The sequence below is a fragment of the Hesperophylax consimilis genome, chromosome 20, assembly GCF_061612785.1.
Source record: "Hesperophylax consimilis isolate HC1 chromosome 20, BYU_Hcon_1.0, whole genome shotgun sequence".
Classification (NCBI taxonomy): domain Eukaryota; kingdom Metazoa; phylum Arthropoda; class Insecta; order Trichoptera; family Limnephilidae; genus Hesperophylax; species Hesperophylax consimilis.
The window spans coordinates 17,921,441-17,993,529 of NC_142855.1; the positions used below are offsets into that span (position 1 = coordinate 17,921,441).

General features: G+C 36.7%; 1 protein-coding gene across 1 annotated transcript; it reads right to left on the bottom strand.

The window, feature by feature from the left end:
• Nucleotides 1-19,398: 19,398 nt before the first annotated feature.
• On the bottom strand, nucleotides 19,399-47,623 carry LOC149414233 (uncharacterized). Its single transcript, XM_089643995.1, has 3 exons — nucleotides 47,392-47,623; nucleotides 21,147-32,573; nucleotides 19,399-19,508 (listed from the first exon to the last, which is right to left on the bottom strand). The coding sequence occupies exon 2, from the start codon at nucleotides 32,523-32,525 to the stop codon at nucleotides 23,493-23,495; it is 9,033 nt and encodes a 3,010-aa protein (XP_089500121.1). The 5' UTR covers nucleotides 32,526-32,573; nucleotides 47,392-47,623; the 3' UTR covers nucleotides 19,399-19,508; nucleotides 21,147-23,492.
• Nucleotides 47,624-72,089: the final 24,466 nt, after the last annotated feature.

Genomic DNA, 72,089 nt, shown 5'->3' on the forward strand with positions numbered 1-72,089 from the left:
GAAAGTAGAAAAATGTCGATGTTTTGAAATCGAGTCGACAAAAAATAATTTCGGGCGCTTACATTGCTAACGCTGGCTAAACCTTATGAGATACATCAAAATAATGTACTACGGAATTGTATATCTTAAAAAGGCATACAGAAAAATCTGCGACAGTATATGTCTATCTCCTAAGGATAACCCCTAGCAACGCCGGGTAGTCTCGTTAGCAAGTTTTATAAATATACTAGCTGGTCCGGCGTTGCTCGACTTTTCTCTACTTTCTATAAATATTATATGCATGTATTATATATTTAAACCTTTCTGAAGAAATTCTCTAAATGATAGTGAAAACCATACCAAAATCGGTTGCGTAGATTAGAAGAACTAAGCGCACAAAAGATAGACGCGGATAGAGACTTTGTATTATACTATTTAGAGATGCGGTTACTCTCAGCTTCACAAATCCTACAATTGTGATGCTACCCTGAAGGCGGCGCAGACGTTCCTCTTAAGAGAAGGGTATTTAAACATTTTGTGGCGATTAGAGATTAATCTAGATTGTCTCGCTAATTGTAAACAACGCGACCTACCTATCTACTTGCTAGTGACTACCTACTCGCGACGTCTAGAGCTACCTACGACAATACGTTGCGAGTTGGTCTGGCACATTACGCCAACTCACTAGAAGGTTCTAGCCTGTTGCCTAGGAATAATAGCAGCGCCAACGAAAGTTCCAGTAGGACCCATACTGAGCGAGTGTCTCCGTTTTACTTGCGATCTCGCCTACCTACTGTTGCCGTCGGCCGTTCTATATAAATGGGCCCGACGCAGTGAGCAGTCAGTCAGTCATCAATCAGCCGTCAGTTAACAAGGCTCAACGAGTGATAATCCGCGCACCTTCATCGCGCGAAGGACAATATTCCCGGCTCCGCACGGATCAACCATGGACTCCATCGGGATATCATCGTAGCGCCTTGGCCCCGGCCACCGTCCCTGGCCAGCGCTACATCGGATATCAGCGCCCTGGTTCCAGCGCATCTTACCTGCGCTATATCAGGACCAGCATGCACCTAGACCACGCAGCTTCCTCCATGGTCTATGCACCTCCCGTTCAACCGCCTACAAGGTCCACCGCACCTTCGGCTTTCCTGTCAGAACTGGAGTACCTGAAGACCCACGTTCTTCGCCAGTTCCTGACCGTCAACGAGTCCGGTCACCAGCAGCGGCGTCGACTCACTGACCCGCGCTTGACCAGCACATCACCGCCTGCATCCGGAGTGTACATCATCAGTCCTACGTCTCTACGTCATGTATGGTGGGCATATTTGTTATTGCTAATGTCTTTCTTAACATACTAATGGACATGTATGGTGGGCATATAAGCTATTGCTAATGTCTTTCTTAACATACTAATGGACATGTATGGTGGGCATATTAGCTATTGCTAATGTCTTTCTTAACATACTAATGGACATGTATGGTGGGCATATTAGCTATTGCTAATGTCTTTCTTAACATACTAATGGACATGTATGGTGGGCATATTAGCTATTGCTAATGTCTTTCTTAACATACTAGTGGACATGTATGGTGGGCATATTAGCTATTGCTAATGTCTTTCTTAACATACTAATGGACATGTATGGTGGGCATATTAGCTACTGCTAATGTCTTTCTTAACATACTAATGGACATGTATGGTGGGCATATTAGCTATTGCTAATGTCTTTCTTAACATACTAATGGACATGTATGGTGGGCATATTAGCTATTGCTAATGTCTTTCTTAACATACTAGTGGACATGTATGGTGGGCATATTAGCTATTGCTAATGTCTTTCTTAACATACTAATGGACATGTATGGTGGGCATATTAGCTATTGCTAATGTCTTTCTTAACATACTAATGGACATGTATGGTGGGCATATTAGCTATTGCTAATGTCTTTCTTAACATACTAGTGGACATGTATGGTGGGCATATTAGCTATTGCTAATGTCTTTCTTAACATACTAATGGACATGTATGGTGGGCATATTAGCTATTGCTAATGTCTTTCTTAACATACTAATGGACATGTATGGTGGGCATATTAGCTATTGCTAATGTCTTTCTTAACATACTAATGGACATGTATGGTGGGCATATTAGCTATTGCTAATGTCTTTCTTAACATACTAATGGACATGTATGGTGGGCACATTGGTAATAGCTAATGTCTTTCTTAACATACTACTGGACATGTATGGTGGGCATATTAGCTATTGCTAATGTCTTTCTTAACAAACTAATGGACATGTATGGTGGGCATATTAGCTATTGCTAATGTCTTTCTTAACATACTAATGGACATGTATGGTGGGCATATTAGCTATTGCTAATGTCTTTCTTAACATACTAATGGACATGTATGGTGGGCATATTAGCTATTGCTAATGTCTTTCTTAACATACTAATGGACATGTATGGTGGGCATATTAGCTATTGCTAATGTCTTTCTTAACATACTAATGGACATGTATGGTGGGCATATTAGCTATTGCTAATGTCTTTCTTAACATACTAATGGACATGTATGGTGGGCACATTGGTAATAGCTAATGTCTTTCTTAACATACTACTGGACATGTATGGTGGGCATATTAGCTATTGCTAATGTCTTTCTTAACATACTAATGGACATGTATGGTGGGCATATTAGCTATTGCTAATGTCTTTCTTAACATACTAATGGACATGTATGGTGGGCACATTGGTAATAGCTAATGTCTTTCTTAACATACTACTGGACATGTATGGTGGGCATATTAGCTATTGCTAATGTCTTTCTTCACATACTAATGGACATTGTATGGTGGGCACATTTGTAATAGCTAATGTCTTTCTTAACATACTACTGGACATGTATGGTGGGCATATTAGCTATTGCTAGAGTCTTTCTTAACATACTAATGGACATGTATGGTGGGCACATTGGTAATAGCTAATGTCTTTCTTAACATACTACTGGACATGTATGGTGGGCATATTAGCTATTGCTAATGTCTTTCTTAACATACTAATGGACATGTATGGTGGGCATATTAGCTATTGCTAATGTCTTTCTTAACATACTAATGGACATGTATGGTGGGCATATTAGCTATTGCTAATGTCTTTCTTAACATACTAATGGACATGTATGGTGGGCATATTAGCTATTGCTAATGTCTTTCTTAACATACTAATGGACATGTATGGTGGGCACATTGGTAATAGCTAATGTCTTTCTTAACATACTACTGGACATGTATGGTGGGCATATTAGCTATTGCTAATGTCTTTCTTAACATACTAATGGACATGTATGGTGGGCATATTAGCTATTGCTAATGTCTTTCTTAACATACTAATGGACATGTATGGTGGGCACATTGGTAATAGCTAATGTCTTTCTTAACATACTACTGGACATGTATGGTGGGCATATTAGCTATTGCTAATGTCTTTCTTAACATACTAATGGACATGTATGGTGGGCATATTAGCTATTGCTAATGTCTTTCTTAACATACTAATGGACATGTATGGTGGGCACATTGGTAATAGCTTATGTCTTTCTTAACATACTACTGGACATGTATGGTGGGCATATTAGCTATTGCTAATGTCTTTCTTCACATACTAATGGACATTGTATGGTGGGCACATTTGTAATAGCTAATGTCTTTCTTAACATACTACTGGACATGTATGGTGGGCATATTAGCTATTGCTAGAGTCTTTCTTAACATACTAATGGACATGTATGGTGGGCACATTGGTAATAGCTAATGTCTTTCTTAACATACTACTGGACATGTATGGTGGGCATATTAGCTATTGCTAATGTCTTTCTTAACATACTAATGGACATGTATGGTGGGCATATTAGCTATTGCTAATGTCTTTCTTAACATACTAATGGACATGTATGGTGGGCATATTAGCTATTGCTAATGTCTTTCTTAACATACTAATGGACATGTATGGTGGGCATATTAGCTATTGCTAATGTCTTTCTTAACATACTAATGGACATGTATGGTGGGCACATTGGTAATAGCTAATGTCTTTCTTAACATACTACTGGACATGTATGGTGGGCATATTAGCTATTGCTAATGTCTTTCTTAACATACTAATGGACATGTATGGTGGGCATATTAGCTATTGCTAATGTCTTTCTTAACATACTAATGGACATGTATGGTGGGCACATTGGTAATAGCTAATGTCTTTCTTAACATACTACTGGACATGTATGGTGGGCATATTAGCTATTGCTAATGTCTTTCTTAACATACTAATGGACATGTATGGTCGGCACATTGGTAATAGCTAATGTCTTTCTTAACATACTACTGGACATGTATGGTGGGCATATTAGCTATTGCTAATGTCTTTCTTAACATACTAATGGACATGGATGGTGGGCACATTGGTAAAAGCTAATGTCTTTCTTAACATACGAGTGGACATTGTATGGTGGGCACATTTGTAATAGCTAATGTCTTTCTTAACATACTACTGGACATGTATGGTGGGCATATTAGCTATTGCTAGAGTCTTTCTTAACATACTAATGGACATGTATGGTGGGCACATTGGTAATAGCTAATGTCTTTCTTAACATACTACTGGACATGTATGGTGGGCATATTAGCTATTGCTAATGTCTTTCTTAACATACTAATGGACATGTATGGTGGGCATATTAGCTATTGCTAATGTCTTTCTTAACATACTAATGGACATGTATGGTGGGCATATTAGCTATTGCTAATGTCTTTCTAAACATACTAATGGACATGTATGGTGGGCATATTAGCTATTGCTAATGTCTTTCTTAACATACTAATGGACATGTATGGTGGGCATATTAGCTATTGCTAATGTCTTTCTTAACAAACTAATGGACATGTATGGTGGGCATATTAGCTATTGCTAATGTCTTTCTTAACATACTAATGGACATGTATGGTGGGCATATTAGCTATTGCTAATGTCTTTCTTAACATACTAATGGACATGTATGGTGGGCATATTAGCTATTGCTAATGTCTTTCTTAACATACTAATGGACATGTATGGTGGGCATATTAGCTATTGCTAATGTCTTTCTTAACATACTAATGGACATGTATGGTGGGCATATTAGCTATTGCTAATGTCTTTCTTAACATACTAATGGACATGTATGGTGGGCACATTGGTAATAGCTAATGTCTTTCTTAACATACTACTGGACATGTATGGTGGGCATATTAGCTATTGCTAATGTCTTTCTTAACATACTAATGGACATGTATGGTGGGCATATTAGCTATTGCTAATGTCTTTCTTAACATACTAATGGACATGTATGGTGGGCATATTAGCTATTGCTAATGTCTTTCTTAACATACTAATGGACATGTATGGTGGGCATATTAGCTATTGCTAATGTCTTTCTTAACATACTAATGGACATGTATGGTGGGCACATTGGTAATAGCTAATGTCTTTCTTAACATACTACTGGACATGTATGGTGGGCATATTAGCTATTGCTAATGTCTTTCTTAACATACTAATGGACATGTATGGTGGGCACATTGGTAATAGCTAATGTCTTTCTTAACATACTACTGGACATGTATGGTGGGCATATAAGCTATTGCTAATGTCTTTCTTAATATACTAATGGACATGTATGGTGGGCATATTAGCTATTGCTAATGTCTTTCTTAACATACTAATGGACATGTATGGTGGGCACATTGGTAATAGCTAATGTCTTTCTTAACATACTACTGGACATGTATGGTGGGCATATTAGCTATTGCTTATGTCTTTCTTAACATACTAATGGACATGTATGGTGGGCATATTAGCTATTGCTAATGTCTTTCTTAACATACTAATGGACATGTATGGTGGGCACATTGGTAATAGCTAATGTCTTTCTTAAACTACTACTGGACATGTATGGTGGGCATATTAGCTATTGCTAATGTCTTTCTTAACATACTAATGGACATGTATGGTGGGCACATTGGTAATAGCTAATGTCTTTCTTAACATACTACTGGACATGTATGGTGGGCATATTAGCTATTGCTAATGTCTTTCTTAACATACTAATGGACATGTATGGTGGGCATATTAGCTATTGCTAATGTCTTTCTTAACATACTAATGGACATGTATGGTGGGCACATTGGTAATTGCTAATGTCTTTCTTAACATACTACTGGACATGTATGGTGGGCATATTAGCTATTGCTAATGTCTTTCTTCACATACTAATGGACATTGTATGGTGGGCACATTGGTAATAGCTAAGGTCTTTCTTAACATACTACTGGACATGTATGGTGGGCATATTAGCTATTGCTAGAGTCTTTCTTAACATACTAATGGACATGTATGGTGGGCACATTGGTAATAGCTAATGTCTTTCTTAACATACTACTGGACATGTATGGTGGGCATATTAGCTATTGCTAATGTCTTTCTTAACATACTAATGGACATGTATGGTGGGCATATTAGCTATTGCTAATGTCTTTCTTAACATACTAATGGACATGTATGGTGGGCATATTAGCTATTGCTAATGTCTTTCTTAACATACTAATGGACATGTATGGTGGGCATATTAGCTATTGCTAATGTCTTTCTTAACATACTAATGGACATGTATGGTGGGCACATTGGTAATAGCTAATGTCTTTCTTAACATACTACTGGACATGTATGGTGGGCATATTAGCTATTGCTAATGTCTTTCTTAACATACTAATGGACATGTATGGTGGGCATATTAGCTATTGCTAATGTCTTTCTTAACATACTAATGGACATGTATGGTGGGCACATTGGTAATAGCTAATGTCTTTCTTAACATACTACTGGACATGTATGGTGGGCATATTAGCTATTGCTAATGTCTTTCTTCACATACTAATGGACATTGTATGGTGGGCACATTTGTAATAGCTAATGTCTTTCTTAACATACTACTGGACATGTATGGTGGGCATATTAGCTATTGCTAGAGTCTTTCTTAACATACTAATGGACATGTATGGTGGGCACATTGGTAATAGCTAATGTCTTTCTTAACATACTACTGGACATGTATGGTGGGCATATTAGCTATTGCTAATGTCTTTCTTAACATACTAATGGACATGTATGGTGGGCATATTAGCTATTGCTAATGTCTTTCTTAACATACTAATGGACATGTATGGTGGGCATATTAGCTATTGCTAATGTCTTTCTTAACATACTAATGGACATGTATGGTGGGCATATTAGCTATTGCTAATGTCTTTCTTAACATACTAATGGACATGTATGGTGGGCACATTGGTAATAGCTAATGTCTTTCTTAACATACTACTGGACATGTATGGTGGGCATATTAGCTATTGCTAATGTCTTTCTTAACATACTAATGGACATGTATGGTGGGCATATTAGCTATTGCTAATGTCTTTCTTAACATACTAATGGACATGTATGGTGGGCACATTGGTAATAGCTAATGTCTTTCTTAACATACTACTGGACATGTATGGTGGGCATATTAGCTATTGCTAATGTCTTTCTTAACATACTAATGGACATGTATGGTGGGCATATTAGCTATTGCTAATGTCTTTCTTAACATACTAATGGACATGTATGGTGGGCACATTGGTAATAGCTTATGTCTTTCTTAACATACTACTGGACATGTATGGTGGGCATATTAGCTATTGCTAATGTCTTTCTTCACATACTAATGGACATTGTATGGTGGGCACATTTGTAATAGCTAATGTCTTTCTTAACATACTACTGGACATGTATGGTGGGCATATTAGCTATTGCTAGAGTCTTTCTTAACATACTAATGGACATGTATGGTGGGCACATTGGTAATAGCTAATGTCTTTCTTAACATACTACTGGACATGTATGGTGGGCATATTAGCTATTGCTAATGTCTTTCTTAACATACTAATGGACATGTATGGTGGGCATATTAGCTATTGCTAATGTCTTTCTTAACATACTAATGGACATGTATGGTGGGCATATTAGCTATTGCTAATGTCTTTCTTAACATACTAATGGACATGTATGGTGGGCATATTAGCTATTGCTAATGTCTTTCTTAACATACTAATGGACATGTATGGTGGGCACATTGGTAATAGCTAATGTCTTTCTTAACATACTACTGGACATGTATGGTGGGCATATTAGCTATTGCTAATGTCTTTCTTAACATACTAATGGACATGTATGGTGGGCATATTAGCTATTGCTAATGTCTTTCTTAACATACTAATGGACATGTATGGTGGGCACATTGGTAATAGCTAATGTCTTTCTTAACATACTACTGGACATGTATGGTGGGCATATTAGCTATTGCTAATGTCTTTCTTAACATACTAATGGACATGTATGGTCGGCACATTGGTAATAGCTAATGTCTTTCTTAACATACTACTGGACATGTATGGTGGGCATATTAGCTATTGCTAATGTCTTTCTTAACATACTAATGGACATGGATGGTGGGCACATTGGTAAAAGCTAATGTCTTTCTTAACATACGAGTGGACATTGTATGGTGGGCACATTTGTAATAGCTAATGTCTTTCTTAACATACTACTGGACATGTATGGTGGGCATATTAGCTATTGCTAGAGTCTTTCTTAACATACTAATGGACATGTATGGTGGGCACATTGGTAATAGCTAATGTCTTTCTTAACATACTACTGGACATGTATGGTGGGCATATTAGCTATTGCTAATGTCTTTCTTAACATACTAATGGACATGTATGGTGGGCATATTAGCTATTGCTAATGTCTTTCTTAACATACTAATGGACATGTATGGTGGGCATATTAGCTATTGCTAATGTCTTTCTTAACATACTAATGGACATGTATGGTGGGCATATTAGCTATTGCTAATGTCTTTCTTAACATACTAATGGACATGTATGGTGGGCACATTGGTAATAGCTAATGTCTTTCTTAACATACTACTGGACATGTATGGTGGGCATATTAGCTATTGCTAATGTCTTTCTTAACATACTAATGGACATGTATGGTGGGCATATTAGCTATTGCTAATGTCTTTCTTAACATACTAATGGACATGTATGGTGGGCATATTAGCTATTGCTAATGTCTTTCTTAACATACTAATGGACATGTATGGTGGGCATATTAGCTATTGCTAATGTCTTTCTTAACATACTAATGGACATGTATGGTGGGCACATTGGTAATAGCTAATGTCTTTCTTAACATACTACTGGACATGTATGGTGGGCATATTAGCTATTGCTAATGTCTTTCTTAACATACTAATGGACATGTATGGTGGGCATATTAGCTATTGCTAATGTCTTTCTTAACATACTAATGGACATGTATGGTGGGCATATTAGCTATTGCTAATGTCTTTCTTAACATACTAATGGACATGTATGGTGGGCATATTAGCTATTGCTAATGTCTTTCTTAACATACTAATGGACATGTATGGTGGGCACATTGGTAATAGCTAATGTCTTTCTTAACATACTACTGGACATGTATGGTGGGCATATTAGCTATTGCTAATTTCTTTCTTAACATACTAATGGACATGTATGGTGGGCATATTAGCTATTGCTAATGTCTTTCTTAACATACTAATGGACATGTATGGTAGGCATATTAGCTATTGCTAATGTCTTTCTTAACATACTTATGGACATGTATGGTGGGCATATTAGCTATTGCTAATGTCTTTCTTAACATACTAATGGACATGTATGGTGGGCACATTGGTAATAGATAATGTCTTTCTTAACATACTACTGGACATGTATGGTGGGCATATTAGCTATTGCTAATGTCTTTCTTAACATACTAATGGACATGTATGGTGGGCACATTGGTAATAGCTAATGTCTTTCTTAACATACTACTGGACATGTATGGTGGGCATATTAGCTATTGCTTATGTCTTTCTTAACATACTAATGGACATGTATGGTGGGCATATTAGCTATTGCTAATGTCTTTCTTAACATACTAATGGACATGTATGGTGGGCACATTGGTAATAGCTAATGTCTTTCTTAACATACTACTGGACATGTATGGTGGGCATATTAGCTATTGCTAATGTCTTTCTTAACATACTAATGGACATGTATGGTGGGCACATTGGTAATAGCTAATGTCTTTCTTAACATACTACTGGACATGAATGGTGGGCATATTAGCTATTGCTAATGTCTTTCTTAACATACTAATGGACATGTATGGTGGGCATATTAGCTATTGCTAATGTCTTTCTTAACATACTAATGGACATGTATGGTGGGCATATTAGCTATTGCTCATGTCTTTCTTAACATACTAATGGACATGTATGGTGGGCACATTGGTAATAGCTAATGTCTTTCTTAACATACTACTGGACATGTATGGTGGGCATATTAGCTATGGCTAATGTCTTTCTTAACATACTAATGGACATGTATGGTGGGCACATTGGTAATAGCTAATGTCTTTCTTAACATACTACTGGACATGTATGGTGGGCATATTAGCTATTGCTAATGTCTTTCTTAACATACTAATGGACATGTATGGTGGGCATATTAGCTATTGCTAATGTCTTTCTTAACATACTAATGGACATGTATGGTGGGCACATTGGTAATAGCTAATGTCTTTCTTAACATACTACTGGACATGTATGGTGGGCATATTAGCTATTGCTAATGTCTTTCTTAACATACTAATGGACATGTATGGTGGGCACATTGGTAATAGCTAATGTCTTTCTTAACATACTACTGGACATGTATGGTGGGCATATTAGCTATTGCTAATGTCTTTCTTAACATACTAATGGACATGTATGGTGGGCACATTGGTAATTGCTAATGTCTTTCTTAACATACTACTGGACATGTATGGTGGGCATATTAGCTATTGCTAATGTCTTTCTTAACATACTAATGGACACGTATGGTTGGCACATTGGTAAAAGCTAATGTCTTTCTTAACATACTAGTGGACATGTATGGTGGGCATATTAGCTTTTGCTAATGTCTTTCTTAACATACTAATGGACATGTATGGTGGGCACATTGGTAATAGCTAATGTCTTTCTTAACATACTACTGGACATGTATGGTGGGCATATTAGCTATTGCTAATATCTTTCTTAACATACTAATGAACATGTATGGTGGGCACATTGGTAATAGCTAATGTCTTTCTTAACATACTACTGGACATGTATGGTGGGCATATTAGCTATTGCTAATGTCTTTCTTAACATACTAATGGACATGTATGGTGGGCACATTGGTAATAGCTAATGTCTTTCTTAACATACTACTGGACATGTATGGTGGGCACATTAGCTATTGCTAATGTCTTTCTTAACATACTATCGGACATATATTATAGTGGGCACATTAGCTATTGCTAATGTCTTTCTTAACATACTATCGGACATATATTATAGTGGGCACATTAGCTATTGCTAATGTCTTTCTTAACATACTATCGGACATATATTATAGTGGGCACATTAGCTATTGCTAATGTCTTTCTTAACATACTATCGGACATATATTATAGTGGGCACATTAGCTATTGCTAATGTCTTTCTTAACATACTATCGGACATATATTATAGTGGGCACATTAGCTATTGCTAATGTCTTTCTTAACATACTATCGGACATATATTATAGTGGGCACATTAGCTATTGCTAATGTCTTTCTTAACATACTATCGGACATATATTATAGTGGGCACATTAGCTATTGCTAATGTCTTTCTTAACATACTATCGGACATATATTATAGTGGGCACATTAGCTATTGCTAATGTCTTTCTTAACATACTATCGGACATATATTATAGTGGGCACATTAGCTATTGCTAATGTCTTTCTTAACATACTAGCGGACATATATTATAGTGGGCACATTAGCTATTGCTAATATCTTTCTTAACATACTAGCGGACATATATTATAGTGGGCACATTAGCTATTGCTAATATCTTTCTTAACATACTAGCGGACATATATTATAGTGGGCACATTAGCTATTGCTAATGTCTTTCTTAACATACTAGCGGACATATATTATAGTGGGCACATTAGCTATTGCTAATGTCTTTCTTAACATACTAGCGGACATATATTATAGTGGGCACATTAGCTATTGCTAATGTCTTTCTTAACATACTAGCGGACATATATTATAGTGGGCACATTAGCTATTGCTAATGTCTTTCTTAACATACTAGCGGACATATATTATAGTGGGCACATTAGCTATTGCTAATATCTTTCTTAACATACTAGCGGACATATATTATAGTGGGCACATTAGCTATTGCTAATGTCTTTCTTAACATACTAGCGGACATATATTATAGTGGGCACATTAGCTATTGCTAATGTCTTTCTTAACATACTAGCGGACATATATTATAGTGGGCACATTAGCTATTGCTAATGTCTTTCTTAACATACTAGCGGACATATATTATAGTGGGCACATTAGCTATTGCTAATGTCTTTCTTAACATACTAGCGGACATATATTATAGTGGGCACATTAGCTATTGCTAATGTCTTTCTTAACATACTAGCGGACATATATTATAGTGGGCACATTAGCTATTGCTAATGTCTTTCTTGGCCATCTCCGACTTCTTCCACCATTTGAATGGTTTGAACTTTTTTTCTCTTTATATACTCCCACGCCGCTTTTACATTTGGGTACATTGAAATATAATTTTGTACAATAGTTGCAAAAATAATTTCTTACATTACAGTTTACAATTGGATAAAATAAAAATTATTATAAACTGAAACTATCAGAAATAATATCTTGACAAATATTCATTGAACAGTTTATATTATTGACATGATGCCAAGTTTGAATTTGGGTAGTGAATCCGAAAAAATGTTAATGTTAGAGAGTTTAGATAAATATTATTTAGAGTATGAAGAGCTCGGTTAATTGGCGTATTAGATATTGCATTTGTTTTATAATTATGCGTGTGAAATAGCACTGTATGTCGTGTACGTCTCAAAGGTATGTTAAAGTTAATAAGGGACAGAATTTCGGTACAGTGAATATTATTGTTAAAATTTCTATGTATAAATGTTAAGTCAGCTACAACTCGCCTTTGCTGCAAAGTTTCAAATGTACATTCAAAATTATTGTTGAATTTGGGGGTAAGATATTTGATAAATTTGTTTTGAGTACTTTCCATACCATCTACATATGTAAAGTTTATATTTTGGATTCCAAATTGGCGATGCATATTCCAGTGTACTTCATAAGATTACGATTGTACGTGGATTACTGAATACTTACACATAGCAAGAGTAAATGTGCTTATTAAATATAAGTTTGCTATCAAGGTAAACACAGATATCTTTAGATTCCGTTTTAGAGATGACAGACGTTGATATGTACACTCTTAACTTTGCAATACTTGCAAAGCCTTATTAGGTTACTTTGTAACGCTTCACAGTCAGAGAAATAACGAATAATTTTGAATATTTTCATGTCATCATTGTATGAAGATTTTCATAAAATTGCAGTTTTGCCGTCTTCGGCTACAACAACATCAATAATGCTATTTTTGTAATAATATCATTCTAGTACATGCAATTGTCACGAGCCGCCACTGGAAGTAGGTCGAGCTTTTTCAAAAGAATTGAGTTTATTACGCGATCAAACGTATTATCAAATCGAATCATTGGTATATTCATTTACTAAACTATGTAGGCGAGGAATTGGCAAGTTTGCTGCATAATTTGTTTTTGAATAGTGATATTAAAATAGGTACTTTTGCCAAGTGTGTTAAGTTGACCAGACTCGAAGTTCACAATACAAAAACAGCAGGTCTGGATGGACATGCTTGGATTACAATCCAGAACTTGACGGGATTGTCGGGATGAGGTCGATATGCAAGTGGCACTTTTAGGATCAGGATGCCAGTTTGCTTGGACAGCCTCCGGGGTCGAGGGGCAAGGCTCTTGACTAGCAATCCGTGGGTTGCGGATTCAAATCCTGGAAAATTGTGTTTATTCACAATTTCAAATTGGTAATAGTATATTTTTTACGGCACGTTCCAGAGTGGAAGTTACTTTCAGTAAGACCACCGTTCAAAATTGAAACGTTGCTTGAAATGGCTTAAACCGACCAACCTTTCTCTTCCCCTTCCCCTCCCCACTATTTTCAGCCTCACAACATACCCCGATTGGGGATACCATAGTGTAACGTCAAAGAATTGTGCAAGTTTGGATTGCCACGGTAGTGCCTGATTATTGTTTTGTTGAGAGTTTTTCGGGTGGCTGCCCTGCGATCGGTTTGAGGGGCGAGCAAAAATTACGCGGGTAGGCAGATTGGGAACAATACGCGGGAGGACGATTCCGCGGTGCGCGTGGCGTTAGGCGAGAAAAAATGGAGATTGAAATTTTGAGAAAAAGATCGCGCGGATACCTTGAACTTATCCTTTGGAGACTTTCCGTTTAAATTTACAAAACACATAACCAACGTTTCGACTCCTGTGTGAGATCGGCCTGTGCTTGTTCGAGTGTTGTGGCTTGAAGAGATGAAAATATACAATCGTTTATTTGGATTAAAAAATGGTTTTATTTGTGAAGCGTAATTCCTTGGAGACTACACTGGATTACCAAGCATGCTGTCGAGGTGACACCAAGATGAATCATCATTGTTCCGTTAAACGTTCAATGGATGCTGTTTAATTGAGGATGGCCTCGCGCACTCCATCAGACGAATCTCTACCCGGCGCAACCTGCTCACCGCTGGCGGACTCTCAAAACACCTTCAGACGTGACAACATGATCAAGGTTCTTTAATGCTTTTACACATTATGTCTTCTTGCCTTAGCCCCATAATAACCCTGGTGATTGACAAGGGTCCATGCTCATCAGACGCTCATCAGACGCTCATCAGACGCTCATCAGACGCTCATCAGGATGACATCGGACGTGACAATAGTACTACTGGCTCCAGACGGTTGGGAGCAGTTGTGACTTGTGTGCGATGTTCACAGGTAATAGGTAAATTTTTATTTATTGAATATTATGTCATCCACTTTCCAAAAATGTGTGTGCCAACTAAAGTTGTTAGAATGCATTGTCATCGACAACAAGTCAATTTGCTGAGTTTCAGCTTGATTGTATGTAGAGAAGTGGGCTTATTTCCACATCATTCATTCAATCAAGAAAACAATATCTAAATTCAAATAGTTATATTTAAAAATACGCTTAAAAGATGGTGGTCAACTTATCGAAGAAATTTTAAAGAGTGCTGAGTGTAGATTTCCTATGAGGGTAGTGAAATTCTAAAATGTGCTGAGTGTGGATTTCCAATGAGGGTAATGAAATTCTTAAGTGTGCTGAGTGTGGATTTCCAATGAGGGTAATGAAATTCTTAAGTGTGCTGAGTGTGGATTTCCAATGAGGGTAATGAAATTCTTAAGTGTGCTGAGTGTGGATATCGAATAAGGGTAATGAAATTCGTCTACTGGTAAAACATGTTTTTTATTTGGTTATTAAAACCAGTATATATATTTATATAGAGATAGAATACTGCTGTGTTGAGTGTGCTGTTCGCCAAGTAATGTCCAGGAACCAGGGCCATAGAAAGAATGTGGCTGCCTCGAGAGCGTTGTTCCATCAAGTGGCGTCCAGGGCCTAAGAATGCCACCGTATCGAATGTGTTCTTCCCGCAAGTAATGTCCAGGAACCAGGGCCACAGAAAGAATGTGGCTGCCTCGAGAGCGTTGTTCCATCAAGTGACGTCCAGGGCCTAAGAATGCCACCGTGTCGAATGTTTTCTTCCCCCAAGTAATGTCCAGGAAACAGGGCCATAGAAAGAATGTGGCTGCCTCGAGAGCGTTGTTCCATCAAGTGGCGTCCAGGGCCTAAGAATGCCACCGTATCGAATGTGTTCTTCCCGCAAGTAATGTCCAGGAACCAGGGCCATAGAAAGAATGTGGCTGCCTCGAGAGCGTTGTTCCATCAAGTGACGTCCAGGGCCTAAGAATGCCACCGTGTCGAATGTTTTCTTCCCCCAAGTAATGTCCAGGAAACAGGGCCATAGAAAGAATGTGGCTGCCTCGAGAGCGTTGTTCCATCAAGTGGCGTCCAGGGCCTAAGGATGCCAATGTGTCGAATGTGTTCTTCCCCCAAGTAATGTCCAGGAACCAGGGCCATAGAATGAATGTGGCTGCCTCGAGAGCGTTGTTCCATCAAGTGGCGTCCAGGGCCTAAGAATGCCACCGTATCGAATGTGTTCTTCCCGCAAGTAATGTCCAGGAACCAGGGCCATAGAAAGAATGTGGCTGCCTCGAGAGCGTTGTTCCATCAAGTGGCGTCCAGGGCCTAAGGATGCCAATGTGTCGAATGTGTTCTTCCCCCAAGTAATGTCCAGGAACCAGGGCCATAGAAAGAATGTGGCTGCCTCGAGAGCGTTGTTCCATCAAGTGGCGTCCAGGGCCTAAGAATGCCACCGTATCGAATGTGTTCTTCCCGCAAGTAATGTCCAGGAACCAGGGCCATAGAAAGAATGTGGCTGCCTCGAGAGCGTTGTTCCATCAAGTGGCGTCCAGGGCCTAAGAATGCCACCGTATCGAATGTGTTCTTCCCGCAAGTAATGTCCAGGAACCAGGGCCATAGAAAGAATGTGGCTGCCTCGAGAGCGTTGTTCCATCAAGTGGCGTCCAGGGCCTAAGAATGCCACCGTATCGAATGTGTTCTTCCCGCAAGTAATGTCCAGGAACCAGGGCCATAGAAAGAATGTGGCTGCTTCGAGAGCGTTGTTCCATCAAGTGACGTCCAGGGCCTAAGAATGCCACCGTGTCGAATGTTTTCTTCCCCCAAGTAATGTCCAGGAAACAGGGCCATAGAAAGAATGTGGCTGCCTCGAGAGCGTTGTTCCATCAAGTGGCGTCCAGGGCCTAAGAATGCCACCGTATCGAATGTGTTCTTCCCGCAAGTAATGTCCAGGAACCAGGGCCATAGAAAGAATGTGGCTGCCTCGAGAGCGTTGTTCCATCAAATGACGTCCAGGGCCTAAGAATGCCACCGTGTCGAATGTTTTCTTCCCCCAAGTAATGTCCAGGAAACAGGGCCATAGAAAGAATGTGGCTGCCTCGAGAGCGTTGTTCCATCAAGTGGCGTCCAGGGCCTAAGGATGCCAATGTGTCGAATGTGTTCTTCCCCCAAGTAATGTCCAGGAACCAGGGCCATAGAATGAATGTGGCTGCCTCGAGAGCGTTGTTCCATCAAGTGGCGTCCAGGGCCTAAGAATGCCACCGTATCGAATGTGTTCTTCCCGCAAGTAATGTCCAGGAACCAGGGCCATAGAAAGAATGTGGCTGCCTCGAGAGCGTTGTTCCATCAAGTGGCGTCCAGGGCCTAAGGATGCCAATGTGTCGAATGTGTTCTTCCCCCAAGTAATGTCCAGGAACCAGGGCCATAGAAAGAATGTGGCTGCCTCGAGAGCGTTGTTCCATCAAGTGGCGTCCAGGGCCTAAGAATGCCACCGTATCGAATGTGTTCTTCCCGCAAGTAATGTCCAGGAACCAGGGCCATAGAAAGAATGTGGCTGCCTCGAGAGCGTTGTTCCATCAAGTGGCGTCCAGGGCCTAAGAATGCCACCGTATCGAATGTGTTCTTCCCGCAAGTAATGTCCAGGAACCAGGGCCATAGAAAGAATGTGGCTGCCTCGAGAGCGTTGTTCCATCAAGTGGCGTCCAGGGCCTAAGAATGCCACCGTATCGAATGTGTTCTTCCCGCAAGTAATGTCCAGGAACCAGGGCCACAGAAAGAATGTGGCTGCCTCGAGAGCGTTGTTCCATCAAGTGACGTCCAGGGCCTAAGAATGCCACCGTGTCGAATGTTTTCTTCCCCCAAGTAATGTCCAGGAAACAGGGCCATAGAAAGAATGTGGCTGCCTCGAGAGCGTTGTTCCATCAAGTGGCGTCCAGGGCCTAAGGATGCCAATGTGTCGAATGTGTTCTTCCCCCAAGTAATGTCCAGGAACCAGGGCCATAGAAAGAATGTGGCTGCCTCGAGAGCGTTGTTCCATCAAGTGGCGTCCAGGGCCTAAGAATGCCACCGTATCGAATGTGTTCTTCCCGCAAGTAATGTCCAGGAACCAGGGCCACAGAAAGAATGTGGCTGCCTCGAGAGCGTTGTTCCATCAAGTGACGTCCAGGGCCTAAGAATGCCACCGTGTCGAATGTTTTCTTCCCCCAAGTAATGTCCAGGAAACAGGGCCATAGAAAGAATGTGGCTGCCTCGAGAGCGTTGTTCCATCAAGTGGCGTCCAGGGCCTAAGGATGCCAATGTGTCGAATGTGTTCTTCCCCCAAGTAATGTCCAGGAACCAGGGCCATAGAAAGAATGTGGCTGCCTCGAGAGCGTTGTTCCATCAAGTGACGTCCAGGGCCTAAGAATGCCACCGTGTCGAATGTTTTCTTCCCCCAAGTAATGTCCAGGAAACAGGGCCATAGAAAGAATGTGGCTGCCTCGAGAGCGTTGTTCCATCAAGTGGCGTCCAGGGCCTAAGGATGCCAATGTGTCGAATGTGTTCTTCCCCCAAGTAATGTCCAGGAACCAGGGCCATAGAAAGAATGTGGCTGCCTCGAGAGCGTTGTTCCATCAAGTGGCGTCCAGGGCCTAAGAATGCCACCGTATCGAATGTGTTCTTCCCGCAAGTAATGTCCAGGAACCAGGGCCACAGAAAGAATGTGGCTGCCTCGAGAGCGTTGTTCCATCAAGTGACGTCCAGGGCCTAAGAATGCCACCGTGTCGAATGTTTTCTTCCCCCAAGTAATGTCCAGGAAACAGGGCCATAGAAAGAATGTGGCTGCCTCGAGAGCGTTGTTCCATCAAGTGGCGTCCAGGGCCTAAGGATGCCAATGTGTCGAATGTGTTCTTCCCCCAAGTAATGTCCAGGAACCAGGGCCATAGAAAGAATGTGGCTGCCTCGAGAGCGTTGTTCCATCAAGTGGCGTCCAGGGCCTAAGAATGCCACCGTATCGAATGTGTTCTTCCCGCAAGTAATGTCCAGGAACCAGGGCCACAGAAAGAATGTGGCTGCCTCGAGAGCGTTGTTCCATCAAGTGACGTCCAGGGCCTAAGAATGCCACCGTGTCGAATGTTTTCTTCCCCCAAGTAATGTCCAGGAAACAGGGCCATAGAAAGAATGTGGCTGCCTCGAGAGCGTTGTTCCATCAAGTGGCGTCCAGGGCCTAAGGATGCCAATGTGTCGAATGTGTTCTTCCCCCAAGTAATGTCCAGGAACCAAGGCCATAGAAAGGATTTGTCTGCTTTATCCCTCAAGTGGTGTCCAGGGCCTAAGATAGAATGCGTAGTGCTAGTGTTAGTGTGTTCTTCCCTCAAGAGATGTCTCGCACAGCATCTGTAACGAATAACAATAGCGGTATCAAGATTAAGTCTATATCCTTCTATTCTTTATTATGGGAGTACGTTTGAGTCAACGGTGAATCTGAGAAAGTTTTTTGCACCGGTGATTAGTTATAAGAAAACTCTTTGCTAGTGTAAATTTTTCTATGGTACTTCACGTTAATTCCCTTCGAGCGGCAAATACATACCTAACAAAGCCTTCCCTCCGGTGACCACAATTGAAACCCAAAAAATAAATTAAGACCACTTATATAGAACCCTCTTAAATGACATTATGTACCTAGAGTAATCCAATACCAATATATGCCAAAATATAATAAAGTACTCTAGTATTTATATATATATATTATGACTTAGAAAGAATCGTGCAGATAAAGCTTTCTACTCTCTCTCTCTCTCTCTCTGGTTTCAATCCTGGGATTGGTTTGCAGCAATTTCATCTAATCTCCTCTTCCATTCTTCCCTGTCTTGTGCGGCTCAAAAGCTTTCTACTACGATAACGAAAATGAAAAAAATTGAAATGTATAGTTCTTCAATAGTAAAATAAACAATTTCCGGTTTTTTTAACTCGTGACGTCACCATATAAAAAATGTGTGATCTACGATTTTCTTTATTTATTTTTAAATATAGCAAAAGCAATGACGTTAGAGTATATATAGATGCGCTGTAGAAATCTCAAAGTGGCAAGCCATGAAAAAACAAGTCAATTGTGGTGCTTTGGATTTCGTAATTTTAGTACTAAACTGCCACGCGTCGCATAAGGTTGTGTGCTATGTATACGTCTAGTAAAATGCCCTCGTGTGTATGAGAAAATGTTTTCTATGCTCGTCAAAAACTAGCATAATCCAAGAATGAGATTTTATTGTAAATACACACAAGATTTTCAGCGCCATTAGAGAAAGTGAGATAGCGAACGTGGCAACATGTAAGTATAAGAAGTACAACCTAATAACAGTAGCTCATAAAGTATTCCGTGTTCTTCTAATAGTGTAAGCGAATAAGCATATGTTGTTATCTTAGTCACACCCGTGATGTATAATGTAGTATTCACATATTCTTTGAATGTCTATCTTTGTCATACACGAAGGAGCCTGTGAGGTCCCAAAAGATTACTTTTTGTATCAACTCAGTACGAAACTGAGACTGCCTCGTGACATAGTCATTACATATATGTATTTCTTTTAGTCTTAAAGTGAAATGTATGATCTGAGCAGTGTTAAAAAGAGAAAAAACCACGCTTTATATTCAAATCTAAAAGCTTTCCACACACACAAGTTGGTACATTTTTAATTCATTATTTTTATATGAATTAAAAAAGAAATGAAGTGGCAGTAACCTTTATAACGAGTCTGCGTAATATATGAATAATAAATTTGTTTTTTAGTTTCACATAAAGTGAATGAGTTAAAAACATGCTTTTTTGAAAAACAGTGCCATCTGTTGGACGTAAAAGCAAAATGCGCTATTCTTTCCTTATATGCACAGAAAAAAGCATTATAGAGCCACAGCAACACGTGGCGGGGTACAGTTAGTAAAATAAGAAGCTAATAAAATATATTTAACCCTTTTAGAAAATATTCTGCATTTAAGAAAATGAACTAGGTTCACAAGTTTAAAGAAAGATAAGTTTACCTGTTAAAGTGAGTTGAGCAGGAGGTTCCTGGAGCATGTTTTCAGTGTTCAGTCAGCAGGCGCTGCATCTGCCTTGTCTCTTGCTTGGATTGCGTATTGCATAGACTGGCCAGGGTAGCCATAGCTTCACTATTCTACTAAATACTAACTTGTCACTGCTACAGACTGATGTACACTTAAGTGCATGTTTCATGGGGACATTCTGTTACAAGTGTTTTAACCAAGACCGCACTTGATTAGATTGTCATTATTACAGTGAATTCCTGGAGCATGTGTTCAGTGTTCAGTCAGCAGGCGCTGCATCTGCCTTGTCTCTTGCTTGGATTGCGTATTGCATAGACTGGCCAGGGTAGCCATAGCTTCACTATTCTACTAAATACTAACTTGTCACTGCTACAGACTGATGTACACTTAAGTGCATGTTTCATGGGGACATTCTGTTACAAGTGTTTTAACCAAGACCGCACTTGATTAGATTGTCATTATTACAGTGAATTCCTGGAGCATGTGTTCAGTGTTCAGTCAGCAGGCGCTGCATCTGCCTTGTCTCTTGCTTGGATTGCGTATTGCATAGACTGGCCAGGGTAGCCATAGCTTCACTATTCTACTAAATACTAACTTGTCACTGCTACAGACTGATGTACACTTAAGTGCATGTTTCATGGGGACATTCTGTTACAAGTGTTTTAACCAAGACCGCACTTGATTAGATTGTCATTATTACAGTGAATTCCTGGAGCATGTGTTCAGTGTTCAGTCAGCAGGCGCTGCATCTGCCTTGTCTCTTGCTTGGATTGCGTATTGCATAGACTGGCCAGGGTAGCCATAGCTTCACTATTCTACTAAATACTAACTTGTCACTGCTACAGACTGATGTACACTTAAGTGCATGTTTCATGGGGACATTCTGTTACAAGTGTTTTAACCAAGACCGCACTTGATTAGATTGTCATTATTACAGTGAATTCCTGGAGCATGTGTTCAGTGTTCAGTCAGCAGGCGCTGCATCTGCCTTGTCTCTTGCTTGGATTGCGTATTGCATAGACTGGCCAGGGTAGCCATAGCTTCACTATTCTACTAAATACTAACTTGTCACTGCTACAGACTGATGTACACTTAAGTGCATGTTTCATGGGGACATTCTGTTACAAGTGTTTTAACCAAGACCGCACTTGATTAGATTGTCATTATTACAGTGAATTCCTGGAGCATGTGTTCAGTGTTCAGTCAGCAGGCGCTGCATCTGCCTTGTCTCTTGCTTGGATTGCGTATTGCATAGACTGGCCAGGGTAGCCATAGCTTCACTATTCTACTAAATACTAACTTGTCACTGCTACAGACTGATGTACACTTAAGTGCATGTTTCATGGGGACATTCTGTTACAAGTGTTTTAACCAAGACCGCACTTGATTAGATTGTCATTATTACAGTGAATTCCTGGAGCATGTGTTCAGTGTTCAGTCAGCAGGCGCTGCATCTGCCTTGTCTCTTGCTTGGATTGCGTATTGCATAGACTGGCCAGGGTAGCCATAGCTTCACTATTCTACTAAATACTAACTTGTCACTGCTACAGACTGATGTACACTTTAGTGCATGTTTCATGGGGACATTCTGTTACAAGTGTTTTAACCAAGACCGCACTTGATTAGATTGTCATTATTACAGTGAATTCCTGGAGCAAGTGTTCAGTGTTCAGTCAGCAGGCGCTGCATCTGCCTTGTCTCTTGCTTGGATTGCGTATTGCATAGACTGGCCAGGGTAGCCATAGCTTCACTATTCTACTAAATACTAACTTGTCACTGCTACAGACTGATGTACACTTAAGTGCATGTTTCATGGGGACATTCTGTTACAAGTGTTTTAACCAAGACCGCACTTGATTAGATTGTCATTATTACAGTGAATTCCTGGAGCATGTGTTCAGTGTTCAGTCAGCAGGCGCTGCATCTGCCTTGTCTCTTGCTTGGATTGCGTATTGCATAGACTGTCAGGTGTTTTAACCAAGAACCACTTTTTTAGTAATTTGAAGTAAGAAGACCGCACTTCATTAGCTTGTCATTATTTATTAACAAGGTAATAATATTTAGACAATTAGAGAAAAACTCACTTTTTTAAGTACCCATTCACAAGTTTTATCAATTCACCTGGATATATTTCAAATTTTAAAAAATGCTTTGATGTTGATTGACGTAGTTGGTTCTACAATTTATAACGGTTTTACAAAGCTCTGTTTCAAGTATTCACATATTTTTAAAAGTTATTAATGTGCATGTTATTTTTATATAGGGCTGGTGACACTGCCTTTAAAGACACCTATGGTGGTATAGTCTTATAGGAGAGGAGACTCATTCTGTCGGGGTGGCTTCCTGAGGGCTGCGAAGATGTTCAACTATTTCTCTGTGTCGTCTTTCTTCCGCCCAGGAGAGAGCCGTCTTTCCATCCTTGTCCTGACAGGAGACATCGGCATTGTGCTGTAGAAGGACCTTCACAACATTCACGTGTCCTTTGAGAGCTGCTAATGACAGGGCTGTTCTGCCATCATTACGCTTAGAGTTGACATCAATACCGCGCTGCAGCAGGAGTACCACTATCTCCGCATGACCATTATCAGCCGCCACTAGAAATGCAGTGTCACCATTTACACTCCTGGAGTTTAAATCAGCTTTATTCGACAATAAGAGTTTAATGATCTCTAGATATCCATGGTGTGCAGCGTGCATTAACGCAGTCCAGCCTTCATTACACCTTGTGTGGATATCTGCTCCATTCTCCAACAGTTTGCGAGCTATGTCATGGTGACTATTACAAGCCGCTATGAGAAGAGCAGAACAACCATTTTTATTCTGAGTGTCCAAATCAGCTCCATTTAACAGCAGGAGTTCAATGATCTCTAGATATCCATGGTGTGCAGCGTGCATTAACGCAGTCCAGCCGTCATTACACCTTGTGTGGATATCTGCTCCGTTCTCCAACAGTTTGCGAGCTATGTCATGGTAACCATTACAAGCCGCAAGGAGAAGAGCAGAACAACCATTTTTATTCTGAGTGTCCAAATCAGCTCCATTTAACAGCAGGAGTTCAATGATCTCTAGATATCCATGGTGTGCAGCGAGCATTAACGCAGTCCAGCCTTCATTACACCTTGTGTGGATATCTGCTCCGTTCTCCAACAGTTTGCGAGCTATGTCATGGTAACCATTACAAGCCGCAAAGAGAAGAGCAGAACAACCATTTTTATTCTGAGTGTCCAAATCAGCTCCATTTAACAGCAGGAGTTCAATGATCTCTAGATATCCATGGTGTGCAGCGTGCATTAACGCAGTCCAGCCGTCATTACACCTTGTGTGGATATCTGCTCCATTCTCCAACAGTTTGCGAGCTATGTCATGGTGACTATTACAAGCCGCTATGAGAAGAGCAGAGGAACCATATATATTCTGAGTGTCCAAATCAGCTCCATTTAACAGCAGGAGTTCAATGATCTCTAGATATCCATGGTGTGCAGCGAGCATTAACGCAGTCCAGCCGTCATTACACCTTGTGTGGATATCTGCTCCATTCTCCAACAGTTTGCGAGCTATGTCATGGTGACTATTACAAGCCGCTATGAGAAGAGCAGAGGAACCATATTTATTCTGAGTCTCCAAATCAGCTCCATTTAACAGTAGGAGTTCAATGATCTCTAGATATCCACCACGTACAGCTTGCATTAACGTAGTCCAGCCGTTATTATTACTTAAGCGGATGTCTGCTCCTTTCTCCAATAATTTGCGAGCTATGTCATAGTGACCATGTTGAGCCGCAAGGAGAAGAGCAGAGGAACCATCTTGATTCTGAGTGTCCAAATCAGCTCCATTTAACAGTAGGAGTTCAATGATCTCTAGATATCCATGACGTGCAGCCACCATTAACGCAGTCCGGCCGTCATTATTCCTTGTGTGGATGTCTGCTCCTTTCGCCAACAATTTGCGAACATTGGTATGGTTACCATGAGCAACTGCCTTGAGAAGGGCAGAGTTACCAAGAACATCTCGGGAGTTCAAATCAGCGCCTTCTAACAGTAAGAGATCCACGACATCTGTATGTCCGCAACTTGCAGCTAGCATTAATGTAGTCTGACTGTTGTGTGCTGTGTCATAGTGACCATTATCAAGAGCGATAAGACGAGGAGAGTCATCATCGACATGGTGGCTGTGAAGAATATCAACCACCTTTTGGTGTTCCCTTTCTGCCGCCCAGGAGATAGCCGTCTTTCCATCCTTGTCCTGACAGGAGACATCGGCATTGTGCTGTAGAAGGACCTCCACAACATTCACGTGTCCTTTGAGAGCTGCTAATGACAGGGCTGTTCTGCCATCATCACGCTGAGAGTTGACATCAATACCGCGCTGCAGCAGGAGTACCACTATCTCCGCATTACCATTATCAGCCGCCACTAGAAATGCAGTGTCACCATTTACACTCCTGGATTTTAAATCAGCTTTATTCGACAGTAAGAGTTCAATGATCTCTAGATATCCATGATGTGCAGCTACCATTAACGCAGTCCAGCCGATATTACTCCTTGTGTGGATATCTGCTCCGTTCTCCAACAGTTTGCGAGCTATGTCATGGTGACCATTACAAGCCGCAAGGAGAAGAGCAGAGTAACCATCTTGCTTCTGAGTGTCCAAATCAGCTCCATTTAACAGTAGGAGTTCAATGATCTCTAGATATCCACCACGTACAGCTTGCATTAACGTGGTCCAGCCGTTATTATTACTTAAGCGGATGTCTGCTCCTTTCTCCAATAATTTGCGAGCTATGTCATAGTGACCATGTTGAGCCGCAAGGAGAAGAGCAGAGGAACCATCTTGATTCTGAGTGTCCAAATCAGCTCCATTTAACAGTAGGAGTTCAATGATCTCTAGATATCCATGACGTGCAGCCACCATTAACGCAGTCCGGCCGTCATTATTCCTTGTGTGGATGTCTGCTCCTTTCGCCAACAATTTGCGAACATTGGCATGGTTACCATGAGCAACTGCCTTGAGAAGGGCAGAGTTACCAAGAACATCTCGGGAGTTCAAATCAGCGCCTTCTAACAGTAAGAGATCCACGACATCTGTATGTCCGTAACTTGCAGCTAGCATTAATGTAGTCTGACTGTTGTGTGCTGTGTCATAGTGACCATTATCAAGAGCGATAAGACGAGGAGAGTCATCATCGACATGGTGGCTGTGAAGAATATCAACCACCTTTTGGTGTTCCCTTTCTGCCGCCCAGGAGATAGCCGTCTTTCCATCCTTGTCCTGACAGGAGACATCGGCATTGTGCTGTAGAAGGACCTCCACAACATTCACGTGTCCTTTGAGAGCTGCTAATGACAGGGCTGTTCTGCCATCATCACGCTGAGAGTTGACATCAATACCGCGCTGCAGCAGGAGTACCACTATCTCCGCATTACCATTATCAGCCGCCACTAGAAATGCAGTGTCACCATTTACACTCCTGGATTTTAAATCAGCTTTATTCGACAGTAAGAGTTCAATGATCTCTAGATATCCATGATGTGCAGCTACCATTAACGCAGTCCAGCCGTAACTACTCCTTGTGTGGATATCTGCTCCGTTCTCCAACAGTTTGCGAACTATGTCATGGTGACCACCATTAGCCGCAAGGAGAAGAGCAGAGTAACCATCTTGCTTCTGAGTGTGCAAATCAGCTCCATTTAACAGTAGGAGTTCAATGACCTCTAGATATCCATAACGTGCAGCGTTCATTAACGCAGTCCAGCCGTCATTACTACTTGTATGGATATCTGCTCCGTTCTCCAACAGTTTGCGAACTATGTCATGGTAACCACCATTAGCCGCAAGGAGAAGAGCAGAGTCACCATCTTGCTTCTGAGTGTGCAAATTAGCTCCATTTAACAGTAGGAGTTCAATGATCTCTAGATATCCATGACGTGAAGCGTGCATTAACGCAGTCCAGCCGTAACTACTCCTTGTATGGATATCTGCTCCGTTCTCCAACAGTTTGCGAGCTATGTCATGGTGACCACCATTAGCCGCAAGGAGAAGAGCAGAGTAACCATCTTTCTTCTGAGTGTGCAAATCAGCTCCATTCAACAGTAGGAGTTCAATGATCTCTAGATATCCACCACGTACAGCTTCCATTAACGCAGTCCAGCCGTCATTACTCCTTGTGTGGATATCTGCTCCGTTCTCCAACAGTTTTCGAGCTATGTCGTGGTGACCACCATTAGCCGCAAGGAGAAGAGCAGAGTAACCATCTTTCTTCTGAGTGTCCAAATCAGCTCCATTTAACAATAGGAGTTTAATGATCTCTAGATATCCACCACGTACAGCTTGCATTAACGCAGTCCAGCCGTCATTATTACTTATGCGGATGTCTGCTCCTTTCTCCAATAATTTGCGCACATTGTTAAGGTGACCATTTTCAACTGCCCTGAGAAGGGCAGAGTTACCATGTACATCTCGGGAGTTCAAATCAGCGCCTTTTAACAGTAAGAGATCCACGACATCTGTATGTCCGCAACTTGCAGCTAGCATTAATGGAGTCTGGCCATTAATATTACTTATGTGGATGTCTGCTCCATTCTCAAATAGCACCGATACTATATCATAGTGCCCTCGGGATGCAGCTAATTGCAGGGCAGTTGAACCGTCCTTAGATTTTATAGAAGAAAACGTTTTATAGATTTCAGTGTATTGAAATACGGTTGCTTCTTCATAGAGATGATTTATATTGTCAATTGTTTTGATGCTATTATAGGTTTCTTTCAATTGATTTAGTAAATATTTTACAATACTAGTATGTCCGTTTTCTGCTACACAATGCAAGGGATTCCGTTCATGTTTATCACATGATATCGAAACTCCTTGCTTAGCAAATATTTTAAATAACGTATGATCTTTTTTACTTGCTGCAAGATTAATGGCAGTATTGCCCCGATCATCCAACGCGATCAATAAGTGAGCTCGCTCAGTGTCATATTCCATGCCATCTAAAACGTTTATAACACTTGTGTAGTCATCCTTTCTCACTGCTGCCGTAAATGGAGCAATTTGTTTTCTGATCAGTTCAATTCTCATTAAGGCTTTGCTTAAACTATCTGACAGCTGTGTATATAAAGGCTTATTTAAGCAATATTTACTTAAAAAGATGCGGCCTCCGTCACTCCTAACATCTATAAAAGTAGCAAGCATAAGTTTAAGTAGTGACTCGTACGAGCAGGCCTTAACATTTTCCATAAGTAGCTTTACTATATCGTCATTCCCATTCTCCAATGCTATGTTCAGTGCTGTCCTCCCGGCCTTGTCTCTTGCTGCTATAAATTGTATGTAGGCTTCCTCAGATATCCTACTGCTCGGGCCACTCAGGAGAACTGCAAATATTTGTATATTTTGTTCTTCAGCTGCTACATGAAATGGAGTTTTGACACGATCATGAAAGAATAGCTGACGATGTTTAGACCAGTGTTGATACAATATTGGATTGTTTTCCAGTATTTCGCTCGGTGGTGGTGACTTTTCAAGTTGTGACTCTATAAACTTTCTGATTAAATAATACTCTGGTTTGAGCAATAAAACACACAACTCACTTTTAACGAGTTTTCTGAATTCATCGCTTTCTCTTCCCTGATTCTTTTTAAGCCATTGGACAAAGAAATCAGCGCAAAAGTACTCTTCAAAAGTGCGGTGAATGAAAGAAAAGGTTCCATCAATATTAGCCCGAATCAGCCCTACTCTACTTATGCCTTCCTTTTCTTTGTCGGATATTGTTTCTGTGAAATATTTTGCCGCGAACTTTGGGTCAAGAGACTCGAAAGCCAGGACCCAATGATTCATTGTGTAAAAATCATTTAAATAGTTCTCATTTACCATTTTCTTAAGATTAGTCTTCTGCTCAAAGTATATTAATTTCTTGACTTTGACAAACCGATAATACAAGTCATGCAGATTGGTGATTTTACACAAGTTCTGTGCTGGTTCAGGAGACACCACAGACTGTATGGCCTGCTGGAGGAACACTTCGGCCAGCATACGGATCTGCAGCGGGATGCCCGCGAAGCTAGGTACGTCTTGGCGCAGCACTCCCTCCACCTCCTTTCGCAACTCTCTGGCAAACTGGCGCAGCCCCTCCTTCTCCGACTCTCCGTGCTCTGGGAGTTCCAAGGCCAGATGAGGAAGCCATGAGTTAACCATATAATCATCCTGTTCGTTTTGTGTAATTTTTACCAATACTGCGGAAAATTCTGACAATTCATTTTCGAGCTCTTCTTTCGTGTGTACGCGTGTAGTGACTACTATTTTACACTTTGTAGTATTTTGTAAATACTTCAGAAACTCTATAATTTCTTTTTTTTCTTCAATTATTTCGTCAAATGCATCCATCAAAATACAAACCTGCCTCGAACTATTCAATTCGAGGCAATGCTCTAAAACACGGTTCAACATTGTAAAAGACTGCTCGTTTTTGTCAGGTAAACCCGAAGCACAAATCAATAATTTGGTAACCGATTGCAGGTCAAGTTTCAAAGATAGTTTGTTGAAAGCGGAAGTCAAGTTGTTGTGATCGATTCTCAGTACCCAAGAGCCTTTTATGAGCTCTGACATGCACGTCAGGCTGGTGGATTTCCCCATACCGGGATCATCAGCAATAATGGTCAACTTCCTGCTTGTATTACTGAAAGCACCTTCCTCGATGGGGTCCCTGCAGTCTCTGGTGATGAAGGGTCGCAGGCCATCCAGATAGCCGTGGGAGTGTTTCCAGACCAAACACGGGCTGCCTCTAATTTCAAGCTTTTCAAAATAATGTTTGTTGAACAATTCCTCATCTTTTTTACTTTCCATATTCAATTCATGGGAACGATTTTGAATTTTAAAGTGATCTTTTAAGACAAATAGTTCTTCAGCTTTCTTAGATAATCTAAAGGAGCTAATAAGATTTAATTTATCTTCCATATCATTAAATATAAATATGTCCTTATTTCCGCTATAGCGTACAAATTCATCCATTGATTTAATGATGAAACGTGTGTGGAATTTCCTGGGCATGTAGAGGCTGCTATCGTAAACTTCCTTCAGGATGAGGCCTTCTTTGCATAAATGGAGCCAGTAAATGACTCTAGTTGACTCCTCCAGACACTTTTTCTCAAACATGGCCCGACTCTTTGTGGCAGAGGTGAAGATCCTCCCCAGCGCAGGCTCCCCCTCCTCCCCCCAGTAGTCCTGGCTGAGCTGCTCTGGATCGCTGATCACCAGCAGTGGTCCATCAGCCCCGCTCCTCTCCAGCAGTGCGGTAAGTTTCGCTTTGTCCGCTAGCTTGTTTACTTTTGAATAGAGGGCATCTATTTCACAAAGCTGCGGTAGCTTGTTTGGGATTTCGATTTTATACTGGTGGTCTGTCAAGAGCTGGTTCAAAATGGGTGAAATCAAATGATTGATTTTCTTTTGAACCAGTTTATCGTTGGATTTACAGTCATCTCCCAGTAATGTCAACAGGCTCAGTGTTTCTCCCCCTAATACTATTGCATCTCTTGTAAAAATTTCTTCTCTAGAATTAGGAACCAGGTCACTCAATTCAAATTTTTTAAATGACTTAGTTACAACGGTCAAGTTGAAATCCTTCAATAGTTGATAATTATTATTTTGCGGTAGAATGATGACAAGCTTCTTACGACTGCATTCAACTAAATTTGTTAAAAGTTTTTTGAATAGATCGTTCGGGAGTGAATTATCAGTTGGAGAAGTGAACTCAAGAACGAGTAGGTTATTAATAGTAATACTCTTCTTGTTTAAGGCTTTAATATCTATTTTCTTAGCAATATCAGTCAGATTATCCCAACTAAGTGATGTGTGACAGTTGTCATCTTTCAAATATATTTCATTCAAATATGTGATTTTGGTCTTAAGCAAGATATTGTTTATTCTGGCAGCTTCAAATTTAGTATTACTAGTTTCAATTTGTAAAACACGTTGTTTAAAATTTTGTAAAAATGTATTCAACTCCAAGGTGTCTTCGCAGTCCAGGATATTGGGCAATGTACGGAGGTAGGCCTGGCCAGTTAAATACAAGGGGGCCGATTTTACACTACTGTTCTGTTTCTCCACAGCCTCCATTATCTCTGCGGGAAAAAATCGAAACAATTGTTTAGTTTGTTTAATCATTTCCATCAATACCTCCTTTGAATCACAAGTAATAGTTTTTCTTCTTGAATTAATCTCAACAACTGGGAAATCTAATTCGTCAAGATTTAGGGAAGACTGAATTTTTTTAATTTCCGACAATTCAATCATATGGCTTAGAAAAAAACTCATATTTTTAACAAATTTCAACTCCTCAGTAGAAAATACTCCCAGATGACAAGTGTTTCCAAACCAAATATTGTATCTGTAATTTTTGGAAGATGGATCAGTTCCGTCCTTCGTTTCTTTTTGTTTCATCAACTCTTGGTAAGTTTTTCTCTCGGCAAATCCTTGTGGCCAATTCTCTACTACAAATCTCGTCCTCCCGTCACCGATGGCTTTGATTAAGGGATCTAAAGCATGGGCGTCCACATTGTAAAACAACGTGGCCTTCTTCGAGTCACTGGAGAGATCAAAATCTTTCATTGGGATGTGTTGTATATCTCCCACATGAAAACCAGTGCTGTTTACCATATTAGGATCGGATAAGATGTTGGTAATATCTAATTCCTCTGTGAACATGGAAGGGTTGTAGCGGTCGTCAAAATCTCTTAGTATCTTTAATAACATGTCTTCAACCCCCGGACTCTCCAAGGCCAGCGTGTGCGCATGGAGGCCTTCTTCGTTTCTATTGATTTTACGGAAGCCTTTACCTTCCCTCTTCAGGTATTTAACGGTCAAGGTGGTAACCCCTGCCAGCCAGGCTCCCAGCGAGTGTCCACTAAAGGACAAAACGAGGTTGCAGGATTTTTTCAGAATTTCTTCCTTAACGTCATCAGCAAACGTGATTGCGGAACACATATGATTCGTGTAGCGGTTACAATATATGCCTTTTCCATCGACCCAGACAGCCCCCAACTCACTGGGTACTGTCCCTCGATGGGATATGACGATTTGCTTCAGCGACGGGCTCCAAAACGCACATCCGAAGTATCCATTGAAGAGTTTACCCGTCAAAGAGCCGTTTTCTGCCGTGGTGAGCAGGCACCAATCTCCAGTCAGTTCTAGCTTCTTCTTGCAATCGGTGTAGGCCAGCTGCGCACACTTCGACAACAATTTTTCATTGGGGTAGGGCTCCATCGCCATTTTATCTCTGTCGTTTACAATGGGACTTTCTTTGAGGATTACTCTGAGTATTTCTCGCCAGTTGGAAGGACTGTAAACCAAGTTTTGGTGTTCCAGCATGTTGAGGAGTCGGAAGATGTAATATGATGGATGTGCCGGAGATGGATTCTGCAAGATGGTAAACAATAGTCAGAGTTGGTTTTGTATTTACTAATGGACAGACAGACAGACAGTGAGCTAAATATGTAATTCCTCATACCTACCATCCTACTAACGATTTATCGATACAAAAGCACATGAACAGCAATTTACTGAGCAAACATGTTATTGTGTAGATCTTAAGTAAAAAAAATTTTTATTTTTTTTTATTGTTGCTACATTATTTTACAATTCAGTAATGTTGGCCTCACTGGGTTGTTTACCCGTGCTGAGGCCCCCATTTTATAATATAATAATTTATACATTTAAAAATAAAACAACATTAAAATAAAGATAAATTTAAACTAAAAATAAAGATTACAAATTAAAATATAATTATCACACTAAAAGAAAAATATTAAAAGAGAATGGAAATCGGCATTTATAATGATTTATGTGTTTGTGTGTGTTGCGTGTTTTATATATTTTTTTGTGTTGCGTGTATATGTTTTATTCTTTTATGTTATAGAATTTTGGTAATATTGTCTTTTTTGTTCTTTAATCCATTTTTTTATTTTGTGTTTGAATTTATTTTTATGTTCCTCAATTTTTGTTTCAAGTGGAAGACTGTTGAATGCTTTAATAGCGTGGTATTTATGGTGTCTTTGTCCAAAGGTAGTGTTTACCGTCGGAGTTTTTATGTTTTCTTTGTACGCTTGTCTGACCGGTCTATTAGTGATATTTTGTGTTTGTTGGGGTTTGTTTTTTTGGTCGAAAATGTAGTTTAGTAGTGTTTTAACATATAATTGGCGTATATCAAGTACGTCACAGCTTTTAAATATTTGGTCTGTGTCGGTTAGTTTATGTTTTTTTAGTATTACCTTTAATATCGTTTTCTGTGCGATTTCTATTTGAGTGATAGCTGCGTTTGTTGCTCCTCCCCAAGCAATTATTCCATATTCTATTATTGATTGGCAGAGTGCAAAATATATTGTTTTCAATTGTTTTATTTTATATATGTTTCTTATGTTTAGGAAAATGTGTATTGTTCTGAGGAGTCTATTTGTGATTGTCTTTGATACCCATATTTTCTAATTTTTTAAAAAGTGTTTTGTGGCATATTGAATCAAAGGCTTTAGCCAAATCTAAATATATCGCTATGCATTTAAACCCTTGATCTAAGTTGCTATGTATATAATCTATTGTACTTGCTAAAGCTTCTTTTGTGCTTCTTTTTTCTCTAAATCCATAGTGTTTGTCCGAGATTAATTTGTTTTCTTCCAGGTATTTTATTATTTGGTTTTTTAATAGTCTTTCGAAAATCTTTGATAGAGAGTTTAACAAAGTGATAGGTCTATAGTTAGTTATTTCCGTTTTATCTCCGGATTTATACAAAGGGATTACCAGTCCTTTTTTAAGAGTATTAGGAAAGCAGGCATGTGTTATGCTAAGGTTGATTAGGTGTGTTATAGTTTTTAATATTTCATTTTTTATTATTTTAATGCAATTCGTTGTTATCTCATCTAATCCAGGAGCAATCCGGTTTTTTAATGTATTTATTATTTCGTTAATTTCCATTTCCGAACTTGTTTTTAATATAAATCTGTGTTGTGTTGGTTGGGTATCGATGTTTGATCTGTTTGTTTGTGTTAGTTTGTTTGTGCTGTGTTTTTTACGATTCGCTAAAACTTTCCCTATAGTTGCAAAAAAGTTATTTGCGTGGTTTGCCATCATTTCTATATTTGTTTTGGCATCTATTTTTTTCGAGTTAATATTTAGATGTTCGATAGTATTTTTTTGTTTGTATTTTTGTGTGTATGTAACTTCCTTTAATATTCTCCATATTTCCTTTGGGTAATTGTTTGCTTTTTTAAGTTTTTCTTTGTAGTACATCTCCTTAGCTACTCTAATAATTTTTAAAATTAATAATTATTAAAATAAAGTTGTTATTAATTTACTTTAGCTGTGTTTTCTGACAATCTGACAACACAACTAGTAAATCTGACAACACAACTAGTAAATCTGACAACACAACTAGTAAATCTCACAACATAACTAGTAAATCTGACAACACAACTAGTAAATCTGACAACACAACTAGTAAATCTCACAACACAACTAGTAAATCTGACAACACTACTAGTAAATCTGACAACACAACTAATAAATCTCACAACACAACTAGTAAATCTGACAACATAACGTTTTTTTACTCTAATAAAATATCCGCTTCCAAAATAAGTTTGTTTTCCTAAAAAAAAGTTAAGTTTGTCTACATTTTGAGTAGCATTTTATTATTTAATTGATTGTGCCTATTTTAAATCTAACCTAACCTAACCTAACCTAACCTGCTAAGGGACATAGTCAATATCCACATTAGTTTAGTTTTGGTCTATACCTACATTTGATTGCAAGCGTTGCAGTTTGTTTGGGTAGCGTTAGGACGTTAATTGGGTGTGGTCAGTTAGGTGAACATTTACTCGATTTGGCTTCACTTAATGTTCAACCATCACTTTGTCAGTTGTAAATAATTATAATACATGCAAATTATATTTATTTTGTTATTATATACACCCTCCGGAAGAAATTCTCTAAATGATAGTGAAAACCCTATCAAAATCCGTTGCGTAGTTTAGAAGAACTAAGCGCACAAACAGACAGACGCGGATAGCGCAGATAGATTTAGAGATGACCATAATAAGTAGGTACTCTCTAAAATCAGAGATGTTTTTTTTCCTTTAAAAATATGCAGTAATTATTCAAAAAATAATTTCTGATGCGTGTCGTCTGTCTGTAACTACGGTTTAATGAACTCTAGAACTAGGATTTGCTTTGAATTTAAGTCTCATAATTTTCAAAATTGCAAGTGTTTTTTGGAGAATTCACACAAGCGGTGAAGTACATACATAATATTTTTAACAGATAATAATTATAATTGCCATTTTAAAGATTGGAACTGATTTGTCGAGAATCCAGACTATCCCCATTGACGTGGAGTATTTAAATACCTAATTTTAGGTACCATAAAATATAAAATAGGAAACAAAAACTTTAAAAATATCGTAGAACACGGGCCAAGAGTTCTCAAACCTTTTCTGAAAAGGACTCCCGCTTTGTATTTTTCGTTGAACAAAGATCGTAAAAGTATCGAGCTATCTTTCACAAATTTTGTTAGATATGTTTGATAACGAACACTGCCCCCTTTAATACAATTCAACAAGAATGAATGTACTAATCCGATTTCTAAAGATGTTGACGCATGCTATTTTGTAAGATATGTTTGATAACGAACACTGCCCCCTTTAACACAATTCAACAAGAATGAATACAGTAATCCGATTTCTAAAGATGTTGACGCATGCTGTTTTGTAAGATATGTTTGATAACGAACACTGCCCCCTTTAACACAATTCAACAAGAATGAATACAGTAATCCGATTTCTAAAGATGTTGACGCATGCTGTTTTGTAAGATATGTTTGATAACCAACACTGCCACCTTTAACACAATTCAACAAGAATGAATGCCGATTAATAATCCGATTTCTCACAAATAAATATAAATGTTCAATGAAGAACATATTATTATCATGGAGAATTTTTTGAAACATTATTTAGACCTTTCTTATTTTATTTTAGAATGTGTTTCCTGTTTAAGGTTTGACGCATGTGGCAATTATTCTTTCAATATTACGTTTTTTCTGATTATTTTAATTTTATCAATGAGTGACAAATATTATTTTGTATCCACAGGAGGAACCAATACACGTACAAACAATGAGGAGAACTTGTTTTTGTTATAATGTATTTAATTAATCATTTAGTATAGCCGCTTTATAGCTAATATATATATAAATATATTTTAACCATCTCCCATATGTACATAATAATTCCGTGGAACAGAATTTTTTAAAATAAAATAGAACCCAGGAAAAGGAAAGGATTATGCGTTAGCCGTAATTGTTATTATTACTGAGATAGGTTATTATAGCCTTCTTGTAAGCATATTCCGTGCAGTTGAACACATCTACAAGAAACGGCGTGATCAACAATAATTTTATCTACCTACAGACTTGACGTTTCATCCTTGCTCATACGAATTTAAAGAAATAAACGCAAATAAATATATTTAAGCAGTAAAAAGTGCAGAATATATTGATTTCGCGATCGTGCGTTGTTTGGGTGTTTTTAAACTTTAAAAAAGTGACTCTGTGCTCTATTTAATTGTTTGTGAAAAAAGGACAACAAGACACAACAATTATAGTGAATTAAATAATTAATAAATAGTAAAACATAACGAAATTTAAAGTTTATCCTAAATATCTAGAACCTCAATAAAAAGGGTGTTTTTCAATTTATGGATTCTGCGAAGGAGGCAATTGATGATTTATTGAATTGTGTTCAAGATAAAGTGAATAAATTTAATAAAGAACAAATCAACTTAATTACAACAAAAACAAGTGCTATATTTAACTGGATGGGACATCTAACTCTTCAGTTATCTGAAGCAAAGGGAAAAATAGTCGAACCAACATTTGGATACGGCAAAGTAGCTGAAAACCAAAATAAAACATTGGAAAGTGATTACAAATTAATAGTTTCATCGAACAATGCTGACGAATCTTCAGAAAATATACAAAATAAAATCAGGAAGAAAATTAACTTAAGTAAGATTGGTGCAAAAGTGATTGGTGTTAATGCGATATCTAAAAATAGAATACTTATAAAATGTTCGACAAAGTACGATGCGGAAAAAATGAGTAAAGCTATTGGAGACGAGTTCAAAGACATCAGCGCTACAGAAATTAAAAAGAAAAGACCAACTATAATACTTAAGGGCATTGCTAATGACTATAATAAGGATGATATAATACAAGATATAATCGAACAGAATGAAGATATCAAGGATGTGATGATAGATAAACCAGAAATTGAGATGACGTTAAAAAAGATCTTGAAAAACAAACATAATAACACATCTAATTACATAATAGAAGTTAGTACTGAAATAAGAAGAGGGCTAGTATATACCGGTAAAATCTATGTAGGATACCAGAGAATACAAGTAGAGGATGCCCATCCTCTAGTGCAATGCTATCACTGCCTGGGCTTTGGACATACTTCTGTCAGGTGTCTTCATAAAGAAAAGGACAAACCATTGTGTACACACTGAGCTGGTGATCATTCCTACAAAGATTGTGCTAACAAAGATAAAGAACCTAAATGTAAAAACTTTGATAAAAAAAAATAAAAAAATTAACTGGAATATTGACATCAGGCATTCTGCAAACGATAAAACGAAATGTTTTGTGTATAAAAAAATGAGCTTTTTAGCAAAATAAAAAATAGAATATTTACTAGAAAAACATTAAAACTGTCCCAAAGTAGATATAGTGTTATTACATAAATAAAGTTATAAAAATAATAAAATTTCACAAAATAACTAACAAAATTAACATTATTATGTTACATTATTTGTTGAATAGTACCTAATATCATAACGACACCTTCAACAACATTTTTTTGTTTACTTCATTATGCATTTATTTACTGTGTACTATATTTCATATTCATAATTATAAAAACAGCTTTTAAAAAAATCTTAAAATATGACGAATATTCTGAAATAAGACTAGATGCGAACATACAGTTTATTTTATATTTATTAAGCCTTTATCAAAAAGTACTTGTACCAATTAGCTTCAGATACAATCACTTTTATATTGTTAAATATTTAACATTAAATTCTTCAATTTATACTCAAAACACGTCTGTTGTTAAACAAAACAAGAAAATAATTAATTACCACGGGCTGAAACCTCCAAATGATATTAATTATTGTTTGGGTCTCATAAATGGAGTTATTTATATTGCGCTTTTCATGTTTACTGGACAGATAACAAGAATACGTGTTATATTTATTATCTATGTATGGGATATAATCAACCTAACAAAAATATTAAATTTTATTGTTTTATCTAAAAATTAAATATTTGTAATATTATTTAATGCTAAACGCATGGAAAACTATTTTGTATGTTAATATTATACTAACAGATTTAACTTTAAGAAAATGAATTGTGGTTTATTTGAAAAAAACAAATGCTTTATCATATTAATTGTTCATTGCTGTTTTATGCTAACCATAAATACAGGTATTAAAAAAAAAGTTATTTAATTATATCGAGTATTTATTTGAACCTTATTCTGCATTACCTTATTTCAATATGTAAAATCAACCAAACTTCGTATCAGCATCTTATTGTACTGCATCAAATTCAACTACGAATCGAATGGCGCAGAACAATTTTTCTTATATAGATAATGATAACGAAATAGAAAGTAGTACAGTAAATAATTTAGAAGATTTTATAAAAAAACAAAACACAAATACATCTGATAATCTTGTTTGTATTCAATTAAATATAAAATCTATACAAAAATATTGGGATGTATTGCAAAAATATATTTACTTAATTGTTTGAAGCATATTGACATTCTGATGCTATGTGAAATATCTATTCAAACTGAAAGTATGTGTATGTACAATATTCCTGGATATAATGCATATAACTACTGCAGGACTGATAAGTCAGGAGGAGGTATAATATTGTATATAAGAAACAAATTTGAATTTAGACTAAAAACCTCACAATCAATACATTTTGAAAATATAACAGGAAAGCTCCACTTCTACTCCAGGACAAAACTATAATCAATATAATAGCTATCTATAGATCTCCTAATTTCAGTAAATCTTAATTTCTGACGGAATTATCATCATATCTTGAGACAATTAATAGTCTTAAAATTAAGTAAAGATCCAAACCAGAAGTTGAACCTGAGTTTTGTTGTGGTTCAGATAGTTTGGACTTTTAATGACAGATGGCAGGTTGTCGTTTTTCTCCCTGCAACAGGCTGAGATTAATAAAACGCCATTGTCCAATATAAAATGAATAATGTTTCTCTCACCTCGGTAAATAAAATTAATGAAATTGACTTTACTTTCTTTCTCACATCAATACAGTGACAAATAAAGGATTGACAGTTCTTGGTTTCATTCTCCGTAGTGGCAGAGACTTTAAAAACTTATCAACAAGAAACAAACTTATCAAGTCGAATATAATTCTTCTATCTGTTAGGTACCAGATAGAACAATTTTATTCGAGTAAGAGGTCACTTTAAAATTCACTACGATTCCTTTGAAAAAATTCAACATAAATTTCTAAGATATAATAACTTTAAACTCGGTCAACAAATAGATAGTATAAATTTCAACTACTTGATGAAATAATTAAAATTATTAAAACTCGCAGATAGAAGACTCGTTTCCGACTTGACTTTTATTTTTAAAATTGTTAAGGCGATGCACTACATAGTAATTCAAAATCATGTGTTTTTGGTTTGAAAATTTGGTCGCCTAGAAATGTTTCAGATGCTTTAATTAATTACTGCGAGTAGAATACATCTTGGCCTTTGAAATAATCGAGTATTTTTTAGATAAGCCCAGAAAAAAATAATGTATAAGGCCTATGAAAACCGCTTTAAATGTTCATAATCTCCTACTTACGAACCCATTTTCGGTTATTATTTTATTGTATAATGTGGAAAATAAAGTTATTTATAAAATGATTGGAAAAAAATTAAATATTTATGCCTGAACATCCACAAAATAAAATAAAAGGCACTTTTTGGCCATGTTTTTTTCTTGCATAAATCAAAACAGGCGGATGGTGTTAAGCAGGAATTTAAACCTTATCGCCATCTACGTAAAGGGTGTTATTGATATCGGCTCGATTTAAAATATTACACTACGTAGTGCATAGCCTTAATGGTATTATAGACAGCCCTGATTTATTAAGCCTAATGATCACCTTCAACATACCAACTAAAACTAATCGATCAAAATTTATTTTTTATTTTGACAACAAAATTAGGACTGAGTCATTTAAATACTCATTTGTACCAGATGTGTTCAACTGCACGGATATAGTTGCAAGAAGGCTATAGTAACAAACCTTATTTAGTTATTAATAAATAAGCTAAACATTCAACTTTTCTTTCGGTTTATCAATTTTAAAGGAACATTTCATTGAATTTAATAAGAACCGATTTATTTTGGTAGTGCCTTTGAAGTAAGTTCATAATGTGATTTAATGGATGTCAAAATATGAAGGATTATTAGAACAGTTTGTCATTCCGCTAATGAAATATTTTCAGATATTAATTAATTCAAGTAACAACACACAACTAGAACGCTAAAATGTAGTTATTTTTAAAATATATTTTATGAAGACAGTTTTGCACAATGTATACATACATTAATACTTACATTTTGTGTAAATAGGGCAATAGGGCAGTGGGGCAGGGCGTCAATAATAAATAAATAAATAATAATAGCATACTTGTTACTTTTCTGCAGCGGTCGCTTCAAAGCAAGCTGCAACATTATAGTACAGGGGTTTCCAATAAGTGGTGTTATTTTGATATTCAATCGTAAAAGATCAATTATTTCGTTGCTTGTGTGGCACGTAGCGCCGTCTCGTTGAAAGTAAACGTTGTCCAGATCAATACCATCCAATTCCGGTCATAAAAAATCATTAATCATCTCTCGATAGCGCAATCCATTCACCGTAACTGTTGCTCCAGCCTCATTTTCGAAAAAGTAAGGTCCAATGACTCCGCCGGACCATAATCCGCACCAAACAGTGACACGTTGAGGATAGAGAGGCTTTTCAACAATAACTCTTGGGTTTTCCGAGCCCCAGATACGACAATTTTGCTTGTTGACGAAGCCACCGAGGTGGAAATGGGCCTCATCACTCAAGATGATTTGCATTTGATTCACTCAAGTGAATTTTAATAATTTCAATGCGTTGTTGAAGCGAGTATCGTTCCATTTTTATTAATGGTGTAGTTTTTACTTGTCAAATGTCAAAAAATGACAGCTTTAAATGTAACATCTACCGAAATAGCGGGCTATTCAAAATAACACTTTTTATTTGAAAACCCTGTAGATTATGTTTACCGTTGCGCGCATGTGCATACTTATACCCTGTTTGATTTTGTCATTCGAATTTCATCTTGAAAAAGGATCCATCAGAATCCAAGAAAAACGTCATTATATTTTCTGAAGACTTTTTTCGATATTGTGTAAAGATTGACAAATTTATTCTGGGAAAATTGATCGGATAATTTTTTAAAGACTTTCTTAGATTTCGTGTGAATATTAACAATTATATAAATTTATGAATAAAAAATTCGGGAAAATTACAAGAACGGACATTTTAAATGATTGTTCGGGAAAACGGTCAGAAAACGCGTTCGAAAATTATCGAAATGATTTTATGATAAATTAATTTAATCTTCCGGGAAAATTGGAAAATATGTAATTTAAGATAGGAAAGTCAGTCAGAAAATTGATAAGTCATTTGTTTTCAGAAATAAATGCATTAGAGAAAATTTCGAAAATCGAAAAATTTTGTGTTGGAAAATAAATCGGAAAATGGGGCGTGAAATTCTTATAAAAGTCTTTTTGATATTATGTGAAGTTTAGAAATTTTCCATGTCGCAAAATTTTAATATTTTCCTTTAAATAAAATATCCCGGTAAAATTGAAAAATCGAACCTCTTTGCTCGGAAAAATTGTTCGTAAATTTTTATAAAAACATTTATCTTTGGATATTATGTGAAGTTTGGACATTCTATAAATGGGGAATTTTTAATCTAAAATTTGAATAATTTTTCTAATGTTAGATTTTAAAAGAAATTTTAGATAAAATTGGTCGGGAAATTATTTACGTTTTTGAAACTGAGAAATCGCAAGTACTGTTCATTTACTTGTTGGCATTTTATCATCGTGGTGTTGTTTGAAAACGAATCTTTTTTGAAAATAACAGAGGGCACCACTTCCGTCTCTATTCACCTGAAAGTCACTGTTAAATAATACTAAATCTCCTACTAGGTGGCGTTAAGATATATTATAACTTAATCTTAATATATATTTATTTTTGTTTCATCCTTGAAGGCCATCATTTCAAATTATGAAGAATAATTATGATAATAACAAGGCGAACGGATATATTAATTTTGTTTGCGTTAGTGATAAGGCTTGATAGAAGAGGGACAGCCAAAAAGTATGTGATCTAATGTTTCCACTTGTAGAGCACAGAATGTACAAGTCAAGAACGTGAAGTTTATAAAGATGGGAAGGAACGGAACAATGTCCAATCCTCAGTCGAATAAGTGAGGAAATTTTAATTATGGAGAAATGGAGGAGTTGTTGAAACCACGGTTTGATGGGATTGAGTGGAGGCATAGCAGGCTCACTTGGGTTGACTAGCAATGAGCCAATACTCTGACCAAACATGATATGGGGATGGAAAAATCGACAGATAGGGGAATGTGGTTTACGAGGGCAACAAAGGATTGGATACTCCTTGTTTTGCTAACGAATCCGCAATATCAGGCACGATGCCAACATGTCCAGGAATCCAGATAGAGTTACGGTTTTGCCAGAGATTTGTATGGGGGCTATCAGCACTCGAATAGGGCATACAAAGAGACTTCAGAGTCAACAAAGGAATGTTCTAAATAATTTTTGACTTGTGTAGATAAACATGTTTACAAGACAAGGTGCAAAGCACAAAGGATAAAAAAAATATTATATTATTAGCAATAATTATTAGACGGTGTACCGGACAGCAGATGGATATACCTAAATAATTATTGAATAATCAAGAAAATGAATATTTGTCTGATGTAACGCATTGTACGATGAAGAATCCTTTGTTGTTTAGTCGCACTACAAACCGTGGGACCTTAGCATATGTTTAGATTTAGGAATAATTGCTCCACATTTACACGTGTAGAAATTATTGTATTCGAACCACGTGTCATATCGCCAGTTCAAGGGTGAATTAGTCGCACGACAAACCGTGGGACCTTAGCATATGTTTAGATTTAAGAATAATTGCTCCACATTAACACGTGTAAAAATTATTCAATTTGAACCCAATAAATACGCCAACAACTGGCTCAACCAGTCAGTTGTCCGACGACTTTCGCAAGTTGTGTTTCTATTCAAATCCTTACCCAAGGTACCCCCAGAGGGAACCGGCATTTACAGTCAATGTCACTGGCGTAGGTGTCCAGTACAGACGGGTTGGAATCCCGTCGGTGGCATTTATTTTTTTTTGAGGTTTTTTTTTAAATTTATTTGGGTGTTTCAGGATAATAATCATTGCTTATAATGATTTGTTATCCTTTATGCTTTGCATAAAAAACCTTGTCGTGTAAACATTAAAAAATAATAATTGACGATTTTCTTACAATTTCGTTAAAAGGAATGTGGAAGGTAAAATTCGTATTTCAGAACCGGCCCAGTATAGCTGTATTTAAAGAAAGGATTATGTATAGATAAGAGAAAGAGATAAAGAGCAACATATGATAATTCCGGGTCACGAATAACCTAACAATATTTGAAAATCTCCTACTACCACCACAGTAAGCTGAAAATTTTGCTTGTGTTGTGGTGGAGGACTTAGCCAGCCGAGGAATTGAACACACTACGCCTGGGTGGGACCCAAACGCAATGTCAACTCGGCCACCGACCGGTCATGTTTTCATCTTATTACATGACACTCCCACCATTTCAATATTCAACTTTCATGTCTTCATTTTATTACATGACAATTTATGAATCTGCCGAATGATATTTATCAGCAAATTAATCCACGTGAAATCGGAACACTAGCGGCACAAGAAGTGTACCCACAAATAATATTAATCGAACGAGATAATGGTTCATACCTTTGTGAAGAAAATGTTTATGAAGCCGAATAACGGCGACCGCAGACACGAGAAATGAACAAATAAACAATAATAACGTGATTGGCAGTTGTGCCTACAATATGTTTTGAAGAGGATGTGGAAGGAATCTTCCAATATAAACAATGGAGAGAGTCAACTTGGTTCCTAGATACGGGACAAAGAATCCCCGTTGTAGCAAACATAAAAGAAATGCTTCTCCAGATGGAAATGAAAACAGAAGACCAGAACAAGTTATTTCTGTTGGGGGAGAATCGCCTGGAAAAACCATACAGTTTTTACCAAACAATCGAAGTTTATTAGCGCGCAATACGGAAGAAGTGACGCCACTGCAGATACTGAGAGAATCATTTGTGTTTCCCACTACTTCGTCTCCAAAAATACTGCTGAAGTTATCCAAATGGCACGAGAGTGGAAATCATTCAATTGCTGTACAAGCTGCTAGCTTCATTCTCTCAGCCGATTAATAAAAACGCAAAAGGCGTGATAAACTTTATAATAAAGATTGTAATAAATAATAAGAAACCTGATAAGGTTCAGACAAACAAACTCAATTAAAGAAGAGTCACGTGAGAGACAGTAAAAAAAATAATACTGATTCCTGAACTTGAACTACATACATGTAAACTTGATAATGGGTTAGAGGGCCTGAAGGTCGCCCGTTACTTGATAAGAGATTCATTCATTAATTTTTCTGATTACCTTAACGATCACTTGATGTCGTGAAGACAGGATTTTTAATTCAAGACATCGACAACATAGCCCCATAATTTTAACCCAATAAATACGCAAACAACTGGCCCAATCAGTCAGTTGTCCGATGATCTTCGTCAAGTTGTTTCATTGCGAATCCTTCCCCGAGGTACCCCCGGGAGGAATCCGGCATTTCACAGTCGATCGTGTCCAGTACAGAATGTTTGATGAATTCATAATACTTTGTATTTCAAATATGTAACTAAGGCTGCCACCTCTCCGGGTTTGACCCGGAGCCTACGGGTTGGCATGGTGCATGTCCGGGCTACGGGTTTAACATCAATATCTCCGGGTCAGACCGGGCGGTGGTAGCGAAGCGACAGACGACCATCACGGTAACTGTCTGACTGAGTGAATGCATGATGAATTTTACGGTGCCAAAATAATGAGAAACATAAAGTTTTTGAGGCAATGTTAATAAGCCAATGAAGTTTACAGGAAAACTCTTGAATACATAAAGAAATATTATGATTTTGAGGATTCTGTATTCAAAATCTTTTCCAAATTCGATCTAACAAGTGCAGTAATTTACGAAAATACTGTGGAAGCTGTCGAATCACTTGGTTTGAAAAATGTCGACAAAGATAAACTTTATGACGAGACCCGAAAATTAAACCAACTATTTCCTCAGTTCGTACAATCTAGTGATTCAACATTGCCTGTTGATTTACGATGGGTTCAGTTATTCAAAGTCACCTCAACCTTCACCCAACTGCCAAAAATAATTCGAAATTTTTTTCAATCCCTATAAGCAATTCTTTTGTTGAACGCGTATTTTCTTTAATGCGAAATTTGTGGACAGACGAGCGAAACTGCTTGTCAGTGGACATGGTGAAGGCAGAGTTAATTGTGAAGATATTAATTGTCAATTAATACAATATTAATTGCCAAGTATTTTTGAAGAAACCTGAGCAAGAAAAGATGCTTAAACAATCCCTTCAGAATGAAAAATATAGTTTTAAGTGTAAGCTGGTCCAAGTCAGTTTAGCACTAGCTAGGTCATTTATATCTAAAAAAAACATTACTAATGGTAATTTACCATGACATTTTGCCTTAATTAAATAATTCATACTAAAAAAAAATATTTTAATAAAAAAAACTATATTTCTAAAATCTCCGGGTCTACTGTTTTTTAAAGGTGGCAGCCCTATATGTAACGCATTATTATATCAACGCGTCGGCTTCTTCTATAAATAGGAATTACGCAGGATACTGACTATAAACATCCCGCAAACAAATCGCCGAATTAAAATATCAGATGCTATTGTTAGAGGTTTTTTGACTTATTCTAATTTGAAATCAACCGTGTTTTAAATATATCTAGTAATATATATAGTTCAAGTATATTTCACTAGTGTATGAATGCAAATCAAAGTGAAAATTAACCCGATATCTGAACGAGCTGAAACTCCACAGGCAGACTCGTGGTCGATGATAAAACATTCTATTTCGGTTGCATACACACGCGAATGTATGTTGAATGACACCGCAGCAGTTAATATACGAAATAAATGTCGGTCCTATCCAATCGGGATTTGGTTTAATTGTTAGCGCAGTTGACTGCAGTCTCTGGGGAGGAAGATTCAATCCTCAGTAAAACCAAATCAAATGTATTTTTAAATAATCTATTAATAAAAACAGATTTATTGTAGGTAGTAAAAACACTTTTTTACTGGTCGCTAAACTACACTAACTAACTAACCATCACGACGTTTCCCGAAGGGGTAAGCGGAGAGGATAGAACGTCACTCATTCTTTGGACAATCACATTTAAAAAAAAAAGCAACACACACAGCGGTAAAAATGTGTTATTTACGGTTGGTTAGTGGTTAAGGCGAAGCTTAATGCCAAATCACTATTTTGATTAATCTTTATAACGAATTGGTGTACATTATGAATACCAAAAAATATGCTTTAGATAAATTAAAGGTTTTCCTATCGTTTCGTTTGAGTAGAATACAAATAAAAAAATTAATTACTCAATGAAAAATATAAATACAAACTACTAAAAATTATTTTTTATCAATAGACATGTATGAACGCGTAAAGGAAACAACTTTTAAAAAATACAGTATTATAGCTAAAATTATAAGTGACAGTTTCACTTGATTTACTTTTTTGCTTTCTTATAAAATTATTTACAAAATAACTAAAAACCAGATTTTTGCTTGTATACACATTTTTGGCTTGTAGCTTCCGCTTAATTAATGACTTGGTTAAATAAGTACATAATAATTAGATTAATTATTAATTTGTGATATGCTTACGTATAAATAACGGCGCGGCGGTTGGTTGTTTCTGTGCTTGCTCCTTCTTTTAGTCCAGATTAGATTTTAATCAAACGAACTTCACAAAAAATCAACCGGTCAACGACGAAGCAATGAAATCTTTATATAAGTATTCACAAATAACGTTATTAATGATTCTAATATTAATCGATAAAATGAACTGATGGAATCTGACTGGTAAGTTGTAGACAGCTTCACCCACTGGCCACGAGTGACCAGGAGAAAGAGGACTCGTATTAATAAGTTTTTGCAGTATCAGTGATGGTTTGCCGAAAAAATAAATCTCCCCAGCTTTTTCGCCAAAACTTTCAGATTTCTTTAAAAACTCCCCAGATTCGAAAAATCCGGTACTTCAACCTTGAAAAAATAGGCAAAATACCGATTAAAACAGGCGCAACAGCTATCGACAGTGACCGGCGTCTACTGGTTTTGACAATTGGCGAAAAATTCAACTTGCGCTGGGATTTACCTGGTTAATCAGATCTGATCACCATACACAGCTAAAGCCTGAGGTTATTTTCCACTTAATTTTTTTATTTTATTTAAAACTTAGATACATAATATATAATACAATTATAATCCTGGTTATATGATTTGACGATATAAGCACATAAGAAATGCGTTATATGATTTGACGATATGAGCACATAAGAAATGCGTTATATAATTTGACGATATAAGCACATAAGAAATGCGGTATATGATTTGACGATATAATCACATAAGAAATGCCTTATATGATGTGACGATAGAAGCACATAATATATGCTTTATATCATGTGACGATATAAGCACATAAGAAATGCGTTATATGATCTGACGATATAAGCACATAATAAATGCTTTATATGATGTGACGATATAAGCACATAAGAAATGCGTTATTTGATTTGACGATATAAGCACATAAGAAATGCGTTATATGATTTGACGATATAAGCACATAAGAAATGCGTTATATGATTTGACGATATAAGTAGGTACATAAGAAATGCGTTATACGGTTTGACGATATAAGCACATTCACACACAGTTAAACTAACGGAAAAAGAAGTGCAATCGAGTTTAAAATCGATAGACATAAACAAGGGTGTGGGTCACGATGGAATACCGGCGTTTTTCCTTAGATCTGCTGCGTCGTCACTGTGTGTGCCGCTTACCATAATATTTAATAAATGCCTGAGTGATGGGGTTTTCCCTGATAGGTGGAAGTTGGCCTATATTATACCGGTCCACAAGGGTGACTCGCGTCAAAGAGTGGAAAACTATAGGCCAATATCCATTCTCTCGGCGATCCCTATTAACTATTAACCGGCGAACTATTGGAAAGACTTGTCCATGACAATATATATCCCCAGCTTGCTGCCAAAATTACTGAACAACAACACGGGTTTGTAAAAGGCAAATCTACCACGAGTAATTTACTTATTTACTCAAATTTCTTATTTACTAGCATGGATCGAGGCCACCAGGTAGATGCAATATATTGCGATTTCAAAAAAGCTTTCGACAAGGTTGACCACCTTATTCTTATTAAAAAAATTATGTACAACGGAATTAGAGGAAATTTATTACGTTGGTTTATCTCATATTTAACAAAAAGACAACAAGCCGTATCATTACGAGGACAGACTTCTACATGGGAACCAGTTACTTCTGGCGTGCCACAGGGGTCAATCCTGGGTCCGCTGTTGTTTATTCTTTTTATTAACACTGTTACTAAATGTTTCATGCATTGTTTATATCTTTTGTACGCTGACGACATAAAAATATTTTCCATTGTTCGAAATTTAAACGATTGTCTTCTCATACAAAGCGACTTAGTAAGGTTCGAAACGTTTTGCAATGAAAACAAAATTTACCTAAGTTACAATAAATGTAAACAAATAAGTTTTACTAAAAATCACAACGCTTTCAAACACAATTATTGTATTGGTAATTATTTACTCGAGCGCGTTTACTGTATAAGAGATCTAGGCGTACTTTTTGATTCCAAACTCCACTTCGATGCGCACATAGATAATATTGTGAATAAAGCTTACAGCATGCTAGGATTTGTCATCAGAAACAGCCGTGAATTTCGAAAACCTGAAACATATCTTCTTCTTTACCACACTCTGGTCCGTTCTGAACTTGAATACTGCACCTCCATATGGAATCCACTTTACGATATCTATAAAGAAAATATTGAAAATATTCAAAAGAAATTTCTGCGATGCCTCAATTACAGAATGAGCGCACCCAAACGTGGGTACATAAATATGCTCTCGAGTTATAACGTCTCCACTCTATCTAACCGGCGAACATACCTTGATCTCATGACTCTGTATAAAATCTGTAACAACGTTATTGACTGTCCCGACTTACTGAAATTGATAAACTTCAAAGTACCACCCAGAGTAACAAGGCTTAACGACTTATTCCACATTAGCAGGACGCGTACAAATGCTGGTGTCAGGGATCCAATCAGAAGAATGTGCGAATCACTTAATCAGAATCAAAACCTCAAGGACTCTGACTTATTTTTTGATACACGCACTACTTTTAGTAGAAAAATGAAGACTGTTTTCCTACAAAGTTCAAAGTAAACAACTTAGACATACTTCGTTTAAATATATTTATATATTTTTTACTTTCTGTTTAACATTGTTTATCTATTTATACACGGTGTCCGGAAACTCGTAGTACAAGCGGGAAACTGGAGAATCTACACCACATGGGGAACCCAAAAAAACATAAAGTTTTTTGATTTGAGCATTTTCAAAAAAAAAAAAAAAAAACCAAAAAAAAATATTTTTCGGCTATTTTAGGGTTAAAGTTTTTTCTGGTGTTTAGGGTTGAATAACAGATGTTTTAACCCTGCAGAGCAGAAATATTTTATGATTACACCGGGTTAAATGAAGGGTGATTTCAAAATAATGCTTCAAATCCGAGTTTTTTCATTTGTTTTACTTTCAAATAGTTTTAATTAGTTGGGTACTTTGATCTTCAGTAATAATTTATAAGAATTTGATTAAAAAAAAAAAAAAAAAAATCAACTTCAAACTCGATTTACTCGATAACGAAAGCTCAAATAAAAAAAAAATATACTACAAAATCGACTCCAAATGTGATGTAGATTCACCAGTTTCCCGCTTGTACTACGAGTTTCCGGACACCCTGTATATATTTTTTTTTTTGTTTTACCCTCTAAATTTTTTCAAAAATAATTTGTAAATTCTTAAAAGGATATTGCGCATTTCTTTCATATCTCTATTTGTAAAATAATATTCTTATATATATATTTTTCCCTTATTTATAAGTGAAAATATTTGTAAATGTTTTCTGCTGTTTAAGTTAATTCGTGAGAAATAGTTTGGATGCAGGTGAATTCTCTAGTTGATGTTTCGTATATATTTTTGTCAATTGATATCTGTATCTGTTTTTTCTCCTTAATAAAAAAAAAAAAAAAAAAAAAAAAAAAGAAATGCGTTATATAATTTGACGATATAAGCACATAAGAAATGCGTTATATGATTTGACGATATAAGTATGTAAGAAATGCGTTACATGATTTGACGATATAAGCACATAAGAAATGCGTTATATGATTTGATTTTTTCTTATTGTTGTAAAATTAGCGCTTCGATCTCATTTTATCAAAGCATTTCGAGACAACACTTTCATAGGCAACTGGAATAATACATAAATATTAGGTTGCTTTTAAAAGAAAATATATGTACATAAATACCTTATTGTTTAAGTTGGATTATTCCTCATAATTATCGGGATAATAATAATAATATTTGGCTAATTTATATAGCACCGTTTTCGTGAAGAATCATCTCTTGGGCGCTGCTCCAGTAAAAGTGATGGAACTGCGCTTTTTGTTCAACAACTTAGTTCCTTCAAAACATTGTAGAGAATTTTTTACAAATTTCGCCACTGATCAACTATGAAACTACTTGCTGTACATTTTCAATGGATGGTGATTTGATAACCTTGGATATGAAAAAAATCCCTGAGGGATTTTTTTCTCCCGAGATATAAGGAAATTTCACGAAACATTACATCACCGGTGAAACATTACAGATAACGTGGTGGCTTATTTACACAGATGTGGATGTGGTCAGCGGCGTAGCTACCTAGGGGCTACGCGGGGCAGTGCCCCGGGGCCCTCAAACTCAGGGGGCCCTCGAATCCTTACCAGAAATCTCGATCGAACTGAACTTTTGGAAATTTCTCCCATTTTCAAAATAAACATGACAGGTTGCAACTTGCAACCCCACTTTAATCATGACAACTCAGTTGAGAGAAATTCAAAAGTTATGCCTAGAGAATTCCCCTAAATTCAGGAAACAGCATCAAACGTTGGGATCTACTGTCAAAAGTCACTGGCGAATCGGACACCACTCTTAAAAAACTAAATCCGACTAGATGGTCCAGTAGGGTCAATACGATATCTGCAATAAAACTTCGTTATTTTGATATTATCAAAGCATTATCAAAAATAGTTCTAAAGAGTCCTAATAAAGATGAGCGTAGTGAGTTCGTGTTGCTTTGCGAAATCATGCACAGTGTATTGAACGACATCAATTGTGTATCCAAAACTTGATACACAATTTATGTCGTTCAATAACTACAAAAATGCGACATCAATTTGGGTGAGGCGAGTAAAGTTTTAGCAGAGACCAAAGCAAAGTTTCAAATTTATAGAAATGGTTTCGAATTATTCAAGTGCAAAGCCAGAGAAACTGCAAGAAAATATGGTATCGATACCCATTTTCAAAAAAAAAAGGCAAAGAAAAGTTTTAAAACATTTTGATGAATTAGCTGCTGATCACCAATTTCCAAACCGAGAAAAAACATTTAAAATTGAGATTTTCAATAATGTACTAGACACAGTAATATCTCAATTAGATACACGTTTTATTAGTATGAGTGCAGTCTGTCATATTTTCGATTTTCTAACACCAACATTTTTATTACATGTTGATGAAGCAACTTTATTACAAAAGTGTGACGAATTCCAAAGAAAATATTCAAATATAATAGGCCCTAGTTTTTCACTTCAATTTATTAATATTTACCATCTAGTTTTACCTCAACTAACTCAAGCATGGACTGTTCACCAATTATGTAAGGAAATAATGAGCAAATATGGAGTGCTAGAATGCGACCTAACGGAAGTATTTACAGCAATGTTATTATTCTTTACAATTCCTGTCACTTCTGCAGCAGCTGAAAGGTCATTTAGCAAATTAAAAATAGTAAAAAATTATTTAAGAAATAAGATGGGCCAAACTCGACTCCGACATTTATCGCTAATAGCAATTGAAAACAAAACCGCATCAAGCCTGGATTTAAACGAAGTCGTTGATACTTTTGCGAGAACTAAAGCTAGGAAAAATTGTAAATATAATTGTTATTTAGTCAGTTGGTAGGCCCGACCTTTATATAATAAACCCTTGAATCTTCTCTATTTCGTTTTATTAGCCAAACCTACACCAAGTACCTATTAATTGTAATTTATGTTGTTACTGTTTAATATTTTTATTACCTGCCCTGCAGTCTGCAGTGCACAGAAACAAGCCTACGCACGACGGAAGTGAAACTTTTATTATTCTTCTCTATCTCTTTTCATTTCATTCTCTCTTTTTTCTGTCTATTGACATATTTATAAGTGCATATGATAAAAAAAAATTAAAAGTTATAAAAATATGGGATTCGAACCCGGGTCCTGCATAACGAGTGTCGAACGCTCTGCCTCTAGACCGCGGTTATTACGTATTCGACCTAAATATCATTTAGTTAAAATATCTAAAAGTCGCAGCACGAGAGTATTTTATCACTTTAAAAAAAAATATTATTAAAAAAATCACAAAAGAAAAAAAAAATTAGTTAAAGCGGGGATCGAACCTCGGTTCTTCACGACGACAATCCTGCACTCTGCCTCTAGACCGCGAAGCTGAGTTTGGAGAGTGACCTAAAGTAGGTATATAATATTGTCTAGGCTCCTATAGCGAAATGATCACGGTTTTTCATGACGGTCATGAGTTGGTTTTACTCCGGTCCTCGAAATTGCATAACGCGCGTAAAGAAGTTTCACTTCAAAAAACTTAAGTAGCTTAGCATTTTTAAAGTGTTTGTATATTTCATATTTTTATTTGATAAAACCTAATCAGTTTACATAGCAGTGGGGCCCCATTTTTAAATTTGCCCCAGGGCCCTTGGTTACCTAGCTACGCCACTGGATGTGGTATATTTGTTTGCTGATATCGTTGGTCGATTGCCGCCGCCATCTTTCAAATCTCCAAGTTGAAACTGCGTGAGATATAAATAAATATAGTCTATTGAGTGTGAATTACATTCCGCAGATTGTTCATGTCTGGAATTTGGTAAATACGCGAGCGCAAGCGTAGGTTAATTTTAGGCACCAAATTTAAAGTGTTATTCGTATAACATGCTTTGTTGTATCTGGTTGCCGTACAAATAAATCCAATTATAAGATTCCTAACATAATTTTAATCAAAATTAAATTAAAATCGTGAGGAAGTTGTTGGGGTTGTAGAGTAAAGAAAAAGTTAAGACGAAGCACTACGTCGTGTAATATTTTGAATCGAGCCGCTATCAATAACACACCTTACGCAGATGGCGATAAGGCTTAAATTCCCGCTTTATTACGTATTCAAGAACTAATCCACCAAAACCAGGCCAAACATTGAAACAGAGGTAAAGTGTTTTAAACTTGGCATTCTTTGATATTATTTTACTTTAACAATTGTTGTTGTGAGAACATAAACGTTGACAACAATCGTCATGCCTGTGTCAGACCTAGCTATAAATATACAGGATTTTCCAATAAGAGGTGTTTTTTTGAATAGCCCGCTATTATTTATTTATTTATTTATTTATTTAAACGCCCATTGGGCTTTTACATACATTGTTATTAGTGTTATTACATTAACTATGTGACATTTAAAAGTTTACGTACATATATAAATAAAATAGTTATTATATCTGTAGTACATAAATGTTTTACAAATAATACAGAATACCATTATGGAGAACAGTTTTTTTTTTTTTTTTTACTTACTTAGAAAAATAAATGGATTGAAATTAATCAGCATTTATAGGGACTTAAAATCATATTCGAATTGTTATTTAAATTACAATATTAATTTGTAAAGTTAAAACATATATATTAAAGTTAAAAAGTCATAAAAGAAAAGAGTGAAAAAACAGAAGCTAAAAAATGGGTTTTTCACTATGGAGTGGAGAAGTCATATATTTCAGCAAAGTGTTTATGTAGATTTCGTTTAAGCACTGCTACGGAATCTCTAAATATATCAACAACATTACCAAATTTATTACCAAAATTTTGTATTCGATTTAACGATATGTGCGCTTGGTAATTTGATATGGTAGATGTTACTTTTGAAGCTATCATTTTTTAACATTTGACAAGTAGAAACTACGCCATTAATAAAAATGGAACAATACACGCTTCAACAACGCATTGATATTATTAAAATTCACTTGAGTGAATCAAATTCAAATCATCTTGAGTGATGAGGCCCATTTCCACCTCGGTGGCTTCGTCAACAAGCAAAATTGTCGCATCTGGGGCTCGGAAAACCCAAGAGTTATTGTTGAAAAGCCTCTCTATCCTCAACGTGTGACTGTTTGGTGCGGCTTATGGTCCGGCGGAGTCATTGGACCATACTTTTTCGAAAAATAGGCTGGAGCAACAGTTACGTTGAATGGATTGCGCTATCGAGAGATGATTAATGATTTTTTATGGCCGGAATTAGATGGTATTGATTTGGACAACGTTTACTTTCAACAAGACGGCGCTACGTGCCACACAAGCAACGAAACCATTGATCTTTTACCATTGAATATCAAAATAACACCTCTTATTGGAAAACCCTGTAGTAGATGGCATATTTCAGCATATCGGTCGCCATACATTCCCAATGGGAAGACCACTAAAATAGGCCAAGCCACTAGGTACATTTATACTCGCAGCTTGGTCTGACATGCCTATCAATGTAATCACAACATAAATTTAAGATTATTAATATAATTAAGATGATAAGTTACATAAAAAAGAAAAAAATTGTATTTTCCTAAAATTAACATTATTTATTGACATTATTTTATTTTTTAGTTAAGTTGTCAGCATAACAAAAATTAAAATTAATGGTAGATCAGTTTAGACAGAAGTAGAGCCCTTGACTACAGTTTTTTACTCCTGGCCATGAATATCTTCTTAATAATAATAATAATAAATAGTCTGACTACTTTACATCCTCTTTTGGCAAAAAATCTTTCAAAATTTGTCAGTCAACCTCAAAATTTTCCAAATTTTCTAACTAAGGGTATTACTTATATGTTACCCAAAAGCGAAAATATTAATAATCCTTCTCAGTACAGACCCATTACATGTTTACCGACAATATACAAAATTTTAACCTCTTGTTTAACAGATTTAATATATACTCATTTAGATGAAAAAAATATTTTATCTGAACAACAAAAAGGTTGTCGCAGAAAACATATGGGATGTAAAGAACAATTAGTTATCGATTCTGTAATTCTAAAACAGATTCAAACTCGAAAACGTAATTTACATACTTGCTATATAGACTATCAAAAGGCTTTCGATAGTGTCCCGCACTCGTGGCTGATCAAAGTATTAAAAATATATAAAATTAACCCCATTATTATTAGCTTTTTGGAAAATATTATGTCCTTTTGGAATACCAATTTACTTATCAATTTAAAAGGTAAGAAAATAGTAATACCGGGCATTTCAATTAAAAGAGGGATTTTTCAAGGAGACTCATTGAGTCCTCTTTGGTTTTGCTTAGCATTGAATCCTCTATCTAAAATGTTAATTAAAAGCAAGTTTGGAATAAAAGTTAAGGGTAATACAAGGGAGAGTAGTACAATTTCGCATTTATTATTTATGGATGATATAAAATTATTTTCGAATTCTGAACAAAATTTAGAGAAAATGATCGAGGTAGTTAAAAACTTTTCAGATGATATCAAAATGACATTTGGTTTAGATAAATGTAGAACGATCCATATAGAGAAAGGCAAAATTGTAGATGGGGACGAGAGTATATTTAGAAATTTCCAAATTACTAGTATGAAAAGGGATGAGGTTTATAAGTATTTAGGATACCCACAATCAAATAGATTAGACCATAGTAGTATTAAAAATGATATTAGGATTAAATTTCAAACTAGGATAAGGAAAATTTTAAAATGCAATCTATCTGCTAAAAATTTAGTAAAAGCAATAAATACTTGGGCAATACCTCTATTAACGTACTCATTTGGCATAATTAAATGGTCTAATACAGATTTAGATAACTTAGAAAGATTAATTAGAACTACGCTAACAAAGTTTAATTGCCATCATCCAAATTCAGCTATAGAACGAGTTAATTTACCTAGAAATTTAGGAGGTAGAGGTATAGTCAAAATAACTTCTTTGAAACATAATCAGGTAGAAATGCTAAGAACTTTTTTCCATAGGAAAGCTCATAGCTCAGAAATGCACAAAATAATTTGCAAGGCAGATAGAAATATTACACCTTTAAATTTATACGATGAGAATGCCAACATTTTTATAAATCCCAACCAGGAACTATTAGATTCCTGGTCAAATAAAATTTTACACGCAAAACACTTCAATTATCTCAACCAAACGTATGTTGACAAAATTAAGTCAAACAAATGGTTGAGTATTGGAGAGTTGAGCGCAGAAATAGAAGGATTTATGCTTGCAATTCAGGATGGAGTCATTAATACTAAAAATTATAGAAAGCATATAATCAAAGATACAAATCAAATTGATGATTTGTGTAGAAAATGTTTGGCTTTTCCGGAAACTATAGAACATATTATATCGGGATGTTCTATATTAGCACCGTCCGAGTATACATTTAGGCACAATCAAGTTTTAAAAATAATTCACCAAAATTTGGTAATTAAACATAACTTGATTGACTGCCGTAATGTAGTACCATATTATGAATACGAACCAAATTCATTTTTAGAAAACGAATTTTATAAAATATATTATGATAAAACTATACTAACAGACCGAGCGATTAGTCATAATAGACCCGATATAGTTTTACATGACAAAATTAAAAAAATAACTTATATCATTGATGTTGCTATTCCAAATTCCTGTAATATTCAAAAATCTGTTAGTGAAAAAATAAGAAAATACACAGATTTAGGAAATGAAATAAAAAGAATTTGGCATTCTCAGACTATAAAAATATTACCATTCGTTATTTCGGCTACTGGCATTATACCTAGCTCTCTAATTAAAAATTTAGGCGTATTAGATCTATCAAAAAATTTATATATAAAGATGCAAAAGTCGGTCATTTTGAATACATGTAGGATAACAAAAGATTTTTTAAATATTTATGTTGAGGGATCAGTAGGATTTATAGGCCCTGTTAGAAGTTCTACCGAGCCGAACCCTCTGATATGAAAATATCTGGAGACGGTGAATTTTTTTTCCCATTTGATATCTGGTGATTTGACGTGTTGTTGTTCTTGTATTGTTTTGTATTTATTTTACTTATATAATGCACTTACATAGTGTTGATTGACTAGCTGATCATTTGTGGAAAAGTGAGTGGAAGGGTTAAGTTTTTCCTTTGGGGAAGACTTAACCCGGACAACTAAATCGGAAGTTTAAAAAAAAAATAATAATTGGATGATTTGTTTAGCGCCGTTTTTGTGCAAAATCACCTCGAGGGCGCTGTACAAATTTATAATACATTTCTATAGTGATCTATGTTATAACTTAACTATTTATGGAGATAATATACAGTACAATACTATACAATACAATACCTGGTAGGTCACTTGAGATTAACACTTAATTAACATTAACTAATTGTTTATTAGTGAAATTTAGATACAGGATTTAGGACATAATTGGATATAACTGGACTTTCTCTCAGGAATGATATATTTAATTTAAGGGTATGACAGCTTAAAAGGGTAAGTTTTTAGTTTAGACCTGACATCTTCATCTGTCTCATCTCGACCGGGTCATCAAATTCCTCGTCATCGTCATCAACGAAGACTTCTACAGCATTCTCGCAGGAGTTGCCATTGCAATGAATGCAGAGTAGAGAACATTTCTAACCCGACTTTCTGCAGGTGCACTTTCCAACGCAACCTTTTTTGCATTGACATGATAATATATCAGCCTTTACAAGGCCTGAATTCAATGGTGAAACTATACCATCGGGGGCCCGTGGCAAATTCATTGGATGGGGCAATAAAAATCACAGTCGCGTTGTAATTTATTTTTTATTAGTATTACTAATATTGTATGAATTTTTATTTTCAAAAGCATAGGTATCATATGTACGTATAATGAAAAAAAAAACAATTTAGTCTTTACAAAATATTTATGAATAAAATTCTTTTCTCTGAGCTTTCTGTTCCGCAAAAGTATCAATAACGTCATCAAAGTTTAAAGATCACGCAATTGAATTTTCAATAGACAGAATAGCCAAGTTACGTAGCCTGTCTAGTCTTCAACAAACTGAACTTTTAAAGCAAAAGTAGCATCATAACGTCCTGACTATCTAGTAGGGTCCAATGTTTTTAATGTTAAGTTGAAGACTCCCCTTCTTTATCAGATATAAAACTTGATAAGATATTCCTTTTTGAAACTATGCCCACAAAAATTATACATTTGTTGAACTGTTTCAAAAAAGTTGCATATCAATAACCTCTCTTACTACATCATTAAGTACTAGATTTAAGTTATGAGAAGCACAGTGAACATATACCGCATTTGGCTCGATATCTTTTATGAGTTTTTGAACTACACCATAAGTGCCTTTCATTGTGTTAGCACCATCATATCCTTGTCCTCGACACTTATTTATAGGTTTATTTTTGTGATTTATGGATTTAATAATTTGGTTGGACATGGTTTTTTGCTAATAACTCCAAAATACTCAAAAAGTTTCCTCGGGAACTTGGATCATTGCAATCTGCTTTTTCTTTGTGGCACCTACACGTTGAAAGTGTCAGAGTAACATCAAGGAGTCTAGAGAGTACTTGGCGCCAAAAAGATTTTTCTTTCTTGATCATGAATTCTTGCTCTTCACCTAGTGTGCCATGTAGCAGCCATTGTTGATACGTTAAACAAGAATCCAGGTGAATTTTAGATGTCTCGTGTCTTTCTATAGCGTCTACAATATGTTTCCAGTCGTCATAAAATAAAATAAAATGTATAATTTTGACTAAATTTTGTTAAAAATGTTACGTTACTACTGACTTCTGAGCTCACCCACGGCCCCGTGGGGCCCCGGCCGCCGTGGGGCCCGTGGCATTTTGCCAGCCCTGCCACCCTATAGTTTCGCTACTGCCTGAGTTGTAGCTTCCTTCAACATTGATACTGGAGTTAGTAACCCAACAGCATCCTTTTTCCACCCCCATTCAGTTGGATTTTTGTCGTGACCAATACTAGATTGGAAATCCGAAGTTAAGTACCTGTGACTCACAATGGACTCACGACTAAATTGGAAAGCTCACATCGACATAGCGAAAGCAACAACTCAGAAAGCAATAGGATCGATAAGCCCAATATTCAACAGATAGAGCTCGCTAGCAAAGAGAAAGAAAATACATCTGTACCCCAGCATAATTCGCCCAGCACTTAAGTACGCTTTACCGGTTTGGAGTAACATTGCTCACACATAACAAACTTCAAGTTAAACAAAACAAATGTATAAAAAGCTACACGATCGAGAAGATATACCCACACTACTACAGGAACACGCATACCTACTCACATAACGATTTTACAACAATCTAAATCCGGAAAATGCGTTAATAAAAGCGCTGGGGAATTACAACTCGCCAACGGATCTCGCTTTCAACTACAAACACAGGATGCCCAAACAAACATCTCATCATGAAGTTCCATGGGAATGATGACAGCGACAGCGAACAATTAGAAGAAGAAGATGATAATTATTAGCAAAGTATCCTTTTTAATGTAACAAAATGATTTTCTCCCAAATGTTTTTTCTCCCCGCAGGTAAATGTGCAGGACCACCGAAGCGAAAAGGACGCAGCCCAAAGATGAAATATTTACATTCAGTAAATCATAATAATAATTTGTATGAGGTTTTTTATGCAGTTAAGATGATGCACTACGTCGTGTAATATTTTAAATCGAGCCGCTATCAATAACAACCCTTCCGTAGATGGCGATAAGGTTTAAATTCCCGCTTAACACTATCCGCCTGTTTTGATTTATGCAAGAAAAAAACATGGCCAAAAATTGTCTTTTATTTTATTTTGTGGATGTTCAGGCATAAATATTTATTTTTTTTCGGATCTTTTTATAAATAACTTAATTTGCCACATTATACAATAAAATCGTAACCGAAAATGGGTTCGTAAGTAGGAGATTTTGAACTTTTAAAGCAGTTTTCATAGGCCTACAAATTATTTTTTTCTTGGCTTATAAAAAGACTCATCTAAAAAATACTCGATTGTTTCAAAGGCCAAGATGTATTCTACTCGCAGTATTTAATTAAAGCATCTGAAACATTTCTAGGCGACCAAATTTTCAAACCAAAAACACATGATTTTGCATTACTACGTAGTGCATCGCCTTAACATTTTTTCCTCATAAAACTCATGAATGTAACGTAAAATCAGTCTTGTAAATACGACCATCAGATGTTAATAGTAATAAGGCCAAGTGGTATTAAAAGGGTATTGTTATAAGCCCTAGCTAGTTAGAGGTTACGAAAGAATCCATAAAATCAAAATAAAATAAATAATTGTCGTAACCAAGCCAAGTCTGCACTTGTATCTTGTAAGTATGTTCTTGAAGCGTGTTGCTGTACTGCATCTTTAGTGGGTGGTAGCCTGGATAAATGGAATTTATTCTTTCTTACCCCTTTGACAAAAATGATGGACCTTAAATTTTCCAAATTTGATATCTCATTGCCGCCATACAAAAGTGCAAATAATTGTTCGGCAGCCAAAGTGATTGTTTCTGGCTTTGTTTTTGGATCTTGAAATACACGAACAAGTTCATTCACTGAGCGGTTCTTGAGAAGAATATTACAAAATTAGTATTTGCTTTGACCGAACGGAGCTCGAGTTGTATCGCAACCACTAATGGCATGAAGGAATAAAATGTTTCCAACTATTTCAATGTGTTTAAAACATTTGTTAGATGATTCATCTTTACCAACTTTTTTGTAATATACGTTGGGAGGTGAGAGAGCTGTGAGGAGTACCAGCAGGTCAATATCTTGACCAACGATTATGACTACATCATGTTGATATAACAACGAGTTTGCTGTGGCTACTATGAGAACGTCAGCATCCTCTTCAGCTTGTACTGTCGTTATGTGGAATCGTGCAAATGAGGTTCTGAGTAGGGAAATAAAACGAGACTTGTTCTTCTCATTTCCTAGAAACTTTTCCTGTAACACTTGTGGGTGCATGCTTTCAAAAAACAAAACTTCAGCAGAAGTTGTAACTCTGGCACGCCGTGCTCTTTCCACCCCTTTAGTGCTTTTCTTTTCCATAGAATCTGGGTATCCATCGAATACCACTACTGCATTGGATCCATAATGATTTTGTACATTTCTGATATATTGCTGGAAAATCACTGAAAAAGGTTGAGCACGTCCCCATACAACTTTGTGCAGTAAATATCCTCCATCAATTACGTGTATTTTACTGCTTCCCTGTATTATTTGGTAGAGGGTTGGATGATGAGTAAAATATACACTTCGTTCCTTCCTCTGAGAAAAGAGACAATGGGACAGGAGAGAGTTCATATTGGAAATATTCTTTAAGTTCACTTTCAGACCTTTTGGCAATACACATACGATGAAATAGCATTAATGGATCTATTGCCATAGTCACACCCTGATTTTTGACACTGCTGTGATCACCGCCGCAAGAGAAAATATAGCATCATTACGTTTTAAGGCGAAGCTTAATGCTAAATCACTATTTTGATTAATCTTTATAACGAATTGGTGTACATTACGAATGCCAAAAAATATGCTTTAGATAAATTGAAGGTTTTCCTATCGTTTCGCTTCAGTAGAATACAAATAAAATAATAAATTACTCAATAAAAAATATATCTGTAGACTACTAAAAAAAAATTTTTTTCAATAGAAATGTATGAACGCATAAAGGAAACAGCTTTAAAAAAATACAGTATTATAGCTAAGATTATTTCTGATAGTTTCACTTGACTAACTTTTTTGCTTTATTACAAAATTATTTACAAAATAAATAAAAACCAGTTTTGTGCAAGTAATGCCTATTACCTACAATATAAGGTATTCCAAGAATATACACAATTTTGGCTTGTAGCTTCCTCTTAACCCATTCATGACGAAGGTGCCATATGGACCTCGAAAAAGTGTTGGACCTCAATTAGTCACATCAAGCCGATATATTAAAATGGCGATGCGAAATTCAGTTTTATGTAGTCTACAAGCATGTACAAACACGTTTGTCTTAGAGGCGCTCAGTTCGTTTGCATGTGCCGGCGTGGACAGACGTGTATAAACGGAGTTTGAAAAAAAGTGCAAATTTTTCAAAATGTCAAAGCGAGTGAAGTAAGTAATCCAATAAACTTATGTGTAGATTTGATTTTTTTTTTCCAAAACCGTTTATGATCCGTAAAGAATGAAATTTACTAACTATTTATAGACATATTGTTACAAAAATAATCCTTATTGTATCAAAGAGAGTACTTTGAATTGAAGGTTTTGATTTTTGGCTCCATATGGACCTTTCGGCAGATCTCACTATACATAAATTGTAATTTTTCGCAGATTTCATTGTTTTTTCGTGTTTTTTAGGGGTCTGACTGTTGGAGAAGTGATGTTACTGCTTGAAGAACAATCGGATACGAATTTGGAGGATGATGAGGTAGTGGATGTGGATGTGTATATGGAGCCGCCAAATGAGAGTGATTTGTCCGGAGCAGATTCAGCTGATGAAGATGACGGTGGAATAATTGCCAATATTTCTCGAGCGCAATTGTTTTCTAATTGCCAAATCGTAAATCGCCGTCGACACAAAAAGGGACAAGATACGCCCGATTATGATTCAGATCAAGAGAACCCTAATCTAGAGCATTTCGGAGACGAGCGTTTGGATTCAACTTTCAGTGACTTCGACATAAATTTATTCGACGCTTCAGCATCACACGGTCAAGCGTCTGCAAGCACTTCTTTCGAGCCTCCTTTGAAACGATGCCGTGTTAGTACTGGAGACAGAGTGAATGATCCCGCTGAACCACCTTATCGCATTCCAAAACGTATGCCTGGTCCGAAAACTATGTTTCAATGGAAGTCTAACGATGTGACGCCAATTGTTTCTAGCATATTTCCCGAAGGAAATTATACCGACGTAGCTGCTTTATCACCGGTGGAATTATTTGAACTAAATTTTGACAACGAAATGTACGAATTCATCGTTACAGAATCCAACAAATATCAGACCAAGCAAGACCCTGAAAATAGTCATAAAGTATCACCTTTAACTGTCGGGGATATCAAAGCGTACATGGGTATACTTATAAAATCGGGATTATGCCCGATTCCATCAACTCGATTGTACTGGAGCAGCTCTCGCCCTTTCTACAATAAGCAGATTGCGTCCACCATGTCTCGTGATAGATTTGAACAGATACACAAAATGATACACTTTGCTTCACCAAATCAGTTCAATAGTGCAGACCGGATGTGGAAGTTACGTCTATTTACAGATAGGCTTATTGAACGGTTTATGCGAAACTTCCACCCAGAAGAAAATTTAAGTTATGATGAATCGATGATTCCATACTATGGCCGCCATGGATGTAAGCAATACATAAAAGGCAAACCCATTCGATTCGGATATAAAGTGTGGAGCCTAAATACACCCTCCGGTTACTTGATCAATTTTGAGATCTACCAAGGCAGCAATCCCCGGATTCCAAAGGAGTATGGGTGTTGTAGGCTTGAATGCTTCACCACTACTTATGTTGGTCGATCAATTGCCAGTGGAAAAGCGCGAATTGCCATATCACTTCTACTTTGATAATCTTTTTACGGGTATGCCATTGTTGTACTATTTGCATTTTTATGGATACAATGGCACAGGTACAATTCGAGACAATCGGATTCCCAGTTCATCTCCTATCCCCAAGAAGAAGGCAACAATGTCAAAATACAACAAAGGTGTGCTTTCTCGAGGACATACTGAAAGTGCGCAGACATCATTTGGCAAGACCCCCATCTACGTTACTCAATGGGTTGATAACGCTGTTTGTTCTGTAGCTTCAACAAAATACGGAAAGAATCCATTGGATCTAGCAAGCCGTTACTCACGGAAGGAGCAAAAAAAGATCAGTATACAGAGGCCATATGCAATTCATCAATATAACACGAATATGGGCGGAACTGACAGAATGGACCAAAACGTTGCATGTTATCGCATTACTGTTCGCCAACAGAAATGGTGGTGGTCCATTTTTACCTGGGCCATTGATGTAACCATTCAGAATTGCTGGTTACTGAAGCGCAAAGCCACGGGCAATTTTAAATTGGGGCAGTTAGAATTCCGTGAAGAAATATCAAAGCATTACTGCGAGAAGTATTCTATCAAGAAATACTTCAAGGCACCCGACAAACTCACCAAAATAGGTCAAACGGCGATGCAGTATGATACCTCCGTCCCCCATTATCCTGGGCCAATACCGATAACTGAGACTAATAAGGGAGGAAAACTGTCTTGTGCATCTTGTAAAAGCAAGCAGCGCATCCGTCGCATCACATGTAAGGTCGGACTATGCGTGAAATGCTTCGAGGGCTATCACACTAAATAATGTTGTTGAAAATTACACTTTTTGAACAATAAAGATGAAAAAATGAAATTTCTGACTAGTTATTTGCCGAAAGATCCATATGGACCTCATCCTTCTCGAGGCTCCTGGGGGATGAGGAGACGATTTTTTCAAATTCCGAAAAAAACGTTCTTATTCTACTTTCAAAACCAACCACTCTGTGAATTTTCTGCGCGAAATTCGAAAAAAAAATAGTTCGTCATGAATGGGTTAAGAGTAGGTTTCCAAAGTTCTGGTTGATATCTTTAGACATAGCAATTTTCTCCATCTTTTCAGCCATGTGACAAGTGACTTTGCTATGCCCAATCGTGCCACTGCTAATAGACATAATCACGTTTGTTTTAGGAAATGGTTCATGGCAAGCAAACCAATCAATGAGAGTTTGAACGTCTCGATCATCCCTCTTAATTCTTGTAAGCCTCATCTCTACATGTTGCTCTGACTTTCCTGATTCAATCCCACAGAATGACTCGATACCCTCACAAATGTTATGCAGATAAACGAATCCAGCAGTCCAACGAAGGATAGAACTGTCTGTGATACCCCGTCCTTGGGTCAAACCTCCAGATGGTCATGTTCGATGGTCATGTCAGACCAAATCCCTGACCAAAATTTATGAGACCGTATGTAGCCCTCTTTTGTAAATCTTTCATACTCGTAAGATGTATGTATTTAAAAATGCAAAGAAAAATCGTAGATTTGTTTATACTTTATATCGGTAAAAAAAACTATATAAACATAAAAATTTAACATCTTTTTGGAAGTTTTATGCTCTACATAATTGGTATTAATAAAATTTTCCAAACATTCCACTGGAAACGAGGTGTTTACGAAAAACCAAACCTATTCGCGCGAAAAACTTGTTTTTTCTAAAATATACGCACCTTTACGACGTTCTAACTCGATACCTATTAGAGATAGAAGAAAATTAGTTTCATAAAAGTTGTAGGTAATTTTATGTTCTATTATACTTGTAAATTTACTTTAGCCGAAATTTACATCGGAAATGTGATATTTGGGAAAAACTAGATTTTGGCGCATTTTTTCGGCCGGTTTTTTCAAAATGGCGGCGCGAGCACAGGTGCGCCAAGGTCGGAAACTCAGATTTTACATCAGGGGATCAGTTTATAAAACATATAAAAAAACTGGGACTACCGGAGTAATTACGATCGCGACCCCCTTTTTGGCGCTAATTTCACTGGCCTAATAGTCAAATTTACAAACGCGGTGGGTTCCCAGTTCCCACACAGACATCGAGGTTCAACTCTCTGTATAGCTAAGTCCTCCATCACTGCACAAGCAACACGCACCCACTATAATGATGGTAAAAGGAGGAATAATTCAAATACTGTCAATTTATTCATAACCCCGGAAAGTTTCTTATTTCTATTTTAGGAGGAAGCTACAAGCCAAAAATGTGTATATTCTTGGTACACCTTATATCGTAGGTAATATGCATTAAATCGCTTGACAAACGGAGTCTAGAAACGTTCGATTTCCAGAAAAACACTGGTTTTTACTTATTTTGTAAATAATTTTATAAGAAAGCAAAAAAGTTAATCAAGTGAAACTGTCACAGATAATCTTAGCTATAAAACTGTATTTTTTAAATGTTGTTTCCTTTACGCGTTCATACATTTCTATTGAAAAATATGTTCTGTAGTAGTTTGCATTTATATTTTTTATTGAGTAATTTTTTTTATTTGTATTCTACTGAAGCGAAACGATAGGAAAACCTTCAATTTAAGTAAAGCATATTTTTTGGTATTCATAATGTACACCAATTCGTTATATAAAGATTAATCAAAATAGTGATTTGGCATTAAGCTTCGCCTTAATAATAACATAATTTTCCCTGTAGCCCAAATATTGAATTATCACGTAATGGGAAGTCTGTTGTTATGACTAGCGGAAGCGGAGTATGTTCGCAAGAACTAATCACGGTCCGGACAATCTCTGCGGTTAGAGTTTCATTATAAACTTAATCAAACTGAGTCAACTGTTTTCTTTATATTTCGATATTATTATTGCTTTTTTCCAGTTGTAATAATTTGATAATAATTTCTTGTCCAACGACGCAAATGATTACAATGGAGTACTAGTCTAAGTCTAGGCCAGAGGTTCCTAAACTTTTTTGCCTGCCGAATATTGACTTTTCCTAAAACTATTAACGTCCCATGTGATAATCATTTATTTTTTTAGTAAAAAGATTCCCTTTCTTTGCCTGTCCAACAACCGGGTGGCGGTATAGTTCATCTGTCTTTACATTGTGCAGACAAGCTCACCCTTGTGAGGTATTACACCAAATGAAAATGAAGCAGGATAAGCAACGGGAATTTCTTTCTGTCCTACAGAACTGCCCCTTAAGTTCTTTGTCAGTGCTTATTCCGGTCAGTTCTTCTTGTCACATGTATTCCGATTCTTCAACGTTCCATTTCGATAGTCAAAATGTCCTCAAACTTAGTTTTGAAGTCTGTGTGAAGTGCATTTAAATGTGGAACTTCATTATTACTCTGGACGTTTTTCAAAAACAAGTTGGGGAACTAGAAAAATTCTCGGCTTCCAATGTGCAATGTTTTGCTTGAATATATTAATTCTGACGAGAAAAGGAACGTAGACTCTATTTATATACCTCATTAAACAACTTTACGAAATATAAAAATACAAAAATCAAATAAGTAATTTCTCAGTCTATTATATTTGTGTTAGGTCTATTGTGTCATTTAACTCCTAAATGTTGACTTAAGGTAAATGGTGGTCCGCTCGTATGTACCCCCATTTGAATCTCGTGGACCCCCAAATTTTTTTCTCGCTGACATAGCAAGCCGATATCGACCGCTGGGGGTCCATACAGACCACTTTGGGAACCTCTGGTCTAGGCCGACGTGTAAACTAGTTACTAGGTTTATTGAAATTAAATTAAATTTTTGTCACGAGAAATTTATATCCGTGGACCACCGGCGTATTCAATAATAATTAGTAATCTGTAAGCAATACTCGGCTGTTGGCAACTACATGTCGGGAGAGATCGACAATTCAATGGTTCATTGTACAAAAGACTGAATAACGTTAACATATCAAACAGAACAAAGCAGACATTAAACATCGTTCCTTGCAAATACATTATATGGGTACTTAGTAAGTTAACTCTTGCACCTTGTGTCCAAAAGCAATATTTCTATTTGCGTCACTAACTATCTGGGGTTTCATCGACTACTCACTAGGGCTGCCACCTTTCAAAAACAGTAGACCCGGAGATTTTAGAAATATTGTTTTTTTAATTAAATTTAAACTTTTTTAGTAAGAATTATTTAATTAAGGCAAAATGTCATGGTAAATTACCATTGGTAATGTTTTTTTAGTGCACTACTTCTTCTTCTGTGTGAAGGGTTCCTGATCTGTACCATCATTTTTGTTTTGTCAACATTAACTCGCAGTCCTACTTCCCGCGCCGCTGTTTCTAAAGGGTCGAAGACCTCCTTAATGGCTGAAATAGTGCACTATTTAAAGACAACTACTCATACGAAGTGGTCGATCAATTCACCTACCTGGGCTCCAGCCTGACAGAGAACAATGAGGATCCAGCAGAAATCAGAAGGAGAATCACAGCAGCCAACAAAACATACTTCTCTTTGCTGCCAGTGTTTAAGTCACGTAGTGTCCACAGAAAAACCAAAATAACCATATATAAGACCATTGTAAGAACTGTATTGGCATATGGATGTGAGGCGCTGACACTGACGGTAAAGATGGCTGAAATGCTGGATACTTTTGAAAGAAAGGTGCTGAGAAGAATATGTGGACCCGTGAAAGAGGGCGAACAGTGGCGTATCCGGCACAATATAGAATTGTACGATATATATAAGGCCCCTAGCATCTCTGCACACATGAGACTCCTCAGGCTGAGATGGGCTGGGCATGTACAGAGAATGCCGGATACACGCGTCCCAAAAAGAATTCTGACTGGTCACCCAGGTGGAAAGAGAAAAGTGGGAAGACCCAGACTGAGGTGGGAAGATGAGGTAAGAGGGGATGCAGCACAGCTTCTCCAGGTGACAAACTGGAAGTCAGCCGCTGAGGACAGGAGGAGTTGGAGGCGACTGTTGCAGGAGGCCAAAGCTCGATATGGGCTGTAGCGCCATCGAAGAAGAAGAATGTTTTTTTTAAATATAAATGACCTTGCTAGTGCTAAACTGACTTGGACCAGCTTGACACTTAAAACTATATATTCTTCATCTATTTATTTATTTATTTTATTTATTTATTATGTGCATCTATATAAAAAGGTTTACATTTTTTTTTTGGCTTTGCCTGTCTCACTAGGAAATCCTGTGCCGAGACAGACTACTTTACAAATATTTTATAATATTAAAATAAAGTACATTTTTCAATAAAGCAAAAATATTTGATAAAAATTTTCAGGTTGGTAGGTAGTGGTAACAATAATGGATTATATTTGGGTGAGGTGACTAATTATTGCACGACCTTTTTCGATGATCCATTGTTTGATCAGGATTTTGTATTTGTTAATATTATTCGATTTTCTCGTTTTTTCAGGTAGGTTATTGTATATTTTAGACGCAATGTATTTGACATTTCTTTGACCAAATGTTGCGTTTGTTTTAGGTGTTTGTATAAGTAATTTGGTTTTGTGCCTCGTGTTTACAATATTTTGGGTATTTTCTTAAAATGGATGTGTTTTATTTTTAAACAGATGAGTTAAGATAGTTTTTTGTGTAAATTTGTCGAATATCTAATACATGGAAATTGTAGAATATATCTGCAGTACTTGTTTCTAAGGGAACTTTAAGAATATATGTCATAATTAATTTTTGTGCTTCCGATAAATAATGAATCTATAGCTGATAGTGTTGCACCTCCCCATGAGATTATTCCATACTCAATGATAGATTGACAAAGAGAGTAATAAACTATTTTCATAGATTTGGAGTCTAGTATGTTTCTAATGTTTTTGAAGAAATAGATATGTTTTCTATGTTTATTCGTGATAAGTAGGCAATGTGTATTCCACTGAATCTGATCATTCTGAAGGGATTGTTTAAGCATCTTTTCTTGCTCAGGTTTCTTCAAAAATTCTTGGCAATTCATATTGTAATTAATCTTCATAATTAACTCTGCCTTCACCATGTCCACTGACAAGCAGTTTCGCTCGTCTGTCCACAAATTTCCCATTAAAGAAAAGACGCGTTCAACAAAAGCATTGCTTATAGGGATTGAAAAAAATTTCCAATTATTTTTGGCAGTTCGGTGAAGATTGAGGTGACTTTGAATAACTGAACCCATCGTAAATCAACAGGCAATGTTGAATCACTAGATTGTACGAACTGAGGAAATACTTGGTTTCATTTTTGGGTCTCGTCATAAAGTTTTCATCATCTTCGTCGACATTTTTCAAACCAAGTGATTCGACAGCTTCCACAGTATTTTCGTAAATTACTGCACTTGTTAGATCGAATTTGGAAAAGATTTTCAATACAGAATCCTCAAAATCATAATATTTCTTTATGTATTCAAGAGTTTTCCTGTAAACCTCATTGGCTTATTTTTTTAATTGATCCTGATCAGAAGACCTCAAAAACTTTATGTTTCTCATTATTTTGGCACCGTAAAATTCATCATGCATTCACTCAGTCAGACAGTTACCGTGATGGTCGTCTGTCGATTCACTACCACCGCCCGGTCTGACCCGGAGATATCGATGTTAAACCCGTAGCCCGGACATGCACCATGCAAACCCGGAGAGGTGGCAGCCCTAGGCCGCACTCATATTCTGTCTTTGCAATCAAATCTAAATAAATGGAATATTTTGAACTTATTCGAAAACTAAAAACAGTTTTTGTAAGGTGTTGAAACACTATATCATTTTTGTTTTATTAGAAATGAACATATTAGTTGATATATTAAAAAAATTTATGCAAACATAAAAAAACTTTTAAAAATGTTCCACTTTACGTTTTTTGTAACTAAAATTACTGATAACAAAAAAATACATGAAAACAATCTTATTTTTTTAGACAAATGTTTTATGAACGTTATCGTAAGATCACTTTTTTGTAGTTTCATATAAAAATAATTAATTACAAAATAAACAAAGTTAGGTACATATTTTTTTCTCAAATTTCGGTCGAAATCTTTGGTTTCATGGAGGTACACATTTCAATTTGTCTGTTGTAAACTTCTAAATTCAAATATAGTGGTGTTTTCTCTTTCTAACACCGTTTAGATCAAGGGTTGCCAACCCGCGGCCCGCTGGGTGTATACTTGTACTTACTTTACTTTTAGTGTACCTACATAAAATCACCAAAAAAACATTCCAACGTTCGTAGTTCGTATCATATCTCGTATAAGTAACTCAGTACAATGATTCAACTATCAGTATTGCGCGTATTGCATGTTTTGCGAGTACTGCGAGTCTTTCAAGTCTATGTTTCAACTGGGTCAAATGTTCAATTTGATGAATTCAAAGGTTCCTGCCTATCTGTTTGACAGATTGCAATGATCCCGTGACTCTCGTACGCATAGTGTTCTCCCCAAACATAAAACTACTGTGTTTGAGGGGAGTTATAGCTATTCTTCGTCAAAGCTTTGGAACGAAGTACCACTGTCAATTTGTATTACAACATCGTTGCATTGCTTCTAAAAGCTTTGCTGCGAATGGTTGCTATCGTTACAATGAAGGGGATACGAAATACATGTTTAGTTGACTATATTATGAATTTTCACTAAT

Coding starts and splice junctions, on each gene's coding strand:
- LOC149414233 (XM_089643995.1), bottom strand. CDS start 32,525: ATGCTGGAACACCAAAACTTGGTTTACAGTCCTTCCAACTGGCGAGAA.